The 72,089-nt window shown below is 39.4% G+C and overlaps 1 protein-coding gene across 4 annotated transcripts; it reads right to left on the bottom strand.

Annotated features, from left to right (window-relative positions):
* Positions 1–33,214: 33,214 nt before the first annotated feature.
* On the bottom strand, positions 33,215–67,022 carry LOC129722555 (protein TIS11-like). Of its 4 annotated transcripts, none has more exons than XM_055676086.1 (4): positions 66,567–67,022; positions 65,951–66,497; positions 36,322–36,902; positions 33,215–36,205 (listed from the first exon to the last, which is right to left on the bottom strand). In XM_055676086.1, exons 2-4 carry the CDS (start codon positions 66,008–66,010, stop codon positions 35,443–35,445), a joined length of 1,404 nt encoding a protein of 467 aa, XP_055532061.1. In that variant the 5' UTR covers positions 66,011–66,497; positions 66,567–67,022; the 3' UTR covers positions 33,215–35,442. The 4 variants fall into 4 exon arrangements, with proteins under 4 accessions (XP_055532061.1, XP_055532062.1, XP_055532060.1 ...); XM_055676087.1 differs by having other exon boundaries at positions 66,680–67,022; XM_055676085.1 differs by having other exon boundaries at positions 65,951–67,022.
* Between the last annotated feature and the right edge of the window lie 5,067 nt (positions 67,023–72,089).

Below are 72,089 nucleotides of genomic sequence, written 5' to 3'. Positions count from 1 at the left end.
GATAATTAAGCGGAAATTCGGCAAATCTATGTCAGCTAATCCTTTAATTGAACAGCGGCGTCAATTTTCTTGTGCGAACATTGCTGCCCATAACAATTGCAGAGTTGTTACAGAAACCTTAATTTTGAATCCGCAAAATCCGAGCCACGGTTTTGAAGATCCGCGCCGTGAAAACTAAATCCGCGCCGAATAAAAAATAATAAAAACTTATGATTCAACATGGTAAAATTAATACTATCTTTAAAATGTCATGCTGATATGTATAACTTGTTTGTATTTAGCTCAAAACGTAGGACAGTTGACCTACTGCGGCCATGTTTAGGAATGATGCTGCCCAAAAATGTTGTTTAGAAATTCTTATATACAAATGTAAAATGCTCGTAGCACTGATTTTTTCTCTCGCGATTTTTTTCTCGTTGAAAAGAGTATGATTATTACGAGTAAAATTCCTGTGAGACATAAAAAGTGAGAATGACGAGATTTGAGAAATGTGGGTTGAGAGATTCGATAAATACTTAAGACATTAAAGTGATAGATAACCATTCAATCCCGTTTATTGTCGGAAACAGTCAATAAGTAATTAATAATCTTCGTGAGTTGCAAACCATACTAAAAGTTGCAAAAAATCTTGTTGAAAATAATTCAAAAGGACGAGATAGGTTTTAGCTAGAAAATAAAAAAACCGGTTATCAATACGATTAAGTCTATGTAACCCACGTATAGCGCCAAACTCGAAAAATTAGAAGCAATCGAAAAAGTAGAAGAATCCCTCAACTCGATTTCAGGTCTAACATCCAATTCATATCTATAGAAACATGGAATAGACTCAAGTAAGAGTTTTTTATTGCAAGGTGACCACTCAAAATCAATTTCGACTTCCCGCTTTTTTCCCGGTTTTCCCGATGAAAGGCTTCAAATTTTCTCGGTGCTTTATTTTAAAAAATAATGCGAATAACATCATTATATCTGTTCATTTAAATCCTTGCGAGAATAGTGTTATTAAAACTATGAAAAATATTTCTCCTTCAAAAATTTTGCTTCCTTTCACTGTTTATCGACTTTAGCAAGTACCTTCATGGAGACTTCCTGCACAATTTTCGCCCTTTTCATCTAAAAATCGTTGACAATCTTCCTTTTGCTTTTTCTCTCTGTCAACCTGCTCTTGAATGCCAATGGAATGCATGAAAAAAATTTAATATCGATCGTTTTACATTAGAGCTTAGAAGTTTTGTCTTCTCATGCAAAATTTGTTCTCAAGCGAAACTCGGGAAAAAGAGCCTCAAAGTGACCAATGAAGAAATTTACATGGAACTGTTCAAATTTTTTTTTATGGTATATGTGTTGGAAATTCATAAAACGTTGAGATCTGTCATCTCAAAACTTTTTTTTTAAGTTTCGATCCTGGGATCAATGAAATGTTTGAGAAATTCTCTTATGGCCCGTAAAATAAATTCAACCGACACTCTGAATAAGCAATTTGAAAGGAATATTATTCAAAACAATCGGTGTAAAACGCGGCTTTTTCTGGAAATCCGCATGACAAACCACGGAAATTCCTAAATCCGCATTAAAAAAGGCGTGAAAAACCAAACCAAAATGCGTAAAAATCAATTTTATTACATTTCTAAACGGAAGCATGACAGTTTTTCAGGAATTCGATAGATTTGAGCTCTTGTTTTAAAACAGTATACAACACATCCTAACGAAAAACGAAATCGTCTTGAAAATTCTAAAATATATCAAAAAATTGTTTTGCCAAAAAAATGTTTTAATGACATCAATCGTAACAATTTGGAAAAAAGAACGATTATTCAAAAATAAATAATTTTCTTTTTTAATCCAATGTATATATTTTCCAAATCTAGGAATTAATTTGCTACAACTCATTGGCAACATTAGTAGAAGACATGCAGAAGGATGATTTCCCAGATGTGAAACCTAATTTCCCGATTTTCCCGTCTTTTGTTCCGGTGATTTGAAATTCCCGTCTTTTTTCCGTCTTTTTCCCGCTTTTCCCGGTAAAGTGGCCACCCTGATTATTAATGTACGTAAACATGTAGGCGTGGGTTGCAAGGCACTCTCTTCTGATAGATCAATCGCACATTTTTGAAGATAGTGGTAGCTTGACTCCTCAGTTGGTCTCGAGGTACGATGCTGGCATAACAAGCCAGTTATCAAAGGCTCGAGTCTCAGCACGGGAGAGAATGTTAGTGTCAGTAGGATCGTAACGCTAGCCCCGCAATTGTCCTGTGCGCTTAACAGTCGGCTGCGAAGTCTATGTATAATAAACAGAAGGTCAAGTTCCGAATCGGATTGTAGCACCAAGGCTTTGCTTTGTTTTGGTAGCTTTGTTTTTTTTTGTACCTGAAGAAACAGTTTGAAATCAATAAAAAATTAAGCATCAACAATATTGGATATTTGAATTTTGAACAAATTTGAGATTTTCAAATAGAGAAGTTTATGTTAGAGAAACTTTTTTTTCCTCAAAGTGATCATGTTGAAATGTTCAGAAGAGTTTCAATAAATGATCAATGAATTCCAGACGGTTTTCTATACGCCATTCCTTGACAACTTTCCTTAATTCTTGTCATTACTGACGTCGATGAGACGCATGTGAGTTCAGATGGTCATGAAAAAAGTCATGTTCTTGTTCGGAAGACTTCTTCCGCTTAAAAGTACCCATTTTGATTTGATCAGAAGAGCTACAGGCAACTCAATTGTCTATCTAAAAACCAAATTCGTAAAACATTTCAGAACTCGTTAAAAAGTAATATATACGGTTATGGGTATTTCCAAAATCAGGATGACGTGAAATCGACCCCAGACGTCGTTTTAAAATCCAAGGTGGCAACTCCCGGTTCATGAAAATCAGCCAAAAATGGCCAAACACCACCCAATATGAGTATTTTCGGAGCCGCAAAATTTTCACTGGACCGCAAAAAACACCTAGTGGAAAATCGAAAAAGCGGTTGAAGTTTGGCCGTTAAAGATCCTATAATTCCACCAAGGGGGGTTGGCTGCATGAAATTTCGGTTTTCGAACATTTTTTTGGTGTTAGATAGCTTAAAAATGCATGAAACGTCGAGATCTGGTATCATCTGAAAAAATCATGATTTTTTTGATTTTTCGGATTTCTCAAGGTCTAACTTTGTTTTGCGCCACCCCATTTTGAATCAAACTGACTTAAAATTTTGCACAGGGTGTGTTTCGGGCTAAATTTTTTGATTACATTTTTCTCATACAAGTGATTGGCACCCTACTACACACCCGCCATGTTTCATTGAATTTTGAAAGGGTGCTGCCAGCCCCTCTTTTTTTCCTGTATGGGCTTCCTCACTGCGACCAGAATCGTAGATCTATTGTGAAATATGCCCGGGTGTCTGCTGTATCCCGCACTTCTGTTAATAGCAATACCTCTATTGAGAAGTGGCATGCTTATTATTATTGTCCATCAGTGCTTGTGTGTAATGTGCTACTCTTCCTTACACGCTTACTGTTCTACTATACCGATACTCGTTCATCTTGCCAAATATCACCAATTATAATTCCCTGGAGAAGTTTCGTCGTGCGTCCTTCGGGCCAGTTTTATTGATAAGAGGGATTTATTTTTTTTAAGAGGAAGTCACGCAAAGGTATTTGTAGATTTCGGCGTAAAGAAAGGGTAACTGGTGAGGAGCCTGAGAATAAACGCATGCTTAAGTCCTTTTTGACATCGGATGGCCTTATTCTACTAAGATTCGAACCCATGACCATCCGCGTGACAAAGCGGACTCTGTAACCTTGCGGCTACGCAGCTCCCTCAGTCGATATCCTGATTTTTAGGTAATTGAAAGCAAGGTTCCAAGGCTTTCCGCCAAATCCGCAAAAAACGCAAAATCCGCAAAAAACGCGAAATCCGCGCCGACTGTAACAACCCTGCAATTGAACATGTTGTTAAGCTTTAAACAAGGTATTGCTTTAGAAAAATTCTGAAGTCAACATGTGTACATTCACTATCATCGTCGTGGCTAAATTCGTGTTAACACCGGTACTGTACTCCTACTGCCACAATTGTGGCGTAATTCGACTGCACCTGCCTAAGGTTATAAAGCACTGCACTTAAACGATGTTGTTATCGATTTTTTTTGCCCCAAATGTGGTACTCAAAACTCGCGCTAGTTAACGTGAACTCACGTATGGAACCAAAACCACAACCAACTAATTTACCGCATCGGGCATTGCTTCTACGTCGCCGTCTAAACCCCAAACCAACTGCGTAGACGATCTGTGAATTCATGATTTATTGATTCTGCTGAAGGATAACCGACTGGTCATTCGAAAAAAAATAAAGCTTCAAATTCAAGCTGATTATAAATCACAAGTGTGTATTTTTATCTAACTCAATCGGCCAACACGAGCCTCTTCCTATACGAGCGTTCGCCAACATCAGCAGAATATCATCGTCGCGGTCGCCGGTTTCCCCCCGTACTAATAATGCTCAATCATTGGCCAATTAAGACAACAGCGTTTAAACCATTCCAAGCCAATTTGTCGTTAACTGGTTTATTGTTGTTTTTTGATTACGACCCAAATAAAACTGTCGAATCGGTGCTGGCTTCGCGTTTGCGACCAATCGAAGTAGATTAAAGTAGGGCTTCTACATGCGAGTCTCAAGTGCTTACAGGTTGTTTAGTACCCAGAACTTGTACAGATTCCGGCTGAGTGTACAGAAGAAGAAGAAAAAAACGCGTCACTCCCTCACACCCGTGTGCCTGCGAGCAGAGAGAGATAGCTCTGGGCGGATAAAAAATCAATTTTTATTACTATTGCATTCCCTCCGTTGAAGCCGGCAACAAGATGTCGAAAGTAGAACCGGCTGCAAAGGTACTTTACGCTCGATAAAATTCCTCTGTGATGGGAGATTTGTTGTCGTCGTCTTTATCTACTAAGTTGTCCATTTGGTTGAAAAAAAACCGACATTTTTTTTTGATGTCTCCAAGCTCAATTTGGCATCTTTAGTGTTCAAAACCGTGCATTAGCATGAAAATTTGTAGAATTTATAATAACATAGATAATGAATAGATAACTTAGTTCGAGACCGTAAATTCATAGCCATAAAAAAACAACCATAAACCTGGTTAATGAGTACTAGAATATGAAACTTCATTTATAAAATTCTAACTATTAACGGAGCGAATGAATCAGCCTGAATTAATGAACGTCTGAAGTCTTAAGCATAAAAACGTTATCTCTTCAATTTTTTTTAGTAACAAAAATATGTAACTTTTCAGTTAATTCAGCTATACTTACAATGTTTTGCAAGTATTTCATGACTCACCAAATACACGATTGGGGATCACTTTTGAGTGCGAACATTATTATGAGCCGATTAGCATCATGTTATCAATCAAATAAAAAAAACTTTTTGGCATCGAATTCACTCAATAATATAATAAAATAAAAGCAATTTTTCACCTCAATTTTTCCTTTTGCTTTACGCGTTGTTTCTGTTCCTCGAAACCAAAGTGGTGAATCACTTTAGTGAGAATACACAAAAGTACACCGGAGCGCAAACTGCTGAGATAAATTCGATAGTATTCGAAGAGCATGCGTGACGGGTGGCTGTAATTTTTTTTTCAGTCTCGAGATGCAAGCGAACAACACAATCTTCTTTCCTACCTAGTTGCTCCCCTCAGACACACAGTAAAAGCACTGCAGTGAGCACTGTAGTTACTGTGTGTAATGCCCTTTCGTGTGAGAAAGCCTACATCACTTTATTATCTCTCTGGAGAGATATTTCGGATTCCACCGCGGTGTTTTTTGCACGCTCATTAGATACACACGATTCGCTGCTCTTTTCGAGCAAGTGCGTCGATTTGCCCACCAGTGTGGAAGCAGTTGTTTTCGCAATTAAAAATATTCTCATACACGCTACTCATTCTCTGAGGAGAAACGACAAGCCTGCAGTTGCTTAACATGTTTACAGAAAGACCGTTGCTAAATCGTGTGGAGATCACCTCGATCTTTGTGTAAATAGGTGATTACAATAAGGTCTTTTTTTACAAGTTTTTTTTATTACGACGATTTTCCAAAAAACGCGGTTTTTTACGTTTTTTATTTAAATAACACGACTTTTTCTACGTTTTTTTTGTACGGTCCGTATTCCTCGTGTTGAAAAATCCTTTACTGTATATGACAACATTTGACCAGGCCTGGATTTCAGGGGGAGGGGGGTGCTTTGGCAAATGCCCTGAGCCTTTCGAATCGAGGGGCCCCAGGGCAATTTGGCAATTACCTTACATTTAAATAAAGGCCCCACGAAAATGTCTGCCCCTAGCCCCCAACGCCCAAATCCGGTTCTGCTTATGACAGTAAAACGTGTTGCTTGCGCTGGTTGTGAAAAAAACGACATTTAACCAGTATGTTTTTAGACGTCATACGCTCATTAGGAACGCATTAATTTCGGGATATAAAGGATGTTTTTTGTGTCTGAATTTCTATGCACATTTTTTCCTGTATGGAGACACTTTCTACACTTCTATTATTAGCAATACCGTTATTGAGAGGTGACATGCTTATTATTTACCGTGCTTGTGTGTAATGATTCCTTACCGATCCTTTTACACGCTCACTGCTCTACTATATCGAGCTTCGTTGCTCCTGCCGAATATCGCTACTTATGATTTTTTTGCTATTTGTTTTTTCGTGTGGGGTAATTTTTTTGCTATTTGGTTTTTCGTGTATTCAAATTTGACAGTTCACGCAAGAATTCTGACAGCTGTCAAAATCCAATGTACTCAGTTTGGTTTGCCATTTCATCATGAACAGACTTACGCCTGAACAACGCTTACTAATAATCGAATTTTATTACCAAAATTCGTCCTCTGTGAAAAATGTTTTTCGCGCAAAATTATGTTCAGTGACGAAGCTCATTTCTAGTTGAATGGGTATGTTAATAAACAAAATTGCGGCATTAGGATCGAAGAGCAACCAGAGGCAATACAAAAATCGCCAATGCACCCAGAAAAATGCACGGTTTGGTGCGGTTTATACGCTGGAGGCATCATTGGTCCGTACTTCTTCAAAGATAATCAAAATCGCAACGTTACGGTCAATGGCGCTCGCTATCGCGCGATGATATCTGATTTTTTTTTTGCCGGAAATGGAAGAGCTGGGTCTTGTTGACATGTGGTTTCAGCAAGACGGTGCAACGTGCCACACATCGCGCGAATCAATGGACATATTGCGGAATGAGTTCGGTGAGCAATTCATTTCACGAAATGGACCGGTGAATTGGCCGCCTAGATCATGCGATTTAACACCGCTAGATTATTTTTTGTGGGGCTACGTTAAGTCTCTCGTCTATGCGGATGAGCCAACAACAATTCCAGCCTTGAAAGACAATATTACAGGCGTTATTCGCGAGATACCAGCCGAAATGCTCGAAAAAGTGACCCAAAATTGGACTTTTCGTATGGACCATTTAAAACGTAGCCGTGGCCAACATTTGAATGAAATTATCTTTAAAAAGTAAAGGGCATAAACCAATTTATCGGCTCAAATAAAGATTTCATACAGTTTTGTAATTTTTATGCGTTTAAAAAAAAACAAATTCATAAAAAAGTTTAGCAAGTTTCATTATAAAAGGAACTGGATTTTGCCTTATACCTCCTGGAAAAAAAAATCTGACCTTTTTATTAGGTGGAAATCACAACAAGGTATTAAAGAATTCAGCTCAAAAGAAGAGTAAGTGGATGGGGAGCCTGAGAATAAATCCATGCTTAAGTCCTTTTTGATTCTTCCAAATTTCGTACCCACGACCATCCGCTTGACAAAGTGGACTATATAACCTTGCGGCTAAGCAACTCCCTATTTTTTTTATACAGCTTCCTATTTTTTATACACTTTAGAAAAAAATAAACTTAACCTAAATCATAAATAAAGTATGTTTTGTTTCTTTTTATAGACTCATCACTGGGACGAACAACATTTGATCTATTGAGATATTGCTGGTAAGGAGGATCGTACGTGGCTGTATCCCATTCCCATGTCAGGGGCGGAGTACATCAGCGTCTGACGAAACGCGGTGCATGCTAAGCGGAAGCCCCGCAGCATACCGAAGGCAAAATACTTCGAACAATCCAGATAGAAATACGGAACGGATTAATTGGCGTGGACCTAGGCGAACGAAAAAGTACAACGATTATTGGAAACTCTGTACTTAGAATGTAAGGACTCTACTCGAACCGGCACACACTGTTTTCAAAGCTGCAAAAATATGATCTTAATTATTTTGACCCAAAAAAATTGATTTTAGAGCCACAGTGTCTTCGGTAAAGTTGTTTCACTAATTTTCACCATGTTATATACATCACAGTTTTGTGATAAATCCACTTAACAGTTTCGAAAAAATATAATTCGTTTCTCACTTTAGGTAGAATAATCACAAAATTCTCACTTTCATAAAATGAAGAATAATTAACAAAACAACTTTGCTGAAGACACTACGGCTCCAAAATCAAGTTTTTTGAGTAAAAAGTATTTAGAGTGAATTAGTGCATTATGTAAGTGGAAATCGCCAATAATAAAAGAAATATGTGAGATAAAAATATACTTTCTTTGATGAAATTGTTTGTTTTGTTAAACTCAACAATATGTAGAACATTGAAAAGTTGTTGAAAGCTACTACCAAAATTTATATTGAAAAATCTGATTTTTAGTGGGAATCTGTAGCAAACTCCACAAAAGTCCATTTAAATAGGCAGGTAGAATTATGGTGTTTTTGATAAAGTTCTTTTTTATAAAATGTGCTACAACTATGCCGAACAGAGCGAATTTTTATATGCAACAATGAAAAAAGTCAAATTCGTTTCTCACTGTTAAGTGGATTATTCACAAAATTGCAAATTCTATAAAATGGAGAATAATAATGGATCAACATTCCCGAAGACACTACGGCTCTTATTAAGTTTGATGTGTCGAAATAATTTCTATCGCGTTTTTGCAGCTTTGGAAACAATGTGCGGCACGTGAAGATATCCTGGCTAGCTGCAGCAGGTGAATGTGGAGGTTGCTGCACTACACGAGGTGAGGTGGCCGAAAACAGGAGAACGTGAATTCCGGGCAGTAGATCTTATTACGAGAACTTCATTTAAGTACCACATCTACTACAGTGGCGGCGTGAAAGCAGAAAGGGGAGTCGGTTTCGTGCTCATAGGGAAACAAATGAAACGTGTCGTTAAATGAAGGCTGATGAGTGACCGTATATGCGTGTTGAGAATCAAGGACAAATTTTTTAACTACAGCCTGATGAATGTGTACGCACCGGCCAACGATAAACCCGATGAAGAGAAGGAGGAGTTCTATGAGCTCATGGAAAAGACGTATAATGAATGCCCAGGACACGACATCAAGATCGTCATCGGGGATGCAAATGTGCAGGTCGGGCAGGAGAACTTCTTCCGACCCGTGATTGGTAGAGAAAGTCTCCACTCTACTACGAACGACAGCGGCCTGAGGCTTGTCAATTTCGCTGCAGCAGGAGGTGTGGCACTTATTTTGAACGCCGGAATATACGTAAGCACACCTGGAGGCACCCAAATGGAGAGGCCTGCTCTCAGATCGACCATGTTCTGAATGATAGGCGGCACTTTTTAGACGTTACAGACATTTAGTATCCAAGATTCGTACCCGATTGTCCAACGTGTTAAAATCCAGGACGACAAGGAGGACACAGTTGAACATCCAGCGGCTATCAACTGGAGAAGTGGCTACAGAGTACCTGCGGAAAGTTGATGAGTGGCTCGAGGGTCAAGTTGGAGGTAGCCTGAATAACCAGTGTAGGCATATCCACAGTACAATCAGCACCACAGCGGGAGAAGTGTTGGGTACATCTGCGACAGCCAGCGAGCGACGGATGAAAAGACCCGTGCCAGAGTTCACATGTTAGCCACGGCTGTGACTCGTCAAAGCGTAGAAAGATTCTGGGAAGCTAGAGCTGCTGAGAAAAGACTCCATCGCCGGAACAAACGACAGCATTGAGAGCGTATTCTTGCGAAGGCGGAAGGTTGCTTCTCAAGGCACGATGCGAGAAACTTCTACAAGAAGATTAATGGAATCGGGAACCGAAACGTGTCAGCACCTGTCATGTGCAACGGCAGGGAGGGAAACCTGATTACCGATAGAACGGAGGTGGCCAGGCGTTGGAAGGTACACTTTAGTGTGCTGTTGTATGGTGAAGGAAACAGCGTAGTCGAAAGGAGCAGGATGGTGATTGAGGATGATGGCAAAGCTCCACCATCCATGGACGAGGTTAAGAAAAGCTGTATCGTGCTTCACACCGGATCATGCTGAGAGTGTGGTCCGATGAAGAATTACCCTCGGACTGGTTGGAGGGTTTGATCTACAAGAGAGGCCACCGCCTGGACTGTAGTAATTATCGGGGCATAACCCTTCTCAACATCGTTTACAAAATTCGCTCCCGTATTCTGTTTTACAGACTGAGACCATTTTTGGCGATCACTAATGTGGTTTTCGAGGGGGACGCTCCACTGAGGAACAAATGTTCGACTTGCGAAAAATCCTCGATAAATTTCGAGAATTACACTTGCAGACTTCAAGGCAACGTACAACTCAGTTAAGAGAAATGAGTTATGGTGGATTATACTCGAACATGGTTTTCCAACAAAGATTATCAATGAAGTCAAGACTAATATGTGTCACCCTTAACGATTCCACATTATGCGTCAGGATAGTCGGTGAGTTATCGTGCATTAGGACGCTTTCGTGACGTTAGGTAGTTTGAAGTAGAATGACGGGTTGTCAAATGCATTGTTCAACATAACATTGGAAGGTGCTATACGAAGTTCCACATGCTCCTAGGACATTACAAAGTCTGACATGCTCCTAGGTTTTGCGGACGACATCGATATCATTGGTATTAACCGTAGACGAAAGTGGCCTTTGGAACTCTCAGGCTAGAAGTTGCGACAGTAAAACTTGTTATAAACACTACCAAAACGCAGTACATGGTCGCTGATCGGATGTTGGTGCTGCGGTGGTGATAGATGGGAAATCAGTTGAAGTTGTCGACGAATTTATTAATCTAGGGGTACATTGGTGACGTACGATAATGAAACAAATCGATCGTTTATTTTTGCACAAAGCATTCAGCGGCAATCCTAGTTACGGCAGAGTAAACCCAAAAACACGCAAATTTAAGGTGAGAAATAGTAAAAAAGACCCTTTCCCGTGCCCTACAAAGGATGAAACCATCACCAATCGATTTATTGACCGATTTCACATAAGTAATGCTCCATTTCAAGTTGCCAGCTCAGAGGTGTTTATTTAGTGGGAACTCGGGTCAATTTTTTCCCAGTATGCACTATGTCGACTATAATCAAGGACGATGATAAATGGCTTCAGAAGATGATCAACCAGATGATCACACGTTGAGGAGAAAAATACGGAATGTAGGAGAATATAGGCTGGAGTGACACATGAAGGTAGAAGCGAGTTTAGAAACCGTAGTCTTCCTTTGACTGGTGTGTTACTTAAAAAAAAGCCCGTAAATCTGCTTTCGTCGAAAACGCCAAAATAGAAAATGATCCCGAATTAAGCTCAGAATCGCCGAAAACGCCTACTAAAGGCCAGAAAACGTCAAAATAGAAAATGATCCCAAATTGAGCCCAGAATCGCTGAAAACACCTTCTAAAGATGATGATCCACCAGAGAGCCCAGAATCGCTGAAAACGCCTTCTAAAGGCCAGAAAACGCCAAGATAGAATATGATCCCAAATTAAGCCCAGAATAGCTGGAAAAGCCTTCTAGAGGCCAGAAAACGCCAAAATAGAAAATGATTCCAAATTAAGCCCAGAATCGCTGAAAACGCCTTCTAAAGCCAGAAAACGCCAAAATAGAAAATGATCCCAAATTAAGCCCAAAATCGCTGGAAACACCTTTTAAAGGCCAGAAAACGCCAAAATAGAAAATGATCCCAAATTGAGCTCAGAATCGCCAAAAACACCTTCTTAAGGCCAGAAAACGCCAAAATAGAAAATGATCCCAAATTGAGCTCAGAATCGTCAAAAACACCTTCTAAAGGCCAGAAAACGCCAAAATAGAAAATGATCCCAAATTGAGCTCAGAATCGCCAAAAACGCTTTCTAAAGGCCAGAAAAGGTCAAAAAAGAAAATGATCCCAAATTGAACTCAGAATCGCCAAAAACGCCTTCTAAAGGCCAGAAAACGCCAAAAAAAGAAAATGATCCCAAGTTGAGGTCAGAATCGCCAAAAACGCCTTCTTAAGGCCAGAAAACGCCAAAATAGAAAATGATCCCAAATTGAACTCAGAATCGCCGAAAACGCCAAAATAGAAAATGATCTCAAATTGAGCTCAGAATCGCCAAAAACGCCTTCTAAAGGCCAGAAAAGATCAAAAAAGAAAATGATCCCAAATTGAACTCAGAATCGCCGAAAACGCCAAAAAAGAAAATGATCCCAAATTGAGCTCAGAATCGCCGAAAACGCATTCTAAAGATCAGAAAACGCCAAAAAAGAAAATGATCCCAAATTGAGGTCAGAATCGCCAAAAACGCCTTCTAAAGGCCAGAAAACGCCAAAAAAGAAAATGATCCCAAATTGAACTCAGAATCGCCGAAAACGCCAAAAAAGAAAATGATCCCAAATTGAGCTCAGAATCGCCGAAAACGCCTTCTAAAGGCCAGAAAACGCCAAAATAGAAAATGATCCCAAATTGAGCTCAGAATCGACAAAAACGCCTTCTCAAGGCCAGAAAACGCCAAAAAAGAAAATTATCTCAAATTAAGCTCAGAATCGCGGAAAACGCCTTCGAAAGGCCAGAAAACGCCAAAAAAGAAAATGATTCCAAGATGAGCTCAAAATCGCCATAAATGCCTTCTTAAGGCCAGGAAACGCCAAAATAAAAAATGATCCCAAACTAAGCTCAGAATCGCTGAAAACGCCTTCGAAAGGCCAGAAAACGCCAAAATAGAAAATGTTCCCGAATTGAGCTCAGAATCGCTGAAAACAGCTTCTAAAGGCCAGAAAACGCCAAAATAGAAAATGATCCCAAATTGAGCTCAGAATCGCCGATAACGCCTTCTTAAGGCCAGTAAACGCCAAAAAAGAAAATGATCCCAAATTAAGCTCAGAATCGTCAAAAACGCCTTCTAGAGGCCAGAAAACGCCAAAAAAGAAAATGATCCCAAATTGAGCTCAGAATCACCAAAAACACCTTCTAAAGGCCAGAAAACGCCAAAAAAGAAAATGATCCTAAATTAAGCTCGCCAAAAACGCCTTTATAGGCCAGAAAACGCCAAAAAAGAAAATGATCCCAAATTGAGCTCAGAATCGCCGAAAACGCCTTCTAAAGGCTAGAAAACGCCAAAAGAGAAAATGATCCCAAATTGAGCTCAGAATCACCAAAAACACCTTTTAAAGGCCAGAAAACGCCAAAAAAGAAAATGTTCCTAAATTAAGCTCAGAATCGCCGAAAACGCCTTCTAAAGGCCAGAAAACGCCAAAATAGAAAATGATCCCAAATTAAGCTCAGAATCACCAAAAACACCTTCTCAGCTCAGAATCGCCAAAAACGCCTTCTAAAGGCCAGAAAACGTCATAAGAGAAAATGATCCCAAATTGAGCTCAGAATTGCCAAAAACGCCTTCTAAATGCTAGAAAAGGTTAAAAAAGAAAATTATCCCAAATTGAGCTCAGAATCGCTGAAAACGCCAAAAAAGAAAATGATCCCAAATTGAATTGAACTTTCAAGAATTTCTGCAAGGAAAGTGATAGCGTAGACACAATGCAGATGGACGATAAAAAGGATACAGGGAACCATAAGGAACTATGAACCGCGTGACATTATTAACGGTGATGAAACAGGTATGTAGAACCGCTAAATCCAAATCTTTCTGGTTGTTAAAAACAGTTTTCGTTCTAGGTCTTTTTCACAAATGCTTTTTTTATTAGGGGAATAGAATTGCGTTGCCCAATGGTGTAAACTTTTGTAATAAATGCTTACCTGACAAGACGTATACGTTTCAGTCAGGGAGCTGCCACGGTGGAAAATAGTCGAAGTCGATTGATTTTCCATCATGTGCACTGCAAAGATGGATGATAGTAAGAAGTATCCACTGCTCGTCATTGGGAAGAGCAAGGAACTCAGGTATTGGAACAAATGGTGGAACACAGGTGTTGAAATATGAAGTCACTCCCTGTACTTATAAAGTAAAGTCAAAAACCTTGATTTTCATAAACGCTCCTTCAATCCCGTTTAACAAATGAGTAATTATGTTACAGGAATCCACCAATGTTACAGCCCTGGATGCTATAAATTTTATTTCAAGAGCATGATCTATAGACGTAACGTTAAAAACCATTGCAATAGCAGGATTTATACTTCTAACAACTAGACCGACAAAACATAAAAAACCTCATCTAGTATTATTTTTCCTGAAAGTTTGAGCAGTAAGATTTGGATTGATTTATTATGCTGTTTCAAACCAGAATAGCCTAAATATGTGTTTCGTTCTTCGTTCCCGTCTTTTGCTTAGCGTCAGGAAACCGAAAACTTTTGACGATTTCACTCAATTGAGTGTTTTGCTTGCTCAACTATTTATTTCAATGGATTGGAGTAAAAAATCTTGCGAATCAAGCAAAGCATGGCTGAATTGGGAGTGTTTCTAATTTGTCATGGAAAGCTTGCAGTAATTCATAGTAATAAAAATAATAAGACTCGATAATTGGAATCAAAGTAACAATGATTATGGAATCTGATACCTGCTAGTGGAAATTCAATAAGCCCTCGATTGCTTTAATTTCCCGTTTAGGGTTCAGAAGCAGTCTCAGCAGGTGGTTATTGCGGGGCTTATAATATTGATTACGATCTTGCTAAGCCACAGTTGCTGCGGTGGATAATCATAAACTTTTTTTTGTCTACAAATTATACGTTGAATTTGACTCCTTTCCACCGACTTCATCATTAGGCTAAATGCAATCTGGTTGAACTTTTTTTTTCTCAATGTGTATTGGCATGGTGCAGAAAATTTGCAAGCAGATCCCGCTTCTTCAAAGTGAGCGCCTCGTTTTGCTAAAGAAAGATGAGTCCATGTCGAGGAATATGCTGAAGATTTCACAACCAATGCAACAATGTTGCACGAAATAATGTTTCTTTACCTGGTGGTTTGCTGTTTTTTTTAATATTTTGCAAGCCGCAATCACCACACAAGTTGTTTCAAGGTTAACATGAAACCGCTGCGACATCCTCCTCTCCGAAGCGAAGACCACAATGCGTATGAGGCTGGAGGATGCCTCTTACGTACGTAATGCAAGCTGCCGGCCGTACCAGTTTGCCAGACACTGCACCGGTCAATACGGCGATCCTCTCTCTCTATATATCTCTATATCTACGTACGATTGGTGATTGGTTTGCAAAAAATGCGAAAACCGCACAGTTGGACGTTTTGCAATGTGAGATTTTCAACCTTTTTTCCATCGCGCTACAACACCTGAGCCCAAGACTTCAAGTAATCCAAACCCTAGTGGCTTAAACACTATTTTCATGCGATAGCAGCAGTTACTTCTACAGAATTGCACCACGTTTTAATGCAAGCGTGAGCGGCAATTTGACAGTTAGTGCATGGGTTAATGGCCAAATTGGCAGCACCGGACGCTGACATTGGTTCGATACATTGTGTTGGCACATGCAGTTAGCGTTTGCGGGTCCCAAGCTATATGCATTCACGTAGCTGCGCTATGGAAAGTGTGGTCTAGTGGATGATGATTAGTAACTCTGCAGAGCGTCAATTATCCATTCTGTACGGTGAGTTAATCTGCGGATGGTTGATTATTTATACCAATTGAAATCAACGACAAGAGATTGTCCCTGAAACACGTGGTCATTGAGAGGGAAACAAAGAGGTTTATCAAAAAATGACCAAAGCTTTGCATTCTAATATTGCCATCAAACAACATTTCATCATGTCAAACATTATTATTGTTGCTGAAAACCAATACTGAAAATACGATAGTATGAAAGCAGCACTTTATTTTTCACTGTATTTTTTCCAAGTTTAGAATTTACTGCAGCTCGTCCATAGGCAACATATTAGTAGAGATTGGAGTTACAAACTACAGGTCGGACTCGATTATCCGGAACATCAAAAAAAATTTCATTCCGGATAATCGAGTTTTCCGGATAATCAAATCACAGAAAAAATAATCAAATTTGCTATTAACGAACATGAAATAAGTTTTTCCTCTTTCTTATTGTACTTTTTTGATTCAGTGGCATAACCAGAAATTATTTCTGAGGCGAAAAGTGGTAAAATCTTGAGAATCAAAAAGAAAAAATAAATTGGACATCGATTATTTTCTATTATATTGAACATGTCCCAAACATGCCGGAAGTGACATAAGTGGTCTCAAGTATACCAGAAGGGATGGTTAAGGTAAACTTTCGTAGTAAAAATTAAAAACGAACTTCAAAAAAATAAAATTCCGGATAATCGAGTCTAAAATTCCGGATAATCGAATTCCGGATAATCGAGGCTCCGGATAATCGAGTCCGACCTGTACAAGGATTACAAGATACAATTTTCCTACGATTTCACGTATTAAAACTTATACACTTTTCAAAAATTAACACCTCAGTTAAAATGGTACCAATACCAGTGGAGAAGTGTACAACTTTGACATTATTTTGATCGGATGTGAATAGTCATGTATGTTATGTTCAAATAAAAATAGTCAAATTTTCAGTTGAATGTGGCTTTATAGCGCTTCTGATGGTCTACTACCAGACACCCGCTTTTATGAACTATTTTATTTTAATTGCATTTTAATTACCCGTGGTATTATTTTAGAGCATTTTCATAACGCGTATTTTTACGTTTTTTTCACCACCAGCATGCGTATCAAACCACAATCACGTTGTGTGGTCGCAAACACCGGAAAAATGTTCCGCAGCGGAGCTCCGGTTTCATTTACTTCTCGTACTGTGCTGACTGTGCTCAACATATGCCTTGCTATACGAAACTGAGAGTCGAAAAGCTACCTAGAATCCAGCGGTATCAGCATCCTTTAGGCACTGTGTTTATGAGCATAAGTGTGAATGAATTCAACGCCCGGATTTTGCCGAACTGTTTTAAAAACAATGTGCCGCACGTTATGGGCGGCTTCACGGTGGAGATGGTATAACAAAACGACTTGCTTTTTTATCATGTGCGTATCTAGGATTTTCGGTAGGCCAATTTGGAAGCTTTTGAACTAAACTGGTTTATTTTTACTGAAATACATGCCGTAGGGTATTTGATCAGTTATCAGTTCTCTAAGCAGATATTATGTTCAAAAATACTTTTAGTAACCCGATCAGAAGAGCAAAACTAGAAAAATACAAAATTCTATCAACACGAGATACAAACAACATATTTTGATACGATTTACTTGACGAGAATCGCTTGGTCGGCAAGAAAAATGGCTTGGGAATTGAATATGAGTCATACCACCATGTATAAAATAATCAAAAATGACCTTGGATCGGAGCTTTCAAAAAACAAGAGGTTCACGGATTATCTCGTAGAAATAACTATTGCTGACAGGGTTGCCAGATCTCTATCGCTACTAAGAGACGCACGCTGCACACAACATAACACTGGTTGACCAAATAAAAAAAAAAGTGAATTTCAAAAATTCAAACCGGAAAAAATAAGATTATAGCTATTCAAACATTCCAAAACGCGTCAACTTACATGAGAGTGTAGTATAGAAATTACTCGCCGGGTTTGTCGCTTTAACGTTATATTTACGAGGAAACTCATGTAAGTCTCTGAAAAACGGTAATGTCTAGAGACACCAAAATTTACAGGAATGGTTGAATAGCTATAATCTTTCATTTTATCCGATTTGAGCTTTTGGAGTGCACCTGTGTTGATCAGTGTAATTTTTTCCGATGAAAAAATGTTTACGTTGAAGGCTATTTTAAACATTTAAAATGATCGTGTGTATGGATGCCCTTGTGAAATTTTAACCGATAAAAGAGGAGTAGAACGATTCCAGAATGCTTCAACTTTAATGGGTTGGAGAGCGATATCCAACAAAAGAAAGTTTGTACTGGTGAAGTAGGCAATGTATGTAATTTTATGAGGATGCGGAAAAAGAATAAACACAGAAGGTGTGATTTAGCTTAGAAAAAATTTTCCTCATCCAGACGGGAAATCTTGGGTACAATATCGAAGTGTGATAATTTTGAGAAGCGTTTTTAGGTAGCCCTTTCATTTAAAATCAATTTTGTTCAAATCGGTAGTGCAGTTTCTGAGATAATGAACTTTCGTGATTTTCACATTTTGGCAAATGACAAGCAAATTAAAAATTAAATAGGGTCTCAAGGGGCAACTAGACCTTTCATTTGAAACTGATTTTGTGGAAATCTCCACAAAAGCCATCCCTGAGAACACCGAGTGAGATTGAAGAGTTGCACATACACATACGTACAGAAAATGCTCAGCTCGTCGAATTGAGTCGAGTGTGACATGACATTCGGCCCTTTGGAGCACTTTTATACCTTCGGTTTTGCCAGTGATTGCCAATGATTCTAGGAGAAAGGCAAAAACCAGAGAAATATTCATCTGTTTTAATTTTTTGGTATAAAGTGTATCACTTTTACGGTGCACCGTGACACCCTGTATGTCTCTTGAGCATTGATCAGATAAGGGGAGATTCTGCAAAAAAAAATCATTTTAAATGATTTACACTAAATAAATCATTTACCATAAATTACACGAAATATCTCGTGTGAACTTCGCTTTGTTCCCATATTAAGGAGAATAACAAGAATCAAATCATCGCCATTTCAGAGCCTGTCGTTGGTGGATTTGGTTCAGTGAGATGAACAAAGATGAGAAGATAGCGTGAGACGATAATGATGCTGCAAGTATGCCGTTATGGTGTCGGTGTGTGCGAAGGCAATAAAACCAAGCGAGATCTCATCCCCGTTCTACTTTACTGAGGGTTTGCTGTTTTTATATTGCTCATTTGGTATCGTTGTCACAGATTTCTTCCACTTTGACAGTATAAATATCAAGCAGGTATTACACGAAGCAAATATTTGCTATTTTTGATACGGATTTGCTTGCTTTAAAAAAGGACAATTTTGCCGGAAATTTGTGGTGATTAATGTTTCGCAGTGCTGTTAACGTTTACGGAAAAAATAAACAAAAATTGCCGATTTTTCATGGGTTTGCCTTCACACGCACTGACGAAACGACCCATGAAGTATCAATTATAGTAACCCATGAGTCAGCAGAAAAAATTTTTACACTACACTTTTATTTCACTTCACTTTTTAATTCTATCACTTTTTACTTATCACTTGCAAATGCGCATTTCAACGCTTACATAGCGCCTTCTTCAGTGCTTAGAGGCCATCCATATACCACGTGGACAGATATTTAACGATTTCGACTCCCCCTCCCCCTCCGTGGACAACTGCCCATATAAATTCAAAAAAAAATGTATGGGCCGTGGACATTAGCCAATCAACTCCCCCCCTCCCAAAGTTATCCGCGTGGTATGTGGATGGCCCCTTAGATGAACTGCTGAGGAAATAGCGAACCCTTTAAATTTTTATAGCTAAGTAGGTAAAGGAATTGGAGAACGTAAACAACTTGATCCATGCCTTGTCGGGGAATTTTAGGTAGACATTTGAAAAGCCATGAGAAGTGATTACCTTGATCTCTGTTAAGAAGAGTAGCTAGGTTTTGTTTGAAAATTTCCAAATTTTCGCGACATCTAATTTCCAAAGGGGATGTTACGGATCGAACTAGACTAATATTTGTTGGTAGTCATGGGGTGATCTTCATGAAAAATATATTCGGCTATTTTGGATCTGAAATGGTGAGTTATTCCCTTTTCCGAGTCTTTTTCAGCCTTTATGAGTTCTGAAGTATGTTCCTTAAACCGGATGTCTAAATTCTCATTAAGAAGATGGAATTGGTGGATAAAAAATAGTATAAAACGTCTCTATAGTAAATTAAATTCAGTCACTTTAGGGTGCTATTCCCTTCATTTGAAATTGGCCAAAGAGTTTCCCTTTGGGTTCCCAGAATTTTTGACCAAAGTAAAAGTTGCAGAACAGTGTGAGGGGAGAAATAAACGAAAATTGGGAGCAAAAAAGATTAACCAATTGTTGTTACGAAATAAGAGTAATTAAAAGACAATTAAGGAAAAATATATAGACAATTTTGTGGTCAATCGTTCTTCGTACTAATTTCCACACCAGCAACAAAATCTTTTGACCAAAGGCCTTAACTTCGCTGTTTATTCTAAACCAAATGTTGAACAAGCCATCATTGACATTGAAAGTGGGATGGGAACTTGCAATTTTTCAACCGCACAAGGTAGTGACGTGCGTACATCCTTCTTGGATAATCTCAAAAAAATCCACGCCTTGTAAAGAATAACACAGATTTACAGACAATTAAAGAATTACGAAATAAACCTGTCTTCTATTTAAAAGCTGATAAGGGGAACAAAATTGTTTATTTGAACAAAAATGACTACGATCAACAAATGTTGGAGAAAATTAATAATGGCCCATACAGACTACAGAGAGTCAACCCTCTTGCCGACATGGTGAAAAATTTTGAAAAAACTATTAAAGAATGCCAACCCATTTTTGATACTTTAAAGAGTCTTAGTGTTTCAAATCCTTCTCTTCCTAGAATAAAGGGTCTCCCTAAAGTACATAAACCTAGTAATGAAATGAGAGAAATCCTTTCTGCTGTGGGGGCACCAACTGAAAAATTGGCAAAATGGTTAGTCAAAAAATTTCAACCAATGCCGAACGAATTTCCTAGTCGATCTGTTAAGAGCACAGGACATTTTGTTGAAAATTTAAAATCCTCGGAGGGTATCAATACTGACGAGATATTGGTTTCTTTTGATGTCACAGCACTCTTCCCAAGTGTTCCAGTGAAAGAAGCTAAAAATCTTTTGGAAATTGGGAAATTTTTTAATAGAATTAAAAAGTGAAGTGAAATAAAAGTGTAGTGTAAAATTGTGGAGATTATGTCAACAGCTCGCGTAAGAATTATCCAACCGTGATAGCGAAAACAGTGGAGCTACTCCACGTTTAAAGAACGGTACTACGCCACGTGCAAAAACGGAACACGGACATACATGTCAGGAGTCAGGAAACGGCAGTCTCGGAGCTGCAGGCAATGATGTGGCAGCCGCTGCGCCTGGTTAAGTCGATTTTCCTGGCGAATCGCGACGTAGCAATGGTGATAGACAACAAAACCTATCTCACCCTGGAAGGCAACGACTGGGGGTTTCGATAAAGCTACCCCGTTATCTAGAGGAGGTCTGCAATTTTGTGTCTAAATGCAACGATGGAGGGGGGGGGGGAGGATTAAAAAAACCTGAAAAAAAGCTACGTCATTTATACGTACTCCCTTACTTTCCATGGGAAATTTATTGCACACAGCAATTCGACTTAATTTTTTTGAAAATAGTTCATTTTTAAATGCAAACGTTATTGTGTTTTTTTACATGTATACTGTCAACGTGATGGCAACGGAACTCAATGAGACATATGAAAGTTCGTGTTAGCTTAAGAACGATAAAATAGCTTAAGAACGATAAGAAAATGTGTTAGCTTAAGAACGATAATCTTTAACAACATAAGGCTCGGAAAACGAAGGTAATTGAACCTTAAGGTTTGTTTTTTTTTCGTGTGTAAAATAGGATGGCATTGTGCAGCTCGATTCGAACGATTTTCGCTATTTTCGAGCACGTCACATACTGCCAGTTTTGCTTTAAGCTCAAAAGGAGCTGTCATTGTCATTTGTCCGTCGGCTCATATAACCCGCAAAACCGAAAAAAATACGAAAACGAAACATAACGCCCACCAGCGATCATTAAGTTTTGATCGAGTTACTCGAAACGAAATGTGCAATGTCACCCGACTTTTCACAAACGCAATAATGGCATACTTACAACCTTTTCATTCTTCACAAGCCATCTTCTCATTTACATATACCACACTGAACAAATCCACAATTCAAATGGTGAAGATTAGAAAAAAAAAAGAATAAACGCAACGTTTTTTATTTCTTTAACAGGTCAGACTCGATAATTCGGAACTTCGAAGAATATTTCACTTTGGATAATCGAAACGATTTTTATTTTTATTCTTTGATTTTTTTCTTACCGAGAACAGTAAGTTTGTTGATACAAAGATTATTGTATATGATAAATATGCCGATACGCCGCACGATAATTTTAATATATAAAAATTATCGTGAGACTGTATAAAGATGTTTGGCAAAATTGAAGCGTAATGAGATGAGTCAATTATGTCCCCTCTCTCCCTTTGAGTCAATTACGCAGTATTCAACGCAAAATACTGCATGAAATTTTGTATTTCCAGATAGATTTGACAAAAAGGCAAACGTCACAAATGTAAACAAAATCCGAAAAAAAGGATGACACTGATAATCGAACCATTTTCGCCGTATAATCGAGTCTTGAATAATCCTCCTCCTAAGAATCGTGCCTCTGGATAATCGGGGCCGACCTGTAATCACAAGCCTCACAGAAAAAAAAAACATATGAGAAAAACTTTTAAAACTTTAATTTGCATCGTCTAATTAGACGAATGTTTTCTCTGATGGAAAACTTCTATTGTGACTTTTGATTGCCAATTTATTTCATTGTAGTTTTAATGTTGTTAGTTTCGATTTTTTCGCAGAATTTTATCGCCATTTTAATTACATTAAAGTCGCTTTTTACGCGGTGGATACGTGCCGCGTAAAAAAAAACGCGTAAAAAACCGCGTAAATTCCGGAATCCGCGTAAAAAAACCAGCGTTAATTCTGCATTCCTAGTAAAGGGAAACTGAAATCCGCGCAAAAAAAAAATACCGCGTAAATTCCGGAATCGGTGGTTCATTATAAAGCTCTGTTAAATTTCTCAAAATTTAGAATATGCCAAAATCAACGAATATTTGTTGATAATCACGAGTTACTAGAACAATAATATTTTTTACGTTTTTTTATAGTATGAAATTTTGCGGTTTTAAATCAATAATGGAACTAATTGTTTGATTTTCCACAAATTAAAAATTTCGCATAACTTAAGCTCATGTCAGTTTTCATAAAACCTCTGTAAGTATGTAGGAAATAATTATATTTGTTTGGTACACTTATGATTAAAGAAACAGATTTCGAAAGATTTGCCGGAATTCATTGATCCGGATCTCGGGAACAGTAATATTGATTCCCGGGATCCCCGAGTTTCTCGGAAAACCACTATTGTTTCCTATACAACAGTGCAATATAAAAACGCTATCAAAACGTTAAACTAACGTCATCGTTCTTAAACAAGCTGAAGGAAATGGACACTCAAATTTCTAATGTAATGTAACAGGAGCTGAAATCGGTGATTCAAGAGAATTCTAGAGGTTAACCGTCAGCTGCTGAATGAATTTGACAGTAACTTTTCGAGAGTTCAAAATTATTACTTAAATTGGGAATCGAATGTTTAGCTAACAAATTTATCCACTTTCACCAATATTGATTTACAATGCTGTTCCTTGCTACGCCACCTCGTGGCCGTGCAATACGGATGCCTGGCGAGAAGTAAAACCCAAAATAGCATCAAATAAGTTCAAAACAGCGGCGTGTAATAATTCCGTATTTTTAGCGCTGGGAGGCAGTTTGGATCATTATATTTATATTTACATTCAAACAAATGCCGCACGTTCTTGTTCTCCGGTTCAAGTGTAAGCAAAGGTTTCACATTTCGTTCAAGATCGACTTTTAGTCCATCCTATGTATCGCGTTTGGCGACGCGGCAAACAGGGAGGACAGGCGAATATTTATACGACATTTCCTTCCTCTCGCACTTTGCCCCACTCTTTTCGGTAGTCGCTGAAGTTGATTGGTTACCGCACCCAGACGGACACCTCCACGGCTGCGTCGGTCGATTTTGTCGTCTCATCGTCGTCGCAGCACGTGGATGAGTGCGAGGACCTCCACTGCGGAAAACTGTGACCGCGCGAGCACGAAAAGTCGTTAGATTCGAAATCTATCGCCGAAAAATGGCACATTAACTATGCATGCCCACAACCGATACAACGCGGCATCGGAGCGATTTGGGGGCCTTTGTTTACAATCATCGACGTCGCGATGCACATGCACCGGCTGTACCGACAGCGATCTCCTGCAGTTTAATTATGCGTTTTTCTTTGGCTTGGCAGCATGGCAGGGCGGATGGGAAAACTGTAAACAGAACCGTCTCTCTCTGTGTGTGGAACAGTTTGGCCTACAAGTATAAATAGAATGACCAACAGGAAGTGTATTGTTGAGCAGTTCAATACGGTTCAGCATGATCTTTGTGTCGGATTTATGGGCCGAAATGAAATAATAAATTCAACGAACTGCGCTGAGATTGATTTTCGTTTCCTGGAATTTACCAGAGGAAATCTTGAGGCCCCATAAATAGTACATTCACTCGAATCGCCGCGTGGATGGAAACGTCCCAAAAGCCATCGAAATGACTCTAATCAACAATGGCACCCGGCTGAAAAGATAAGAGTGTGTCTCTAATCAAACCTAAAAATTGGGACACCGCACGAAGCAATTGAAAAGAAACAAGCCCCGAGGTGAGCGCACATAAACTGATAAGATAAAGTAAAAAAAGTTCCAGCAAACAAAACCTTTGAATAATTAGGTAACTCGGTGATGTTTTGCTGTTTTGTGCACTAGAATTGTTACATGCACTCGAAAAATAAACGAAGATTACACAATTAAATTAGTTTTGCTTCTAAACGTGGTCGTGATAATTTTGCTCCAAATACTGCTGGAATTTAATATTGTTGGGAAAATAAAATGCAGAAAATAGGTCAAACCGTTGCAGCACGCTGCCAGAACGTGCAGACAATCGCCAGGCAGCCTAAATCGTAAAACGGGGTCCGAGGTTTTAATGCAGGACTCTCTCGCTTTCCCTTTGTTTGATCATGTGGCACGTTTTTAATTGTTTTCGGTTCGCCAACAAGTGTGACAACTGTTATTTTTTTTTGTTTACCTTTTAGGTGTTTCGTCCGTTTCTGTTGTATGTTCTAAAAAGTAGAGCACGGATTGGAAATACCTTCATGTGGTATTTAGAAAGAAAAAAATCTTATAGACTCAGATGGTACCTAATTCGAATAAGAGTCTCTACCAATTATTTGCTTTCGATGGATTGACGAACATACATTTCCAACGAATAGTATACGACTTATTTATCAAAGGTGAAGTTTATGACAAGATATGTATTTTGGCTTTTTATATTAAATCGTATTAAATTCACATTTTTTCTCATGTACACGTATTTGTTTTCTATACTGGGTCACATTGTGTAAAACAAAACATCCAGCAATTTTTGCAACTGAAAGTATATCAGTAAACCAGTAGTTTGCTGATTTAAACAACATGGAAAGGAGTGGGAGTAGAAAACGGAATTCGTATTCCCACTAAATAATCGCCGCTGGGATGCCAACCTGGAATATAGCATTTCTTGTGCAAAACTAAGAAAATCGAATGGTTGGGGTTTCATTTAGATTCAGGTTCTGTAAGTGGCTTAAATCCACCGTGTTCTTGTAATTTTCATTATAAAATCCGTATAACATTAATCTACGTTAAATTTTCTACTCAAACAGGAACTTAGCCAAAATACAAATAAAAAATGAAAGATATAGCTCTATACCTTTCTACATAGGAGGTATGAACAAAATTATTCCAATGAGTTTTAAAATGCCATTAAATTGAATTTTTTATTCATTCTTGCTAGAGCTTGTTCTGGTGAATATTTTTTTGCCAAGAATAGATTCCGCTGCTTTTAAAGCGTCTTTCAAATCATTCGCTTTAAAAGGATCGTCAGATATGCTCTGAATAATGTTTGAAACCGCATGTTCGGATTAGCCATTTTTGTTCTAGTTTTTAAGTTCGAGTGTAAATTGACATGTTAAATGATGTTTTTTGATTCAGGTAAAAAAATTGCCATTTACCTAAGGTTTTTTGATTCGGATAATTTTCGATGGTCCCAATACAGCTCTAATCTTCTAAAAAAGTTGTCAATGGGCATATGTTGCATGCAAAACAACACCTACTATCATTTACAGTCAGATAATTTTTTTACGCGGGGGATACGTACCTCGTGAAAAAACTGCGTTTATTCGAAAATCTGCGTAACGTAAGTCTTGCAGAAAGTAATCGTGAATTCGTGACATAAGTGTGGAAATTATCAAAGGATTATTTGGCTCGTGGAGTTCATGGAGCTCTCACTAAACACCTATCAAAAGCACATATCTCTTGCAAAGCTGGAGAGACAAAGTAATTTCACCCGAAGAGTGTGAATGTTTCATGAGGGAAGATAAAAGCCGAAAAAAGAATAACTAGAAGCCACTTGTCACAAAACTAAAACCGACCGTGCCACTTCTGGATTTGAACTTCAGAACAAGGCTGATATACACAGGAGACTGTTTTTCGTGCGATATTTGCGTAAAATGGATGTTCTTGGCGTCGAAAAGAGTACAGCTGGTTAGAAACTTTCAGCAGCATCTAGTAGACTGCCTACTGTCAAGAAAATTGGCCCTGACGACTCTGTTAATATTGGTTTGATTTTTACTTGCGAAAGTGAAGGAAGGAAATATTTTATTATCACACATAAATTGACAATTGCATATGAAAATTCGCGTAGGTGCGAACAGCCTTAAAAATCTTTCTTACTTGTGTTAGGGCCAATACATATGAAATTGCAAATATAGAGTTCTCCATTCCATTCTGTATTGGTGTGATGCATTAGTGTTAGTGATATAGTTTTCTTTGTTAGCAGTAAGAAGTTTTTGTTAGCTGTGAGAATCTCGAACAAAAAATAAATAAACAGAGATGAGTTCTACGCACACTATCTTAGATTGCAATGGTGCTAATGTTCGTGAGATCTTGCTTGGAGAACTCTATATGAGATCCGGTTTGAAAACTTCGTTTGAGTCATGCATACGTAACAGCAAGAAGATAGTTTGCTGATAGACACGCTATCAGAAAACGACGCATGTGCGTGTGCTCTGTTTTGAGTGTAGTATTCGTTTCTCCCTCCCAGGGCGATACCTTGGAGGGAGAAACGAATGCTACACTCAAAACAGAGAACACGCACATGCGTCGTTTCCTGATAGCGTGTAACTATCTTCATGCTGTAACGCATTCGAGTCTGTGTTTCCTTCAATTTGCCATCGTATAAAAGTTTTTTTAAAGTTTCGAGTTTGACCTTGATGAAGTGTGTTCGAAATTGTAACCAAAGCCTTAAATCATGAGAAGTGCAAGTTTGATAATCGAAGTACGCTAGCATGATTATTACTTAAAGCTTATGAAATTTATTATTTTACGTAAAAACAAACCATTTTTTTTTGTAAAACGACAATGAATACAAAAACTGTTTGTGATGAATATTTTTTCGAGCAACGCGATACTTTTCAGTTATAACAATACTCATCGCAAAAGAAAATGCTTATTTTTCCTTGGTTCAAATTGACAGTCAATGACAGCTCATTCTGGTTCATTTTAACACTCACACAGCTTCGTTTCCGTTTCTCCCTCCCAGGGCGATACTAACAAAAGTATCGATACTTTGGTATTGCGATACATCAATGAACTTCGATACCAGGGGTGACATTGCGCATTTCGCTTCGAGTAACTCGAATCGAGAGAAATCAAACTCGTTTCGAGGTGGAGTTGGTATTGCGTATTATTTTCGACACCCTAATTTTATTGCAATTTATTTCGAGCAAACATTGACTCGAAAATAAATGTCAGATTTGTCTAGGGGCTGGACAACTTTATTTTCATGAAAAATATTTCGGTAATATTATACGATATCGGCTGATAAATTTTGATATTTATCGTTTATCCGACACATTGACATCACACCGACGCTTAATAATGCAACGATAAATACTTTGTAAAAGCTAATATTGGAAATATTCCACCTTATATCAATAGTGTCTTGCCCCTAGAGATTGGTATTTTTCACGTTTATAATAAGATGTGTCCTTAAAACAAAATATTAATCATTGAATGTTTTTCTACGATTCTTCTAGTGACGAAAATGGTTATAGGAATATACAAAGACGTAAACAATAAGATATGAGTATTAGGCTTACATTAAAATGAAACAAAGTTAGTTATTTTCTGATGCAAAAGAATTTTTTTTTATGGTTTCGTCAACGTTTCAAGATAAGGCGGGGAGCACTCAAACCTATTTTAAGTACAATATTTCCCTCCAAACTGCACAAGTACAATTCCTGCTCTGTTAAAGTTAGCCCCTACTTTGAATCTACTCGCTAGTGGATCCTACTAAATTAATGTTTTTTCGCTCCACAGATGTTTAGTGAAATTATTTATGTTTTAGTCAACAAACTTAGGTACAAACGAACGTCTTCGATCTATCGACCATTTTTTATCACTTTTGAGCTAAAAAATGCTCGATCAAACTATTACGTAATGCCAGTTTTGCTCGAAAATCAACTGCAATAATACACCATCTACTCGTTCCGAGCTCGAATCGAAATCGGCAATGTCAAATGTGGTCGAAACGAACAAAATTCAGTCGAAACGAAATGCGCAATGCCACCCCAGGTATCGGAGTATCGGTGGCAGGGCTGTGCTATAGGCCTTTTTACGTCCGAATGTGTTAGTGCAACTACTTGAGGGAAATATTTACAAATAGCTGTTTTGTTTGCAATGCTATGTTTTTAGCAGCTGGACAAATATTCAGTTGAACACTCGTTATATGTTTTAAACTCGTTTATGAATGATTTTTTTTTTTATTCGTGATCAGAAATCGGAATAAGCTGCTGAACATAATCGACCAAAAAAGTGATAAAAAACGAAGCAACGAGATGCGATGATTTACAGTTTGGAGGAAACAAAAGCAACTTTACACGGGTTTACACGCTTCCGAGTATGCGTAGTTGAAAAGATCTTTATAAACGTCAAATCCGATATAAAAGTCGCGTTACCAAATTTTATGGCGGTATCACTGACATTGTGGTTCCACTGACGTTGCGGTACCACTGACAAAGCAAGACACGACAAGATTTGCCAGTAATTACAATCATTATTGTGATAATTTTGGTAACACCATTTACACGGTAATATATCTTCATGTTAGAACTGCACGGTGGTCGAAAAAAATCATAGTTTTCAAGTTGTTTACTGAACAAATGACGCCATATTGCATTAGGATTTTAGATACGGGATACTTATCGAACGTCAGACCCTTGATCGGTTGAAGGAGTATCGATATTTGATGCTTCGATAGTATCGGTATCAGCCCTACCCAGGGGCCTATATACGTCAACATTTTGCCTACTAATCATAGATTCATCACGGCGTCGATATTTCATTTCGAATGCTTACAAAACTTATCTTATTCATTGAAAGTGCACATTGTACTGAAAACAAATGTTGAGCTCTTATTTATTCCACCTAAAACGACATTTACTTGAGGATAAGTCTACCGATAAAATGGGACGTTTACTCTAATTCACTTGTTTTAGGGCAATCCAACCAAAAAGTGGGTACCAGAAACGCTGGTACCAGAATCAATGAGTGGTAGATGGAAAATGTATGGAGTTTGACAGCCCCACGAGCCCCTTGGACCTGCCATGTTTTTCCAAAAAGCATTGTTTAGTAAGTATCGATACCGGTACTCATCACACGCGGTGAGTATCGATGCCAAAATACTAGAAACCGCGACCCCTAGTTTCGCCCATCCCTAATGGTGGGAGCACCATGATATGCTGTAGCTGTTGTCGCCAGAAAACAGCATTCCTGATAGTCAATTGGTAAAAGGAAAGTTAAGGACAAAAAAATTGCGTTCAGCTCGATTGTTTTCGCCTTTGGCAGGTTGAATTTTTTAGAACCTGAAGAGCAAGATCGCGCCAAATGACCTATGGTCGAATATCGACCATTTTGATTTGAATTTTTTTTGTAGTGGATATTTTTTTATGATGCATTTTAGATTCGCTACAACTCATTCTCAGACAGTTTTTCTATACAACCAACGGTTTCTGGGCTACGATGCTTCGAATAAAACCTATGCCCAAAGGGAACATTCATAAATGACGTAGCATTCGAGGGGGAGGAGGGGGTTTGCAGTTTTGTGACGAAAGGTGACGAGAAGGAGGGTGGGGGGTCAAGCCAAGCTACGTAGCAAATATTGAATTATATTTGGATTTTTTTTCTGATTGTTCATTTTTATCACTGTTTTGCATGTTTAGGGTTATTTTTATTACTTCCTTGTCTTTTGTTGTTCATGACACATGGTATGTTTTTGATAATAAAATTACAATAAAAAATTATGTGGGGAGGGGGGGGGGTTGGTATAAAGCTACGTAATTATCTAGAGGGGGGGTCCTGATATTGCTTCCTGATACGAAATGCTACGATGAGGGAGGGGGGTGTCAAAAAAAGCCTAAAAAAGCCACGTCATTTATTGATGTTTCCAAAGGCATACGCCATGAGATCGTAACTCATGGGTGTAAAAAATCTCTCCACCTGTGAAAAATGCTCAGTTTGCTAAGCCAAATACGTGTGCAAAGTTTCATTCAAATCAAAATTGGTCGATTGAATTTTCGCGTATTTCCAGGCGATTTGAAATGATTTTGCTCTGAAGTGTTTTCAATGTTCATACGTTAAAAATTGAGATTATTTCTCTTACCTTTCGAATGATTTCCTTCCGGTCATATGGACTCGAAAACACAATGGCCGCAGTAATGAATGCTAACATTTATTTCAACAATTTCATTTATAATCTATTTCATTACTGTGTCCAGAATATTAACACCAAACCCTACAATTAACAAGAAAACCTCACTTTCTCACACTATTTTAGTCCTTTTTCGAACGTTTGATTTCAAACGATGTTTACCATGTTTACGACTTCAATCACTGACAGTTTTCTATGTTCAAAGTACATGAAAAAATAAGTGCGTTACTCTGTACAGCTTTGTACAGACTGCGTTTAGCGATCGATTCACTAGTTATAAATATTTAGTCAGATTTTTTTTTTACGCAGGGGATACATACCTCGTAAAAAACCGCGCAATTCGAAAATTCGCGTTGATTAAAAAATCCGCGTAAAGTAAACCACCAAGAAAGGTTATGGAAAAAAACCGTGACGCTCTACGACCAGTATTGAAAGTTGGGTTGTTTAGCTATTCACGGATTTCCGATTTTTATATATCATCTGAAAGAGTGTAATTTTCTGAGCAAAACAAGATTTTCTAAAACTTACTATCATTATCCTTCGTTTTTTAAATGAAGAATGAAAATTCGCTCTAAATCATTCGAGCAGTTTTAAATCGTGATTTAAAAAGCGAAGGGCAACGATAGAAAATTTGTTTAAATCACGTTTTACTTAGAAAATGCAGATCTTCCAGATGATATAAAAAACTGATAAAGCTAAACAACCCAATTGTCCTCTTTGACGATCATTCAGGATCTTTCGGAGAGCGAAGGTTTTTTTTGACTAAGTCTTTTAATTACTCAATAAACACATAGACGTTTTTGGTTTCCAACCCGCGTCATCTCGAAAATCCGCATAATTTTTTTTTAATTAACGCGGTAGTGCGTTAAAAACAAAAACTGGAAAATCCGCGTAAAAAAACTGACTGTATTCAAATCCATTTCAATTTTACTTTATCAAAGTGGACACATTTTAGAGACAAACGAAACGCGGGGATGTGATACACTTACGGCTTAGAGGCAAAAAGATTGTTTAATTTTTAATTTCATATAATTTTTTACTGTTTTTACTTTTATTTAACGCCGTCTTTTTATAATTCAAGTAAGAAAAGAAGAAAATCGATAGTTCGATCAGTTAGTTTAAATAAGAAACAAAATACAATATATAATTATAATAATGATAATAATAATTATAATAATAATAATATAATAAGGTTTTCTGTTTGCTTTTTTTTATTATTTGCTGTTGCATGTACTTCACAAATTTACACAAATATATAGGTAGAGTATAGTGAATAAATCAGGATTGCAAGGAAAATGGCCCCTTTGATTGTTTGTATTTTCTGTATCAAATTTTTCTACCACTTTTGATATAGCAGTTATATTCTTAAATGTGAATCCCAAGGATGTAAGAATGCTAAACTGTTTTCAAAAAATAGTGTTGTTCCTCTCTTTCTGGCCTAATTTATTTTCCATTCGCTGTTCTCTTGTTTCGCTCGAAATATCAATGTTTGATTATTCGCTTGATTGCGTTTGTTTGTCTCGCTAAAAGCCGTGTATGGTTCCATAAATAATTAAATAGGATTATCGCTTATTACACGGAACGAAAATAAACTAATAAACCTATACGATTCCTAGATACGTCTTTTATTCTCGGGCTTGCTTCATTCACCCATATCAGACTGTATGTTTTTCAGTGGGGGGGCTATAATATGCGTAAATTGCATTATTTTTTGTCCCCCTGATTACCATAGAAGAGTTTAAGTTTACTTTCAGTTGCTTATTCTTGCCATTGGAATGGGTGGGCGATTTCATTCATGCAAGCTGAGAGGGGGGGTGCGATTACAGATTACAGGTCGGTCGGTTAAATCGAGTCACGCTGCAACGATCCCCCGCCCTTCTTTCTCCGGACGCTTTTACTTATATTATACATAGCAGACGCGCGTACCAGAGCAACCTCTGGCAAATGCTGTCGTCGTTTGCTCGATGGAAGACACTCTTGATTGCTTGTTGTTTTTCCGTTTTCGTGGGTTTAACCACCCTGGTTGTGGGGAGGAAAAGGAGGGTAGGGACTTGTTGTAGATACTTATTAAAATGTACGGTTACTGATATATGCTTTATAATAGTCGGTTCTGAACGTTAAGCTGGGAGCCGGTTAATGGTTGTTAGTCTTGAGAGTAAATAATTGGGCAAGTGCAAAACAACGTGAATTCTTACATTTACGTATATATAATTTAAATAAGTTAGGCGGCTAAAAAATGCAATAAATAAATAGAAAAAAGTATGAGAGATCTTTTCATTTTGCTTATTGCCGATGCTGTGTATTTTTCACTATTTTTCGTTACAGGAGATTGTATTAAATATTACGCAGTAGCCTATAACTAGAGCTTTTCTTTTCTGTTTGCAAGAAATAGATACAAAACTAGTAGCTTTCATTAAGAAATTTGTCTTTTATTTACGATTTGTGTAGGCTAACTAGCGTAAAAAAATCACAAAAATTTTCGTGCAAGGTTCAGAGATAGAAGTAGGAGGGGAGTTTTACGGTTTGGAGCGTCGACTCGATTCGAACCCACAGAAGAGGTGAAGTGAAAATCGCTCAATTTGCTGTTTGTTCTATGGTGTAAAACTGTACAAAAATTGTATCTGAAAAAAAAACTTGTTTGCGTCAACTTATTTCTTCAACACAGGTTTGTCTTAATCTAATGGAAGATTTTCTGAGTGTTTCTTCGTTTTTTATACATATAAAATATGGTTAAACTCTGTTTCTCTTGTCTCTGTTGTCTTACAAACTAACCTCACAATGGGAAATTAAAGCAAGTCCTCGGGAGGCGGAAGGCCCCTCGCTTTGGCACCTATATCAGCTCGAACTCTCGTCGTCTTCGTTTCGCACCCTTCGCGGACTTTCCGCGCACGGCTTGGCGCGCGTAAGTCACTGACTTAAAATCGGTTGTCTTTTTTCGTTCGCGTTTGACTTTCGCACGTCTCCTAGTAACACAGATGGCAGTAGGCTTAGTATAGTTATTAAAAACTATGATCACAATAAGGAAATTAAAACAGAAAGTAACACCTATCAAATCCAGACGAACGAGAAAATGTACCTAGCGAGGGGCCCTCCGAACGTTTCGCGGTTTCTCCCGGATCAATCGTTTAGAACTTTTGTTTTACTATATTTTTTTCGTCTCTTTGTTTGTTATACACAGTTGCTGGAAGAATCATGATATCCTTAACAAACTACAGGATTTGTTTTTTGTTTGTTTGTTTCTTACAGTGTATAGAGTAGAATTTATCGTTAGAAAGAAAATGTACACACAAAAAAGTGGTGAAAGTAGGTTTACTCCCTGATAGCTGATACGCATGAATCCTAGCAGGTCGGAGTTTCGCTGCGTTACAAACTGAACGCCATTTGAGTGTGTTTATATGAAACCTAAACCTGTACATGACTCGATGGAAGTAAAGAAAACAAAAATAAACGAAATCTCAACGCAGCCTGCTAGGATGCTGTACAGAAGGGTTTTTTTTATTTAGAATTTATAAATAGTTAAGGCACTAGGCTGGTGGCCAAAATAATGTTATATAAACAGAACTTTTGTTGCGTAAATTGTTATTGTTGCTGTCGATGATGCGATATAAGTTACGAGAAAATATATATTTCAGATAAATATAAACTAAACCGTACTGAGCTTATTATATATATGCATAGAAAAGAAATCGAATTGATTTTGTTTTCAAACAAACGCGTAATTCGTTGGCTGTGTGTTGTGACTTTACATAGTTGCATGATAGCGGAAAAAAGTGTTTGAACTGTTCTGCGAGTAAATCGCGCATTTTCTCTAATAAAAGTTGGAAAAGTAAGCAGCAGAAAAAAATAAATAAAATAAATTAAAAAATAATAAAGATAGGCTGACAATAATAATAACCATACTAGTGATAATAATATTAATAATTGTAATGGAAACACAAGATAGCAAATATTGGTTTCTAGGGTTATAGCTTTTTTTTTCGTTTGCCTTTTGTTTCCGGCTGTATGCAGTAGTGGTTTTGAAATCGAAAATTGGTTTCTCACTGGAAGCTCTCGTTGGTATTTAAACTCACGCACACATACACACGGGGAAAACTAACCGCCCTGCAGCCAACCCACAGTCGCACCAGTGGGTGGCGATAGTGGGCTGTGCTTGAGAGGGTGACCGTGCGTGTGTTCGTGTGCGTTAAGTTTGATTTAAATAAAATTATAAATTTAATATAAAAATAAATAATTAAATAAGTGTTTCCATTCTTCCACCGTTTCAGGTTGTTTGTTTTTTTTTTCTGCACGCATGAATTTGCAGACCATTTCATTTAAATAAATATCGGTGCCATTATAGGGTTAACTTTGAGTGTATGTTGCAGCTTTTGATTATTTTGATCAAACTTTTTTTTCTTCGGAAATAAATAGTTCCTTTTTGCGTTGTCCAGTTGGACACTCTTTCTCTCACTACTCCTCTAGATAAGTATATGTACACAAACCATTAGTGCGCGCGTGTGTACGAATGAGTGAATGCGTATGCGTGTGTGTTTGTCTACTTGCGCCGAGCGTGCGTGCGTACAGAGAAAAGTCCAACCACAAGCAAATCACATCATTAACACACTTACACAGACACACCGACAGTAGAACTGCACCACATTAGATCATCAGATTGGTGAAGGCATCCACCGTGGAGCTGAGCCGATTGAACACTGGAAGCCTTGCATCGGCATCCAGGCCGCTGTTGCCGTTGGCAGCACCCTTCAGGGATACTAGTGACGGAGAAGGTGGCGGAGGAGTGGTCATTGGCGACAAACCGTCAATGGGGCTGGCGGGCGGCGACGCTGGGAAATTGAAAGCACTCTGCTGCTGCCCGTTAGTCGGTGGGAAAGTTGGACTGCCCTGTTCCGGGAAGAAGCTTGCCATCGATGTTGTTGGTGACAAAGAGAGTGACCCGATCGGCGAAGCTCTATCCGATCCGGTGGACATAGACAGAGCCGGGCTAAGCGGAAGCTGATGTTGCTGCTGCTGTTGTTGTTGTTGTTGCAACAGAACAGCAGTTTGCTGTAGCTGAGCTTGCTGTAGCACAGCAGCTGCCGCAGCCGCCGCGTTGGACTGCTGGCTCAGATTACCACCGTTGTTATTGCCGGAATTGGCCGCAGCGGCGGCCGCTGCCAGTTGAGCATGATACGCAGCTACCGAGCGGTTATGGTTTCGGGCCTCTTCAGCGTTATGTACAAAGTGACAACGGGGACCATACGGGCAGAATCCGACACTGTGGAATGTGCGGCACAGTTCGGTCTTGTACTTTGGATGACGCTGAAGGTTACGCAGCTCCTGCATGCCATGGGCGAACTGGCACTTGTCGCCGTACTTACACTCGCCTGCCTCCTCGAATGGCCGGCACAGCTCGGTTTTATATCTGTAAGGAGGGACGGAAGAAAATTTGGGTTAAATTCAGATAACGGTAGGAAGTATGGGAGAGGGTACAAATTACAGGAACAAATGTTTTTAGCCAAAAATTATAATGAATCTTACCTTGATGTATTGACCTGCTGTGGCAGCGGTTCCGACTGGGTACGTTCCAGCTTGCGATGGCCACCACCACCGCCACCCCCACCGGAGACTACGGCAGCGGCCACGGCTGCTGTGCCACGGTTCGTCTGGGCCAGCATACTGGCGGCCGTGGACATTCGGAGTAGTTCCATCAGTGATTCCATAGTAGCTGCTGCGGTTGTCGACGTCGCGCTGCTAGCTCCTACCGGATGTGACGCGGTGCGGGTTAGGGTATTATGAATCAAAAGCTGGCGTGCGTTGTGTTGCTGTTGCTGGTGCGACTGATGGTTGCTCTGCTGATGATGATGATGGGGGTGGTTATGGTGCTGATGCTGCTGCTGCTGTTGCTGATGATGATGGTTTTGCTGGTGTTGAGTCTGATGGGACACGTGGAAATTCTGCTGCAGCAGAATCTGACTGCTGGTAGCGTGGTGGCCAATACTACCAATTAACGAACTGCTGCTGCTGCTATTACTGTTGCTAGTGGCATTATTGCTGCTGCTATTTGTGCCATTGGTGCTCGGGATGGTCATTTGCGCTGTGCTTCTGGAGTTTGTTTGATTCTAGACAATGCAAATAGAGAAAAACAGATCCAGTTAGGTAACGTTTTGTTTCGCGGATTTGAATATGGTTTAGCATCAGCATGAGTAATTCATTGAGTTTATTTCATCAACTCTGCTGACGGGATGTGTTGAAATTCTAATCGATTTGGCTACTTCTTACTTTTACATATGAAGTGGGAGCATTGGCCTTGGTTTTGAAAGTCAATAGCCTGCGGGGACGTGCCCGAGTGAGATCAACAAATAACAAAATTCTACCGAAAAGTAGTTTGAAACTTGAAATCAACCACCCAGGGTCTCGTACCACATGGTAACGTATCTTATCTACGCTGAGTTTTAATTTTTACGACTGTCAGCCGGCCTGTCGGTATCAAGTTGCGTTATCAGCTGATACCGCAGCCGCAGCACAATAAACTTGCCAGTTTCCAATCATCAACAGAAATACGATGAAAGGATTTGGGCCACTTACCAGGCTATCCGTCGCTGAACGGTTGTAGTCAAGTGAAGACATTTCTGGAGCTTGTGAGAACACGTGAAAATTTGGACACTACGAAAGAAATTTTGATTAACTGAAACTAGTAAATTTAAAAAAACATCTAAACCGAAATGGTGATTTTGAAGTTTTGTTAAACTTGCTTGGTGGTTGCTTCGATTTACATTAAGTCATCGAAACATTTCCCGCTGAGTACACAACCGGTAACTGCAACACGCAAGAAATAAAACAATAAACAAATAAATCGGTTGGTTGAATGGCAGAGTTGCCAGCTGTTTTGAAAAGTATCGGCAACTGCTCGAAACGCTCGAAACCCTGTGAAATCTAAATAAAATTCAAGAGTAAATTTATTTGAATTTTGATAAAATGGCCCTCGTACAGGCAAAAGTTTGTCAAAATTTGGACGGATTTTGAAAAAATCTGCGTAAATAATAGAAAACTACAATATGAAGCTTCAGAAACTTTATAAATGCCACAAAATAATTAAAATCTGCATGGCAGCTATCTTTTGTAACCGAGGGGTGCGTGGATAACAATAGTTACAATGCAAAATTATTCCGATCCTGGAGAGTTTTGTCGAATTGGAATTAGATTTTTATATTAACTAAAAACTATATTTAGCTATGGTGATTGTAAATTTGTCACAAGTAGTCAGCTTGGTCAGCCCCATTTGAGGCTAAACCTTAATCTTAACGCATATAACACGAAAGCTTTTTGGCCTATTGCGGGAATGCACGTATCGTCACAAAACAGATATTTCTTAATACGAGGTGGTAAATCATGCAGATAGGTAGTAAAAATATTGTATAAAATGGGCCCAAAACACTTCCTTGAAGTATAGCATACTTTCATGCGTATTATAGTTTTAACTGAACTTCTGTGACCAGTTTCGATCTGGCTTGAATTGGGTTGTTTAGCTATATCAGTTTTTTATATGATCTGAAAGAGCTACATTTTCTAAGCAAACCGTGATTTTCAAAAAATTTCTATCGTTGTTCTTCGATTTTTAAATCACGAATTAAAACTCCTCGAAATCTGCTCGAAATCGATACAATGATAGTTCGCCCATATACCAACTGTCATAGTAGTGGTTTAGAGTGATTTTTCAATCTTCATTTAAAAATCGAATGACAATAATAGTTTTTTTTTTTGAAAATCACGTTTCGCTCAGAAAATTACACTCATTTAGCTGATATGTAAAAATCAGAAACCCAATTTAACTTACAAAGTAACGAAAACAGATAATTAAACTAAAAAAAGATATTTCTGCTCTAACATTTACTCAAATCTTGGACCTCACCGACAATGTTCAACTTTGTAAGCACAACAAAACAAGCAATAACACGCTGCCGATGGTCTACGCCCTATTATTATCCAACATGCTGCTGCATACCGGCTTCGGAGACTGGGTCACCGAGCCAAACAAACGAAAGTGAAATTAACGAAATACCCGCGCTCCCCGGTGGTCGTAGCACCGTTCCTCCCCCTCGTTTTTTTCCAGCGCATTGCGGGTTTGTCCCACATTTTCCAAAACCACAACAAATCGATCATAATGCAGCCGAAAAGATTGCGGAAATTCGCGCACCATTGCCCACCAGACACGCGCGCGCTCGCGTACATCGCAATCATCTATCTATCCATCCGCACATCTGTGGCGAAGCTCGAGCGCGAACTGTGCGCGCGATCACTGTTGCTTTCGCACGCTCACTGCGGCCGATGACCTACCCCTGGTACGCGGTGTGCTACTTTTCACCGCACCATTCGAGAGGTCTTTGGAAAGGGGCAGAGGGGGTCGCTTATGTCATATTCCGGAGGCATACACAACAGCAGCCCCCGGGAGGCCCTCGAGACGTAAACAAGCCTCTTAATAGACCCAACTGGCTGCGCAACCTTGCTGAAGGACGTACGCCACAGCGTGGCGGCACGCAACGCGAAGACCCGATCGACCAAGCAAACGAGCGGTGAAAGTGTCCTAGTTTTAGCCGCGAAGCAGCGGAGCCATTCCCTCCGTATGCCCTCGCTTCGAAATTGTATAATCGCCCGGTTTGTGCCCCCTTTTTGAGGACCCTGCGCCATCAGGTAATTCGTCGGCTCGTCGACGATGGTAACCGGTTCCAAAGGCCTTGTTTTCCGGACCAGCGCTAGGTGCGGAAAGGAAAAACACTGATTACCGCGCTTCGTGTGACTCCATGCGTTTTGCGGTGGCGCTCTTTGCGGCGATGGCGACGATGATGGACGTGAGATAATCGTGCAAAACAAGCGAGTGTGTTTTTGTAGGTGCGCGGGAAAACCTGACTGTGACAGCACTTTGAAATATGGACCCAAGCATATACAATCACAACAGCCAAGGCCTTTTGAAGTGCGGATATGATTATGCAAACTTTGCGCTGAGGGCAGCGTTCGATTGGTACCGTTTAACGAAGCTTGGCGATAGGTTGTCTCCAGGAAGAGACCTGTTCCAGTGCGCCCGGGTAATAGAAGAAGGGTGAGTTGACGGATAATAGGACGCGATTGATGACCGGTTTCGACGCGTGGCATCAGCTGGCGTGTGAATGTCTAAACATTTAAATAAACTTGAGCGACGAACGATGTTTTCTATGCGAAAAAGTTGATGAGATCACTGTGAGTTTCAGTGAAGAGATAGCAACACAGTAAGATCGAGAGTAAACACAATGGCCTATATAGCGAGTCGGCCGACGATTACGTAAAGTACTTGGCATTAGCGTCATCATGTAGGTGAAGAGGGCTTCCAGTGGCTACCGTATTCAATCACGATAGCCGAACACATGAAATGTTGCCAGGTAGCACCGTAGATAAGGTTAGAAGTTGGGAAAAAGTTAGGTGCTAGCAATTGTTTGCATAGTTTGATACTAGATAGCGACTTGACAGTCGCTCAGTTATTTTGATCGGTATCACATGATTGCTATTTTTAACAATTAATTAGCGCTGGCCACAAATTGGTTGATCTATTAGAAAACAACAGATTCCTATCGTTCTAGCTAGAGCAAAACTAGCTTGGACATTTTCTTTGTGATAGGAGTGATGTCATGTTGTAGAATCTAGAAACTGGTGGAGCACGTCATCAACGGCGCTTCCGTTTGCTCTTTGTAAGTCGACAGCTGTACAAATTACGTCGGTGAAATATTGCTCGGCTTTTGCAATACCCGTTCACTACGAAACGGCACGACTGGCTATGGATTCCTCTAAAAAGCAGTAAGTCGTGCCCGCTCCCATAACTGCATAAAGTCTCGATATTTTTCTTCTATTAAAAACGTGGCGTACGCTATGTATGGTTGACGTTAATTACCGTACCGCAGCCCATGTGCAAATCGAAAAATCCACCATCGCCGGTTTGGAACAACGCACATGAGCGGCGGCAGTAACGATTCCAAGCGGGAAATGGAGACGACGAAGGGGCACGCCTTCCGCCTCGTGCTACTTGCGGTAATAGGCGCCGCTCCGCTAGAGTTTCCTGATTGGTCTCGTAGTTTGTCGCTAAACGATCGATGAATGAAAATAAAAGTTTAGCTCGTCGATAGTCAGCCTGCCGCGAAGCAGAACACGCGGAATCGCGGCCGATTCGGTTACTGCTGGTTCGGGTTGCCAGCTACGACGACGCTGAACGCTCGCGCACGGGGATACGTGTTTATGGTACAGCACTTGTATAATTAAACAAAGAAAATAAACACACTTGCCGCGGTTGACTGACTGGCTAGTTGGTTGGCTGAAAGACTGATTGAAGCAGCGCGGATGACGCTGTTCAGCGGTGTCGAGTTCTAAACGGCGAAATTGCGCCGAACGTTGTGCGGGAGTCGTACGTTTGCTGGAACGAAGCACTGAATGAATGATATGTTGGACTGGCTATGAATCACTTTTTAGAAAAGTTTTTTTTGTATTAAAAATAAAGAAAAAGAATAGGAAAAGCCGGGCAAACTGTACTTTTTACTGATATCTGAATCATGTAAATTTTAAGAAAATATCTTTTGGAGCATATTCTTCCTGGCTGTACAACAACTTGTCTAGATGGGGACTGCATATAACATTGGAGGTCTAAATATTTGTTTGCAAATCAACAATTAAGTCGAGACAAAGTCTGGAATTCCTGTTGACAAATGGTAAACATTTTATTTGGTAACATTTTAGCTATTAAATCTCTATGCCTGAACACTGTCAAATGTATTTTCTATGTACAGGAAAGCAGCACCTGTGGATAAGCCTTCAGATTTATTAGCTTGAATTATATTAGTTACTCTAAGTTACTGCTGAGTAGTCGAATGCCCATCGCGGAACCAAATTGCTCTCTTGCAAAAATTAAATTCTCATTAATATGTGTTGTCATTCTATGAAGAATTATTCTTTCAAAAAGTTTGCTTCTTTGAAGAAAGTAAACTAATTGTTCGGAAACTTTATGCTTCAGTTGGATTCCTTTCAGGTTTGAAAATTGTAGTGTTTAAATTTGTCATTTTGCTATTTTGTAGGAAAATATGCTAATTCGAAGCATCTTTTGTAAATTTTGATCAATTCAATAAAAAGTGCTCTCGGGAGTTCTTTTAATGGGGATAAAGAAAATCACATCATCTCTTGGTGCTTTCAAGTTTGCGAAGTTTTTGATAAAATATCGTATTCCATTCAAGTTTGTTGATTGTCCAGCACCTCTTCAGAAAGAAATTCTTGAGTGGTGATCTGAACATACTTTTGTGATACTTCATTATCAGTAGGACTTACAACTGCCAATATAAAAGATTGTTTGTTTTTTTGCACACAAGAGTAAAGGAAAGAGATGTTTCTGCTTTTGTCAACACGCATACTCTGACAATCTATATGAGAGTTACGTGAGTGTGAGTAGCCTTTAGAAGCTGTTTGACCTAAAACAATTGAAATAGAGTAAACGTCCCATGAGTGCCATTGAGTTATTTTTGAATAAATATATTTATAAATGAAAAAAAAAAAAAAACTTAACGTTTGTTTTCACTAAGATGTACACTTTCAATGTACATCTTATATTGTGGATAAGTTTTTTTTAAATGAAATTTTGATTCGATTCGGCAGGCAAACTCTTGACGGCAGCACTTCCCTGATGGCTTTAGAACCCAATTGAGTAAACTTTGAGACTTTTTCGAGCAGTGAATTACACACAAGAAGTTTGGTAAATTTATAGACCCCTTGGAATGACCAGGGGAATGACATTGTAATTACTATTTTTAATCCTAAGCTACATACAGTGTTGCAACGTAGCAAATAGCCAAGGGAATGATATCATTTCTAAATGTGGGAATCAAAAGCGGTATTTGTTCATGAGCAGCCAAACAGCAAAAATATTAAATATATAATGTTATAACAGCGCAAGCACCTTGCTGCTTGAGATATACGACAATGGACTATTATTCAGAAAGAAAAAAAATTGACAGCAACTGTCAGGTCACCCCGTTTTTTTTCGAGCACATTAAATGCAAAACAGGGCTATCTAATTCCACCATATTGCATGATCATATTAAATTAATACGAATGGAAATGAGATAACTTTTGTAACTGCAACTTTCGTTAAACTAATGTTTACTCTTTTCCTACGGAAATATAATCACGATTGTTTGTCAATGCGTTGTCTGTCCAATGTTTGAGGTGCAAAAGTCACAAAATCCACGTATGAGTAAAGACAACATTATCGAATCACAACAATAGATATCGATAACGCCCTCCTTGATTGAATTTCCGATGGAAAATCCCACCAGACTTTTTTTTTGGTTTGTTGGGAGACGATAGAATGAATCACCGAATCAGTATCGAAACGATTGGCAGTCGTAAAAACGGTCGCAACTTTGAAAGCACACCATAAACAACTGGTCTCTTCGCGTTTGTATAGTAAGCCCATTTTCAGTAGGAGGCTCGCTGTTGCTCGTCAATTCGAATTAATTCATCCCAATTATGACACATCGATTGGATGTGGCGAAGGGCGCACAACGGTAGGCAGAACGGACGGACAAGAAGACGATTCCCTTCTGCCACCGCCATTACCGGCGCCCATAATCAGCCGAGTCACGCAACAGTTGAGACACCTCTATTTCATTGTGGCGAGCTCAATTATTCGAGCTTTATTGTTATTACTACCATACTATTACAATGTGACCATGTCTATCTCTAATATGCCATTGTAGCGTGTCTCTGCCACAGCAACCTGACGGTTGGACGGATTTTGCTGAAAGCGAAATTTTTTGGTTTCACACGACACGGTGAGCGCTAGAGTACGAATTTGACAGCCTTTTTTTTTTTGAGTGTGAGTCTTCGACTAATTACCTACCGCTGCTGGTTTTTGTTTCACGAGCGTTTCGCATGTTCAACCCTCGATGGTTGTTTTTGTTGCTAAATATGTATCTTTTTTCCAATTCGGGCGCTCGAAAGCCGGGTCTCTTTGTTGGGTGTGTGTTGCGAAGCGGATGTTTGCGACCGGCAGACAGCCTGCCAGTGATGGAGTGCGTAGAAAATGTCAAGTTGTAAATCTTCCGACGTTAGTTGAAGTAACGAAACGAAAACAGGAATAATTTTTAGATAATTCATGTGCTTCGTAGGCATATTTGTTATGATAGCTGTTCTGTTTTTATTTCGAAAAGCGCCACATTTTCTGCCAAGGTCTAATTGGAACTGAAAGCAATAGAGTTTCATTGAGGATATCGATGGCAAAGGCGAACATTCTCAGCAGCATCGGTGAACAATAGCCAATATCGTTGAACGGCTCTTCAGCAGAGCGTACGCAACCGCCGTCCAAGGATTCGTAGTGCGAGGTGCTCAAACCTGCCACAGCAATTCCACAACTGGGGGAGACTGGCGTAATCACGTTTCTCTTCGGTCGGTAGCCATTTCCTCACGCCGGCCTTTGTTCCAAATTCCAAATGCCGAAACTCGTACAATCGTTGTTCAGCTGTTGGTTGCCTGCTGAATGGTGAGCAGCTGGAAAACAGCTTGAGCCTGCTAGCCGGACGGACGCGATGGTCATTGCGCCATACCGCGCTGCGCTGCGCTTTGTTGACGACCGCAGCGTGTGTGACCTTGGACAAACCGCGCTCCGGCGCGTACGCGTACTCCGCTCGGACTCACCCTAAAAAGTGTGTCTGTTTTTGCTATATTCCTCCGTTTCCTCCACAGTTTCTTCGCTGTTTGTTGTCGGCTTCTCCTCCGTTGGCGAGGTTTTGTCATTTTATTTTATTTTTTTGGTAATAGCTTCTCGCGCGAACGTCGAGTGGTGTGCAAAGTTAATTTCTTTGTTCGCGTCTCCGAAGAGCCGGTCATAAAAAACAAACTACACTCACACCCGTCTCCGTTTGCTGCTGCACTGGGTTACGAAACTTCCTCGTAGGTCTGTTTGTTTCTTTTCTTGCTGTATGTAGATGAAAACTCGTGACCTGGGCTCTTTCTTCCTGCATAAAGACCCAACCTCGAGTGTTGTTCCGGGTGGTGTAAATCACTCGCTTGACTGTCTGAAATGGCCAGCACGGTTCGTGACAGCTGATTTGAAGGACGTTACGCGACCATAAAACCAATCGGTTGACATCTTCATGTTGCAGAAGGCGTTTGCGAGGCTCACCTCCTTTACAGAGATCAATGCACTCGGGTGTCAACCGAAATAGGGGCTTGTGTGCATTGTCGTTAAATATTACCGTACATAATTATTTGCTCTCTTTGTCCGCTATTTCCTAGAGAAGTTACCGTCCGAACTCTCGGTTCTATAAATAGACGCCCACGTACGCGACGGTTCACAGCTGCTTGACCGACGCATTTGTTTGTTCGCTTTGTTTACATGTATGGCCATGCACAGACAGCCTCATCTGTCAGTTCGAAGCGATGCCAATCACTCGTCTCATCTCTTCCCTCTGGCCACGCTACATGGTACCGTAGATAAATGCAATTAAGCTTCGTTTAGCTTAATTCCGTCAGCTTTATGCACTCTGCTGCCCGCGGCTCAGGGCTGCCGTCCAGTGAAACGCCTTCGCAATATAATGCTGTAACCGATGGATGAAAGTTGAGTTTCTCTTCTGGCGAAAAGCCCGTTTTTTTTCTTTAATTTGTCCAGTTCCATTGCGCGCTTTGTTATCGCGCTGACAACCGGCGACCGTTTTTTGCTACGAACTATTAGTCATCGGAGACAATTATCCCTATAGTGCATACTATTGCTATCAGTTTGGCTTCGGTGCGCACCATCGAACTACTCCTAATGACATCGCGACGTTAAGGTTCTTGATGTTACGTTAAGCACTTGCCAGTTGCAGCGTGACAAAACCTTTGTTATCTGATTGCAGAAGTGGCAGCAATGGGGAATTTGTTTATACTTAATAATGGACGGCTAACTCAAAACAAGAGGATGCTAACGTGACTAAACCCACTCTGAACTCTGTTTCACGTATTGATTTATTCCAGATATAAGTGATTATTTGATGAATCTAATCTATATTTATTATCCTTAAGCTCGAATTACTCTTGTTTTCTAATCTACTACAAAAACGTTTGCCAAAATTACACTCTCAAAGCCTTTTAAACCAATCGCTTTATTCTCACCTAATTTGTAACAAAGGACATTTTTTTATTTAATATTTGAGAGTTTTTTCTAGCAAAAACAATGAAAAATTTTCAGTGATTATTTCCTCTAAATAATGCTGTCTTTGATTACTACGCATTTGCGTACTAGTTGGAAGCCCCTCGTTGTGCATCGGTTTTTAAATCAAAACTGCTCGAAATCACTTGAATAATCACCGTACGCAGGGGGAGCGAAAGAAGCCCCCGGGAGCAAAGCTGTACCGAGATGGACGACAAGAACATTAAGTTCATCCAGGTGAACCTGCATCATGCAAAAGGGGCAAGCGGAATCCTTTGTCGCAGGTTCACCAAAGAGAACATTAACGTGGCTATTGTCCAAGAGCCATGGGTGAACAAAAATAAAGTCTTAGGACTTTCAACAAATAAGGGTAAGCTCCTTTATGGTGATTCTGCGCATGCACCAAGAGCAGCGCTTTTGGTAAGTAGTAATACCAACTATACGCCAATTACAGAATTCATCGGACGGGATATAGTTGCTGTGCAAGTGGAACTGCCAACGACACGGGGAAAAGCAGAAATAATGGTGGCCTCCGCCTACTTCCCAGGGGAACTAGAAGAAGCCCCTCCCAGGGAGGTACAGGAGTTTATAGCACACTGCAAGAGGCAAAATAAGCAGTTCATCGTTGGGTGTGATGCAAACGCCCATCACACAATATGGGGAAGCACAGATATCAACAAAAGAGGTGAGTGCCTTTTTGAATATATACTAACAAATAATATTGATATATGCAATCGAGGTAATAATCCAACTTTTGTAAATGCAATTCGACAAGAAGTGCTCGACCTAACCTTATCGAGCGCTAAACTATCGGAAAAAATCGTCAACTGGCATGTATCTGATGAGATTTCTCTATCGGATCACAAGGGACTTAGTAACGGAAGTTTATAGAAACCCTAGAAAAACCAACTGGGAGCTTTTTCATTCAAAAATAGTTCGTGATGAATCTACCTTTGAAGGACAAATCCAGACAATAAAAGAACTGGAGGATTCATCACAAAAATTTACGAATAAAATCATAGCCCTTTATAACCAAAGCTGTCCAACCAAGACGCGAGTATCCAACAAAGACGCGCCTTGGTGGAACAAAAATCTAGAAAAACTGAGGAAGTTAACTAGAAGGTTGTTCAACAGAGCCAAGTTAACCTCAAATTGGGATGTTTATAGAGAGTCCCTTACGCAATATAATAAAGAAATTAGGAAATCACGCAGGAGGGGATGGAGATTAATGTGTGAACAAATTGAAAGCACCCCTGCGGCTGCAAGAGTACACAAAGCCCTGTCCAAAGATCACACGAATGGCTTGGGCAGAATAAAGAAGGACGACGGTTCTTTTACTACCGATTCTCTTGAAACACTCAATGTTATGATGGAGAAACATTTCCCAGGATCACGATCCATTCTAGAAGAAGAAACGCAGGACTCAAATGCGCCATGTGCTGGTTCGACTATCGCTAGGACAAATGCGCATTACATAGCCTGCGATATCTTCACAGAATCGAAAGTGGAATGGGCAATCAACTCATTCGAGCCCTATAAGTCCCCGGGATTGGATGGATTATTACCAATAATGCTTCAACGGTGTGGAATGGTAATAATCCATTCATAACCGAGATATTTAGGGCAAGCCTGACACTTAATTACATACCCACCAACTTGAGAAAAACGAGAGTTATCTTCATACCAAAGGCTGGGAAGCGCGACAAAACACTTTCAAAAGCCTTCAGACCATTTAGTCTAACCTCCATTATGTTAAAAATTATGGAAAAACTTCTTGAATATCACGTTAAATCAACGTACCTAAAAACCTCTCCGCTGAGTAGGTATCAGTTTGCATATCGAAACAACATGTCAACAGTGGATGCAATACATATGCTAACGACAAAAATAGCAAAATCTATAGATACAAAAGAAATCGCACTCTCTGCTTTCTTAGACATAGAGGGAGCTTTTGATAATGTATCCCATCACTCAATGTTGAACGCAATGGGACACCATGGGTTTGATACATATACCTCAAAATGGATTGAAACCATGCTGAATAGTCGTGAGATAACTGCAGTATTGGGTAATACTACCCTTACAAGGAACACAACTAAGGGATGCCCGCAAGGTGGAGTTCTGCCGCCTTTGCTGTGGTCATTGGTTGTAGACCAGCTGCTTAGAAACCTAACTGTGCTAGGTTTCGAAGTTGTCGGATTCGCCGATGATGTTGTGATTCTTGTGACGGGGAAATTCGACAGTACAGTATCGGAGAGAATGCAGTTAGCTCTAAACTATACTTTAGAATGGTGCAGACAAGAGGGGCTGACCATTAACCCCTCTAAAACAACCATTATTCCCTTCACCCGGAAAAGAAGGTACAACTTGGCGAGCCTGAAGCTGGGCGAGACTACACTGCAGCTTTCCACTGAGACTAAACATCTTGGAGTAGTTTTGTAGTAGATCAGAAACTCAGCTGGAATGCACATATTGAATATGTCATCGGTAAAGCTACGAGTGCCCTCTGGGCATGTAGCAAAGCTATTGGCATAACATGGGGCCTAAGGGTAAGTATGATCTATTGGTTGTACCAGGCAATAATAAGACCAAGAATAACGTATGCCTCGCTAGTGTGGTGGCCTAAAACAAAAGGACGCGAGGCCGAATTGAGGCGAGGCCGAATAGACGCGAGGCCGAATGGACGCGAGGCCGAATGCGATGTTGTACGATCGCATGAGATCCAATTATGTAGTTCAGATGTTATTATATTCCTAGAGAGTTTAAGTTGGGTATAATACCTTTCTTGAAATCATGCGGCGAAGACGCATAATCGAGGGCAAGGAAACGAGGCGGCACTAAGCCGCCGTGGTTTCCGCAGTCCGAGCCGGCCGCCGACCCGCCGTCGGAAGCGGCGGCCTCTCGCACCCAAACGACTGATCTACTGGTTTGCTAGATCTACTCAAACAGAGTTTTCTTCCCTTAGTTAAGTCCGAACGAGCGGTAGCGAGTAAGGACAGCATTCGCTCGGACAGCGAGTCGGCCGAAGGCCGCGAGTGTATTGCTTTTCAAATGACACTTTGAAGCGAAATACATGTTATCGAATGCTGTGTTGATGATGACGATAATAACACATTCCATATCACTTCCCCTTGGCCTTGTGTCCTTTCGGCCTAGCGTTTATTCGGCCTCGCGTCCGTTCGGCCTCGCGTCCATTCGGCCTCGCGTCCATTCGGCCTCGCGTCCATTCGGCCTCGCGTCCATATGCCTCGTGTCCGTATGCCTGCCGTCCATTATGCCTAGCGTACTATGCCTCGCGTCTGTATGCCTCGCGTCTGTATGCTTAACGGGGTGTCATCGGCCTACAGTGTTCCAGGCCGAAATATTTGCAATTTATGAATGTGCACAAGTCTGTTTGGCTAGGAAATACAGGCATGCTAACATATGCATTTTTTCTGATAGCCAAGCAGCACTTAAAGCACTAAAAGCCTTCATGCTCAGTAGAGCTACGCCAGTCTAAACGCTTTATAAAACCAAAGCCAGCAATTGCTTAGTTGAAATAAAAAGGGACTAAGGACAATTACCGGAATGTTTACAGGACACTGTCCAAGTAAGCATCACCTGAAACAGTCAGTCAGATGACGAAATTTGTCGTCTCTGCGGGTTCGAATGTGAAACCGCAGAACATTTGCTCTGCCACTGCAGTGCACTAATACAGCGCAGAATAAGAGCCTTTGGATAAGGAACTTTGGAGCCTTTTGAGGTCTGGTCTGCGAATCCTAATGAGGTAATACATTTCATACGAAATACAGTGCCTAATTGGGAGAAAGGGTGTGATAGGACAACGCCGATCACTTCCATCAATAGTGATATGTCTGCCACGAGTACCTAGACTAAAGAAGAGGTATACCACAAAAGATCAAAATAATGGTCGCAGTGGTCCAAATCTTACAAAAAAAAAAATCACTTGAATGACAGTTCGCTCATGTACGCACTGTCGTTCAAACGATTTAGAGTGATTTTTATTCTTCATTTAAAAATTGAAGGACAATGATATATTTTTTTAAATCACGTTTTGCTCAGAAAAATTCACTCTTTCAGCTGATTTATAAAAATCAGAAATTCCTATATAGCTAATCAACCCAATTGATTTGGTGACAGTAGATAACTGTGAAAATCACATCTTTGCCGTTGTAGACAATTCCAGCACCCAAGCTCATCACGAACTTGGAACTGTTTGATCCTCTGCTTCCCTTTCTAGCATCGTACCCCGGTGTACAGCCGGAAATACCATCATGGTCTCTCCGTTATTGTCGTCGTCTCATGCGCTGAACTTTCACACAACCCAACCCACGCGCGGCCAGACCAAGGGAGCCACGAACAACAAAAGCAAAAGCACCCTCCCCTCCTGAGATGCTGCGACTCAAACAACGTAATTGCGAAAACAAACGTATTTTCCGCGCAAAATGTGCTCTCTCCTCAGGCGGAAAATTACCTTCCCGCCCGTCCCCGGACGTCATTCGCTTTGTATATAGCCCAAAGACCTAATGATTGGAGAAGCGCGAAGTGATCGATATTGCATGGCCGGGGCCATTGAAAGCGAACCTGAAAATGACCGAACCGAACATAGTCTCTACTAGTTTTTTCTTCTTCTTTATGCCGGAGAAACGCTAGAGTTCACGCCGGTGCATTTTCCGCGTAGAAGACGAATGCAATCTGTAACACCAGCCGGGCTATCGTGCTGCAAACATGGCCCCCAGTTGGTTGAAGGAGATGGATTAGCCGGTTGTTTATGCAAATTTGTCTTCAACACAGGCGGATAAGGATTGTGTTTTGCTACTCGGAAATGGCGACCGGATCCGAGGGAAAGGTATGGCGAGCTTTATATATGAGGAAGGAAAATAAAGCAGCATTAAATTTAATTAAGTTGAAAAGGCGGAGAAGGGAATGTTGAAATAGGCGGATGTGCGTGCAAAATTGTTATATTGTTAGTGCACTTCGACTCCGCTGCTGCTGCTGCAGCAAAACAAGCACACGGGGTAGGAAATGCAAAAACTTGCTTGCGACGGAACGAGACAGCGAATGTAATAACGTAGATAAATTATGGTGGGTTTCGCCCGGCAAGTCGCGTGCAATCGTATATGCGATCGCGCGCGACAGCTCCGAGCAGGCAAAGTATCAATAAACAAAATCAATTCCAAAGAGACTCGAGCGAATTAAAACTATTTCTCCTATCGTTGCTCTGTCCTGCCGTTATTGCTGGTACCTCGGCTTTCCAGACCGAGAGCTGTCAGATGTTGGACGTGTTACGAACGCGTGCGCGGGCGAAACTGTCAGCCAGTTCAGCCTGATACTCTCCTCCGGAGTTATGCAAGCACACCAACGCGACGACGACGTCGGATGAGTCAGTAGTTTTTAGTTGCGGATTTTGTATCCGTGCCGGTGGGGACGAGTCGTTTGTTACGCAATCGTTCAGCACTCCAGAGATCGAAAGGTAGTGCAGAACTAGGTCTCTCGTAACTCCTGTGCAGTCATTATTTTATCAGCGAATCGCACGCTGACAGTACTCTGCTAGTGGCATCCTCGGAGCCGTTAAAGTGAAGTTGAAGTACTCGGGGGAAGACGAACACAACTTCGACATAAGCAGACCAGAAAAAAAGGTCGTCAAAGAAAACTATTACCTAATTCGAGAGGCTGCTGCTCTCTTGAACGGCCGTAAACGAACGAAAACGAGTTATGAAAAGCAGCCATTTATAATACCACACATTGCAATCCTTCAGTCTTCTCCTTGTCGACAGAGGGGGTTTCGTGTTTTTTCCTTTCGGTGTACGCTTGGTTTGCGGTTGACAGTGCCTCCAGCTTCCCCTACCTAGCAGTGCAGTCGATACTTTCGAGCGCTACTGTGCGGTGGATTTTAATACCTTCTCCCCGGCCGAGTGGAATGGTAATCGTAGGCGCAGATCTCGTTACGAGAGTCCGAATTGAAACGAATATATCACGGATAATTGCGACCTCTATTCAGGCAAGAACTGCTCGAGCGGACAAAGAGACGAATGCATTATCCGCACAATCCCTTCCATTGAAATGCAATCAGCGCGCGGCTCAGAATCTCCGGCCGGACGCAAACTCACAGCATTTCACTTTCCGTGCGCCGTAACTGCAAGCTTCCCTTGCGGGCGTGCGTGCGTACGTGCGTGTGTGCGTCTCTTTTGTGATTCGATAGTCGGTACCACAACCATCAGATTACGCATTCGATGTTTACGAGTGTACCCGCACTTTATATAGGTCAATGGAAACCGGCTGGGTTTTGTTTAGGCTTACGTGCGCTCGACTTGCGTGAGCCATCGCCACCGTCGTAAAAACGCAGCCAAATTCCCAGCGGACGGACCAGTTTCTCGGTGACACACTAGTCAGCTCTTGTTTGGCTTATAATTGTGGTTTGCTTTATGTTTTGATTGACGTGATTTTGAGCGAGAGACAAAGGAGGTCCAAGGATTTTTTTTTGTGTAACGCACACCACAAGTTTGTGGACTGGAACATCAATATTTTGTTCATTCATTTTAATTCAAACCAAAATTCGATAGACAAAATTGTCGCATCATTTTCATATCTATTGCAATGAATATGAATTTCTACAAATGCCTCTAAAAAGTACATGTAAGTTTGTAATAATGGTCTCCCAGTTAGTCTCGAGGTACGATGCTGGCCTAACAAGCCAGTCGTCGTAGGTTCGAGTCTCGGATCGGAAGAAGACTGTCAGTGTCAGTAGCATCGTAGTGCTAGCCTCGCAATTGCCCTGTAAACTAAACAGTTGGCTTGTCTGTGTAGTTGGAAACCTGTGTACAATAACCAGAATTCCAAATCGGAATGTAGCACCAAGGCTTTGCTTAAGTTTCTAGTAATTGTCATACCACAGGTTTTCAAACTCCGACGTCAAGCTCATAAAGTCAAAATGCATTGTCACGCACTGTGTCTGAAGTGCCAGATTATCAAACTTTAATGTACTGTCTTTCACCAAGAATAAGTTTGGGCGATTTCATTTTAAAACCGGCAGGTTTAAATTGATACGTATTTTTCATACATTTTTTCTATTGAACTATACTTTTTCTTCAAATTAACGCAGAGTTTTTAAGTCCGGGTGCGGATTTTCATTGATTCGCAAATATTTGCAGTTTTTTCATAGTATCTGCAGATTTATCGGAGTTTTCTTATATTTGCGCAGACTTTCTCAAAATCGTGTGTAGATTTTTGCCTATGTGAACGGATTTTTTTTCGAATGACGGATAGGTATTTTTCAGATTTCAAGCAGATTTTTCGAGCAGTTTCAGACATTTTTCAAAAACGTCTGGCATCTCTGGTTTTGACAGAGTTGAATCAAATGACGACTTGTGTTGTTGATTTTGGTAGATTGTGCAAAATGAAGAAAACGCTTGAGCAGAATCGGCTCAAAATATGTTTTTTTTTGTGTGTGTCAAAAAAGTATAATACGTATAGAACAGTGCTTCATTCCCAAAAACAACAAAAATAGTGGAATGTATCCCAAAGTTCTTTGCGGAAGCTGCTATTATATTGGAATATACGAATGTAAGATACAAATTACGAAAATTAATGTGCATCCATATCGAGTCCGCTGTTATACAACGGCCTCTACGAAGCATGTGGATTGCAGAATATGCTCCCTGACGCAATAAACACTACAGAAAAGAGATGTGGTCCCGGAGAAGTAAAAAGGGACCCTGTTCATAAAGGTTTTCTAGTGGTTTTTGTTTCTTAAATTTCGTCGAGGAAAAAATGCCAACAAAACTAGTAAGTTCAACAATCTTGTGACCAGACACGCGCAATTTGGTTGCGTTGGAAGACATTGTCGTGATCGACTAGCAAAGCAGGATATTTTGAACGAAGCTGGTCTTGAAGATATTCATCAAGATTTTTTAAAACGAATAAATAACAAAGTTTCAGAAACCCCTAAAAACTATGAACACTGCAAAACTAGTACCTAGAACGTGTACAATTTTTGGGTATAGTATTAGTATTATAGTATTAAATTTTTTATTTGAGTTCTTGGAACATCATTCACCACAACCTGTTACTTCGTGTAAGATAACAAAATTTAAAATATTTTTGTTTACGTTAGCTAAGGTCAGACTATATAAATATGAAGTTGATTGCATATATGAGTGGAGCTCACGTTAGCACAAGATATTTTCATTAATGTGTATACTGCCGCTCCAAGTATAACTGTCCCATATTCTGTGTAAACCTTATGGACGCTGGGACAGTTATGCTTGGAGCGGCAGAATACGTAATGCTCCAACGAATGACGCAACTTTTTAGTTGGCCGTCTCGTGAATCCATGCAGAATTCCATGCCAAAGTGCTTCAAACGACGTTTCGGAAACAAAGTGTCTGTAGTTATTGATAGCTTTGAGGTACTCCTCGAAAAACCTAGTGATGTTTTACAAGCTGCTCAAATGTGGTCTAATTATCAGGTTGCGCCATAATTATTGCAACAAAAGTTAATTTACACTAATTACTCTTAACTCAAAAATAATTTTTTGTGATTAATCTACCTAAAAGTGAGAAATGAGTTTTATTTTGCTCATTTTTGCATATAAAAATCCACTTTGCTGAGTAAAGCTCTAGCACATATCGTAAGAAACAACCTTGTCGAAAACACCATACTTGTATCTGGTCATTTAAATGAACTATTGTGAAGTTTTCTCTAGAATGCCCTTTAAAATCATTTTTTAATATGACTTTTTATAGTGATTTTCTAAAATTTTTAAATGTTTCACAATGTTGTTAACTACAATAAAACACACAAGTTCACCGTAGAACGTTCATGTTTATCTCTCAAGTTTATTTAGTTATTAAATATTTTTATTAAAATAATGCACTTATTTATTTACAAATATCTGCACAGGAGACAGCGAGAGACAAATACCTATATATATATATTTAATCTGCAGATATTTGCAGGTTTTAAAGATATCTGTTAGTAAATTAGTGTATTGTTTCAATAAAAATCGTCAGTAACCGACGAAATATGAAAGATAAAAATAAACTTTTTCGGATGAAATTGTGTGTTTTGTGATAGCAAACAACAATGTAGAACATTGGAAAATTGTAGAAAATCACCACTAAATGTTATATTAAAAAAAAAAAGATTTTTGGTGGCCATCTGTAGAAACCTCCACAAAAGTCCAAAAAAAGGCAGATAGAAGTATGGTACCTTTGAGAAAGTTGTTTCTCATAAAATGTGTAACAACTTTGCCGAACAAAGTGAATTTTTATATGCAAAAAAGAAAAAAGTAAAATTCGCTTCTCACTGTTTAGTGGATTAATCACAAAATTGTAACTTCTATAAAATGGAGAATAATTAATGGATCAACTCCCCTGGAGACACTATGGCTCTAAAATCTAGTTTTTGGGTCAAAATAATTTCGATCACATTTTTGCAGCTTTGGAAACAGTGTGCGTTGGATTTTTTCAAGCCTAGCCGATTTAGAAAGGTAAAGAACTAAACTAACTTTCGGTGAAAGGAAATCCGAGGTACCTACATTAAAGTATAATAATCCTGCACTTCGGACACAGCGTGCATCATAGAACTGTGTTTCTTTAGCTAAATTCAAATGTACATAGCTTTGACTCTAGTTATGTACAACGAAAAACGTAACTTTTTGTTTATTAAAGTGCGTTTCTAATTCCTTTCTCGTGAATTGTAGAGCACACTTTTTGTGATGACTGTGGATCAATTTTCACTGTCAGTAATAGGTCTTCAGCTAAAACTTGTAAACTGTGAATTTCAATTTCAGCACGAGCGAAAAAAAAATGAAAATAACTCTCAGCTCCAATCAGTTGACGGTAAAAATGTTGACTGGCAGCATTACTGTGATTTCGCACATAATGTTTATGACTGACTTCGTATCACATAACAATCATTCGAGAATCGTATTTGAAAATGCTATTTTCAAGCTTTCGATCCCAGTAAACCATCGTAATTAACGGCACTCTTTGATGGTTTCGTTTCAGTATTGCTTGTTACATGCATTGTGATCAATGTTTCACGAAAGAATCGTAAACGATTGCGTGATCGCAATGATTTTTTCAAAATGTTGTTTTGCAGGCAGCCAGGATTTGTATACTAAAAATTCACCGTGATACACCCTGATGATTCTGGATGATTTCAAATATCACATGCTAATGTAACATGCTACAATTTCCGGAAGTATTGGCGATACCAATTGACTTCGGTGAGCAATTATCTGAACGCAATCTCACGTTCATTTGGATCCATAATTTCGTACCACTGGCGATAATTTTTCCATCATTCTTGTGGTTATTGGTCGTAATTTTGAATAATTCAGTCTCCTTTTATGGTTTTCGAGACAATCAGAAGCGAAAAACAATCAGTAGTGTTTCTACAAAGAACTTGCACGCGAGTAAGAATGATTGAAAGATACATGTTGAATAAAAGAATACATTTGCATGAAATATTTGCATGCGGATGACACTGCTACTGTGTAAAGTTCAGCAATTCAGTGTATCTCCAGTGTTGATATTTTCTTAACTGACATATGAGGGCTTTTTGTTGATTTCAATCCGTAAGCCGGGTTGACCTCCACGCTAGTTAGTTTCATTCTTCGTTCAAAGTTCTTAGAGATCACACGCTGCGAGCTTCGGTTTAGACCTGTGTTCTTACCTGTACGTAGAAGGGAAAGAAACAAACACACAGCGAGTTAGTGATTTGCAGTCATATTTTGAGCGTGAAGCAACTTTACGAGGTAATATTTTGCAACGACCCACCTAACCCCGGATAGAAGCGCTTCAAATTTCACTCATAATGCACAGTCGAGTACACAGCCCATAGAATCAGCGGAGCTTGAAGCAGAGGAAAAACTGGAAATTACGACTCGGATAGAAGAGCTTAGTAACAGGTGAGTACATATGTGTATGTTTTTTTTTGAGTGAGTATGTGTACTTGATGAATGTTGATTATGGATAGCCAACACGCAAAAAAGAAAAACAACAAAACACACCCAGTCCAGACCCCTCGAAGGGGCTCTAAAGGAGGAACGGAGAAGCGAAAGAACAATTAATTTATGCAATTTAAGTTTCCTCCGACGGCGAACCGCCCCGTCCCGAGCCGAGTTCGCGAAGAGAACGGCTTGGCAATTAAACTCTTACTTTTTAATGAAAGATGAGAGTTTGGATGGGAAGAGCTTGGCCGTAGCGGTGGTGGTCTGACTGAAGGTGCTACTAGGTCGAAGCGAATTCGGAGCGCAAAATGTAGTTAAAAGAAGAGGAAAACGCCGAGATTTAATAACGCGCTCGCGCTATCTGCTGGAGCTCGACGGCGGCGGGGTCCGAACGGATGATGGGCGGGCAAGTTCGGAAATTGCATAATCGTTCAATTGAGAGCGCCCGAAAACGAATGAATAACCGAAAAGCATAAAACGCGCGAACACAAAGCAAAAGATGATGGCTTCATAATGAGTACTCTCGTCGTTCATGATGAGTGGCGCAAAGCACGGGCACGTCAAGAAGTGATGGATGCCCTCCGCCAGTCTATACACGCATGCGGCTTGAAGTACATACACGGAGTGTAAGAGAGCGTGAAAAATAGCAACATGAGTAGCGAAAAAAAATATACGACGCGAATCTAGGTCTATTATCTAATCGCGGAATCGAGGTGGTTCGACCAGTGCTGTTAAGGCCGCTGCAGCTGCGTGAAAGTTATGCAATATCACCACGGCTGTGGGCCACGATGCATATCAGCGATCGAGAGCGAGAGAAAGAAACCACTAGTCCGGTTTTGGGTTTGGATATTTGGTTTCAAATCTAGGCCGAAGCTGGCGGCCTGTTTCTGAAGGTGAACTCCAAAAGGTGATAATGAACTACTAGTTCACCGAACCGACAGCAATTAACGGTACGATTGAACAGTAAGAACCACAAACATCGAGGACACCTGTTACAAAACAGGGTTGACCCTCATAAATCAGCGCTCTGTCGTTTGACACGATTTGTCCGCAAGTACCCGGTGCACGTTTCGGAATTTCTGCTGCTCACTTAACGGCACTCGGAAGAAGACTTATCGTGGGAACATTACGCCCCCTAAAATGTTCGACAATACAGTCGCATTCATTTCCCCCTCTGTACACAGATAAACAACAAGAAGCATATGGGATTACCGATCCGGGTGCAGCAGTCCTGACCCGTATCTGGTGGTTAAATACTGAAACACCCGCATAGTTCGATATCGGTTGGTTTTTCGGGTTCACGAAGGGAGAAGGTTTCCCGTTTCCCAGCGTGCAAAGCACGCAAGGGGAACAGACCTTTTCAAGGTTCTACCCCCCGAGCAGGCGATCGCCGGTTTGGCAATTCAAATTTGATGAAGGTCGCACGGCTGTCGCCGCTGCACACTCAAATGCAGGTCGCCGACGAATGTGACTTTACGAACCGGAGCTTAATGCGGAGGGAAATAAATTCCTTGACTCCTGGTGGCCTCGGAACGTGCGCGGCTGGATTCGGGATCGAAGGTAGCGGCAAAAATTACGCAATTTGTTCCCTTCGTGGGGGTAAAACGGTGGTTGGCAGGAAGGAGCAACGTGCGCACCTCGCTGGATGGTTCTGAGTCATCGTCGAACTAACCTTTCGACTGCCACTAGGCAGTCGCAGCGTAGTTCTAGTCAACAAGGCTGAAAAAATAGCACAAAAGTCAGTATTAAATAATGATAATGAATGTTTCTAAATGACCAGATTGTGGATAGGACCGGTGTTGCCGGTCGATAGGTGCCTTCGCACTGGAAACGACTTGGCGGGGACGATAAGAACAGCGCGTTTAAGCTGTTGCTGATGACGCCGCCGTCGTCGTCGTCGAGACTTCCGTGTGTTCTGTTTTTGTCGCGTAGCAGAAAATAGAGAACAAGAAAAAAACAGCTTCGGGTCACCAACCACCCGGCGGCGGTCAAGACTTCCCGTACCGGGCAGAGCGCGTTGGCTGCGAATGTTCAAGGACGCACAAATAATTAAGACTGGAGCCGGGTGGGAACAAACGTTCCTATGAATGATTTCTATGATTATGATGGCAAGTTGTTGGAAGGAACAATGTACCGTTTTAAAAACTGGTTGAATAATTTCAGCCCGCGTCGTTTTACACCCTTCACAGCTCGCGCTATCAATTACGCTTAATTTTTCCGTGGAAATATCGGTGCAGCAGCCGCCGTTGCCAGAGGGACAAAATTTCACTTTCATTTCACCAACCAAACACATACGAGGCGACGCTGGCTGCTGCTGGTTAATTTGACAGCCCTGGTTGGCAGTCTTAGTCAATAAGCAATGACCAGCAGCTCGGCCCGATTCGGCACGAACAACAACTCGAGCAATAATCATCGTCATCTGGTGTGCCAAGCCATTAAAGTAATAAATGAGTGTGAATTTAAATAAACGGCCGCTCGGGTTGAGGGCGAACAGCATCCAGCAACGCGCATAGGTTGGCGCCAAACGGTCGCCACTAGTCCCGGCGCTGTGGATCCAGTTGCGGCCCAGGGGTCCCAGTGTGATTTGCAGTGTGTTTGAATAAAAAGCAATTAATAATAAGGAAAAGTACTGCGAAGCCTTGTTTGCGGACGCATTGCGGAGTTCCGGGTCCCTTCCTGTCTGCCTGCCCTATAGCGAAGCAAGCGTGAAACAGGGAGAGGGGGCGAACCGACCGGCCTGCAGGGATGTGATTTTGAACAAGACTCAATTTCTTTTCATTTAATTCAATTCTCAAATTGAGTCCGCTAGTGCGCTTGGGTAGCGGCGGAACTTTTCTTCATCACTTGTCTTCATCAAGCTCAATTTCAGCTAGTTGAGCCAGTTCTCGACACAAATCGAACCGGACAACGACGGCTGAGTGGTTCGTGCGAGTGCGAGTACAGGCGGCCTCACTCCGATACTCTGTAACTATTGACGTCAGGTTCTATGGCCTGCCACTGTGGGCTGCCTACTAGGTGCTAGACGACAATGTCCTTTTAATGCGTTCCGAGGCACTGATTGAGATCAAGAATTTTTCATCGCATCCATGGAAATGGAAACTCGTCTCTGCACAACGCACCGGCCATAGCTGTCGTATCACGTTTTGAGGTGGTTCTGGGCATCAGATCAAGATCTTTCTGCGGCCAGATTGCCAAGAAGACCACCACCGAACGCATTTGCGACGGTGCTATATCAGGTAACGTGTAATACGAAACCTCGACGGACTGGTTTTTTGCTGTCTACTGGTCTACGCGGCCGGATTGGGAACTCACAGCGCAGCGGTAGATCGAGCGAAAACCTGTTATTAGTCAACCGGAGCGGCCTCCCCCGGTAGTAGCTGCAGCACACAACAAGTGTATCAAACCCGCATAATATAATTAAGTCATATCGGGGGGAGATCCGAAAGGTGCTGTCAGTTTGGCCGGCTCGCACAGAACGCTCCTCCGCAGAGGCTCTGCAGCTCTGATTCCTATCGTCGGAGTGGGCGTTTTGAAGTAATAGCCGTCCCATCGATGGAGTAAGCCACGCAAAAACCACTCTCAGTCGCAGTGAAAGTTATTTATTTGTCCGACAAGTTACTGCAAAAGTGCCAGCCTCAATCTAAAAAGTTCAGACGCTAGTGGTAGTAGTAGTAAAAACTGTCACCGAAAACCGCAACATCGATCGATCGACAGCAGCAGCAGCGAAGGTTTCCCCTTATACACGTATATTTATTATTTTTACGGTTTGGAAGAAAAAAAATTGAATAACAAGAGAAATTATGCAAATTTTACGCGTCACTTGACTGCGACTGCGCCATCCAAAAATTGCTGTTTTAAGGCGGACTGACGAAACGCTTGTTCGGGAGACTCAGACTGTTTACTGTTCAGACTCAATTTCGGTCCGAACCGTAGAAAAAAGTGTTGGACCGTTAAAATCGTACGGTCGATTGGCAACTTGGTGGGGTTTCCTGCGCACTGAGGTCAAGTGGTAAAAGTTGTTGGTTTTGAGAACTGTAAAACCATAAAAGTGTGTTGACAATTCATGGCTGTTACCTAATGTGTGCATCGCCCGGTGGAACAGATTACAAAACGGCCGGATGAGGTGTTTTTGGGCGTTCGCAGATGTTTGCTCGAAGTTGCTAATTTTGCGATGACGCTGGAAATAATTTTTTGTTTAGTTACTATAAGTTTAACGTTAAAAATAAAAATTCAATTTTCGTTCCTCGCCTTATAAGATTTTTCTTTTTTGGAACCATCAAATTGAAGTCTGTACAGTACAAAGATCACAAAAATGAAATATTAGAAAATCTTCTTTCGACATGTAGTTTGGACTCAGTTAAAAAGCTTCATACATGAACAAAATACAACAAAATTCACAGCCGCAGGGGTTGTATTAAATAATAACGTAGGACTTAATAATGTTATTAAAAGGAGTTCATAGTTACAAGGTTAAAAAGTCCATTTAAGAAAGGCGTAGTTGTGAGTGCAAATTTATAGCATCAGGGCAAATATATTCTATCCTCAATTTTCGATACTATGGCTCTAAATGAGAAAAAAAGACACTCTCGCGCCAAAAACACATTTTTATGCCAAGATAATGTCGAATCTTGGTTTAGAGTCCCAAAGTGATAGAAAAACTTGCTTGGACAGCGTCTGTATGTAAGTATGGAGTCGCCCCACTGCGCGTCGGCAGCGACAATGTAGTTTTCACTTGGCTGCACACAAATGGAAATCGAGTTCTGCTGCACTGATAGACGACGATACACCATCGCACAGTGGTCCAAAAAAGCAAAAATTGGAACTTAATACCTTAGCGCCTTTCACTTTCATTCTGGCTCAATAATGTCTTCGGAACAATTGCTGATATGAGTAACCCGCATATTATATTAAATTGCCAAAAGTTATGAAAAATTTACTATATTAAAAATAAAATAAACAAGCTCTTTTGTGTTAAGAGATAGAGGAATGATTCGTTTGGCAAAGATGTAAAGATTTCAAAGTATGAAACTTTGCTGAACAAACCAAATTGCTGTCTTCATTGAGTAAAAAGTTGAAATTTTTCTTTGTACTTAACTTTTGTTAGTTGCATTTTACCAGAAAATGTTCGGAGAAATTTTTGGGACACACAAAACATACATTTTTGCCTAAGACCGTACATCTCCAGGACTTTTTCTTATAAAGTTACAGCATATTTCATCTTATTTTTTGATAACTTCAAGAACATATAGAGTAAAAAGGGGTAAGTGGAATCATTATGTCAATACTTTTCTTCAAAGTTTCACTTAAGTACTACAAACTGTTAGAGGTTCCATTTGTCCCAATCCATCCCTAAAAGCTTGAGTATAAAAAACTTAACTTTGAGTAACTTGCTTAAAATTTTCAATAAAGTAAACTTTTCATAACTTTTTTATATTTATGATTATAGGAGTCATTCATACAAACAATTGTTCCGGAGACACCATTAAACTAAGAAAAAGGTGAAAGGCGCTATGAACTTTAGTTCCACTTTTCGCGTTTTTGGACCACTGCGCAGCGCTCTATTTATTCATGATTCGGTGTGGCACAGCTGCCTGTGCCAGCATGTCTTCCTTCAAGACATCACTTTTAATTACATTCTAACAGCACAAACTCCTCAAGAAAGCATTACCTTCGAGACATCAAAATAGTCTAGGCTTATGGAAGCAATCCTTAGTTGACATATTGGGATGAGTAGATTTTGTCATTTTTTTCGCCACTGATATGGAGGATCATAATGTATGTTTCAGGCGTGCTCGCACCTTGAAACTTTTCATCCATTTTAATTGCTGAACAATGAAGTAGGTAATAATGATAACTTAAGTATCAAAAAATTCTCCATCATTTTATCAATCTAACGCCTTGTAGGATCAGGCGGATATAAATCGGAAAAGCCTACTGTCGCCTCTCTATTTCTCTGTATTTTTTTAAAAGGAAGTAGACACTTCAACTAATAAAAGTTTCAAATTTCAGGACTGTAGCAGGCAAAAAAATTTTTTTTTATTATGATAACAGGATTACTGATAAGTGTATTATATTCCCCTAAACGTTATTGATGAAGGTTTCTGAAAAACGGGTTATGTAGCTTATCGGCTTATGTTTTTTTTCATGCTTCAAGTGTCTACCAACAATTTCGAAAGAGTCTGCGATCACCTGCGACCAAGCGTTTAAGACCGTTTTAAAAATTTTTGGTTTTCGTAGGAAATATACAAAATCGTGTGGTTATGAGGCTTTATGGGTAGAAAAAAGAAGATAAAGTATAACAAAAAGAAAAAAAATGAGAAAAAATCATTATTTTAAACATTGTTGGTCGGCATCTTTTTACTCCCAGGAGTTTCCGGGCTGCGTCCCAGTTTTTTTCATGTTTCGGGTATCTACTAACAAATTCTGAAGAGTTTCGCTGCGACCACCTACACCCAGGTGACTGAAACGTTTTGAAAATTTTTGGTTCTCTAGCAAATAAACAAAATCAAACATATTGCACCCAACTTTAAGACTGGACGCCCTAATTGGCAAATAAAAACTACGAGGCTATTTTTTTAGGCTGGCGACCAATCTCTGTAAGTTTGAGCAAAATTAAAGTACTCAAAATTTTTTTTGGTCTTCGAATTCCTGTATGTATATACGTATTCTACCATATCTCCGGAATGCCTTGACCGATATTCATTAAATTTGACATAAATGTTCCTTACACATTGGAGGTAACCAAAACTGTATGAGAAATGGGAGGGAAGCCACTAAAACGGGAGAAAAGATTGAATTCCGAACAAGTCAATGTAGAATTTATACTTTTCATTAAAAAAATACACGCCTCAATCAAAATTTGACCGCAATACAGTCACGAAAGATTTTAAGCAACTTGTTTTGATCATTACAAGAAAAAAAAAATACCGAGAGTTGAAAAAATGCTGAGAATATTTTTGTTTGCTTGCTTGTATGAAAATGTTACTGGAGTGCAACGACATATTGATTATTGCCGTTTAAAATATTCCATTCCGACGTTACACTTTGTTTTCAATTTCCGCAAAATGTACCCCAACACAATGCGATAAGACGTAGTCCTACGTCAGAAAAACCGGAAATCAGTTGATACTACATAAAAACGTGGAACATATTCATTTTTCATGTGGCGAAAATCAAGTGAGTGACGAACAGCAAAATCCAATGGAAATCTACTATTCGAATTTCGTTTAGCGGTAGGGCTCGAAAGTTTCGTCTTCTCGAAAAAAGTTTTCATGCAAAATTTAAAAAAAAAGTGCGCAAATAGTTGTTCATGATATTTTTGAAATTGATTTCCTTTATGCCTTTATGCCAAGCTAAAAACATTAATCCGAATTCGAAATATCAGCTATTAGTAACTTTATTTCATAGGTTTAGAAAAATATAATTGGTTTGACGTGAAAGAAAATTTTGATATTTACATGAGAATTTTGATTCAGTATTTGAATTTTCAAAAGCTTCCTCACAAAAACTAATTTTATGGTTTAATGAACATTTCACTCCGCTCTGTCAGTTTCATATGATAAGTTTTACAATCAAATCTCGCTAAAGTATATAGGAGCAGACCTTTAGAACAGGCTAAGCTACGGATGGATCTTTTTTGTTTTTTTTCTGCTCTTCCCTTTCCAAAAGAATTATTTCTACAAAAAAAAAAAAAAAATTATATCAGTAGTCACATTTTAAATTGTTCTAGAAGTTCACATTATGAATCGGGCTCCTGCCACAGCCCACAAGCGGATAGTTTATGCGTAATAAATGGTCCAAAAAGTTGAACCTATTCTATACTAAAATTACGACATAGGTCTTCAAAATAGTGATTTAATAAATTCTTCAATTCATTTCTTAAAATAAATTCTTCACTTCGCTGAAGTGGAGTAACATGTGGCTTAAACTGTTTCCAAAACAATCTTGAATATTGTGAACCACGAAAAAACATAAAGAACCTTTGGTGAGTAAACCTAAGAAATGATCCTAGCAATTTATACTTTTGAACTTTGAGGTTTATTCAGCAGCTTGAATAGTTGGTCAGAACATTGTGAAGCTGAATCATGTTACTCAAAAGTAAATAAATAAAAACACCCTGATTTTTTTAAAGCACGCCACTTTCTTCCATTCTACACCTTTACTGAATTCATGGCTTCATAATAGAGTATATTCGTAGAATCAATTTAGTAATAACAAATAAACCGCAGAGTAAACAAAAAAACTGCTAGAACAAACTTTATTCGATAAAATTCAAAGAATACAAAGGCTGTTCAGTCTGATTCAGAAGCTTTTGAGCTAGGTAGTGCGAATTGATCGCTAATTGACAAACTACCTAAAGAACTCACCAACCAGTGAAAATGAATTTATTTTCACAACTCGGGACGAAATCACTAGTGCACTAGACTGCGAAGGCGTCAATTTAGTGACTAAAGTTTACGAAATTTGTTCAATTGCATTTTGTGTAACATTTTTTGCACAAAAAGCACACGAAAAATTAAACTCAAAATTCCAGGCCATTTAAAAGGTTTCTTTTATATTTTTAATTTCTCGTTAAGCAGTTTTTAAATGTATGAAAATTTGTATGAAAAAAGTTAAACCATAGTTATGTAGTAGTTATGACGTAAGTCTGAGTAAGGGAATTGGATTCAAATTGTTGGAAAAGTAATTTGACAATTATATTTATATTATATTATATTCTTTTAAAAACAATAAACTAGAATAGCTAAACTCGAGTTCAACCTCGCAAACAGCCTTCCCATCGAAAGACCTTAACGACACCACCGAATCCGATCGTCGTCGTGACGAACTTCCGCCCCAAGAGCAAGAATAGATCAACAGGTTGGCTGTGGTTCTGAATGCTGCACAAGCGCACACAGCCACAGCGCTAGCCACCGAAACATGCTGCATGGAGACTTGAATGCTTCTACCCAGTAAACCCTCTAGAACCACAGCAAAAAAAAAAAAAAAAACACAAAACAACTTGCGGGAGGAAAGCTTACCTTCAGTGTGAAATCACCAAAGTCGTAGAACGCCCCGGTGTGCATAATCGCGGTAGACATTCTCCGTGTTGTTGTTCTTGTTTTCTTCCTGCTGCTGCTGCTGTTGCTGCTCTTCCTGCACGGTTCGTTGCTGGCTCTGGTAAGCAGGTAAGCAGGCGGGACAGACAAGCCGGCTATTAGGGCACTAAAATCTCACAGCACACTTTATTTTCGCGATTTCGTCGCTTGCGCTTGAGCCGGACCCACAAAACGCGCGAGTGGCCGAGGGGCTTGTCAATTCGCACAACTGGCACTTGTTGCGAAATTTCACTGTTTTTTTCTCTTCTGCTCCCGTTTCTTTGTTGGTGGTGTTGTTGTGTCAGGTAATCAGAAAATGCACTATTTTTGCGAATCAGCAAGAATAATTTTCTCTTTCGCTCACTGCACACTTGCACTTTTTTCTTTATTCTCGACAGGCTATTTTCCGCCACACAATTTTCTTTTCTTCGAATTGCAAACTTTCGATTTTTCTTCTTCTATTAATCGGGTAATCACTCTTCTTCTTTTTCTGCAAAGAAAAAAAGAAAGAAATCAGAAATCACTTCTGGGCTGTAGCTGCGACTTGTATCAAGCTCACAGTGTAAACAATTTGTGATTGGTTCTCTATTCTGTGGCGGTTTGTTTCACCGATAATTTTTGACCGGTCGTGCAAAAACTACAGAACAAACTCGGACGACGTTCTCTACGTACTTCTTGAGGGCTTACGACGAACGTGGTTTCGAATCTTGCGGAGGCGAACACAGGCAAGAAATTCCTTTTCTTTTTTTCTGCTGGCTAATAATGGGTGCGGTTACCGGACGAAATTCCGCGCGAAAACTGAGTGCGGCTTTTCGACGAGTGTCCGATTTATTAGTCCTACAAACTCTTCTTTACTTAGGTTGGGTAGGAAAAGTGAACTTGTAAAATCTTTGTCTGATAATGTATGCCTCCACTGCTGCCAGTTAGCTCATGAAGAGAACACACGGGTGTAAAAATGGCTACCTCTACTCTGTACGCCGCTCGATCCAAAACTGACTTGAGTTTGACTGGAATGGTGTGCCGATATGACCAGAGCCAGGCCCAGCGTAAAACTGCAAAAGCCAGTGTGAGAGGGAGAGAGCGAAAAGATAAGTAGAGAGCGTACACAGCCGGTAGTCTCTCACGCAGGCAAAACAAAAACATTTCATGCGCCCAGTGGTGGGGAGACAGCTGAGAGCGGCGCGTAGCGCTAAACGCATTTCCCCTTCGTCGGAGATTTTTACTACGGTTCTACAATTCCTAGCGTGGACGGCATCGGCGCGGCATGGTGAGCTACAGAATTTCTGCAGAATGAAGTCGTGTTTTGTTTGGCTTTCCTTTTGTGTTCTGCGCTTCTTTTGCTTACTCCGGCTGATTCGTCCAGCCGTAGCGGGTATGGTTGTAACTGTGTGTGAGGATGTGTGTGCTTTCAAGAGATCCATCGTATGATCTCTCTTCTCTCGCTCTGCGCGGTCTAGGCATGGGATTGCAATGAGTTACGTTACGATATGTATATAAATGATCGTATATATTATACACATAATTGTAATATATGGGGTACTTTATGTATTCTTGTGTATATTTAAGAAAACTTTATATATGTCAGGTGATAATAAAATTATGATATGAGAGAAATAAAATATCAGAATAAAATAGTAGTGTTGACGAATTCCGTCCAACGTCCAGCATCCCTAATATTTTACAAAAATAGACACGTATAGAAAAATCGAAAAATAGATACGTCGTAGCTACGGAAAGATCCATTTGTATCAACAAAAAAAAATATCAGAGCACCTAAAGTTGACTTAGTTAAAGACCCGACTTTGTTGTGGAAATCTATTATTTTGATTCTTCTGATTTTTTTTTATTGAGTCAGATTTACAAAACCCTAAAATAATTAAATTTCCAAATTTAGGCAAACTGGGTAACTTGTACTCATTATCGTTAATTTCTGGTTTGCATAAACAGAGTATACTCTACTCAGTTTTTGACGTATGACGCCCTTACTCAGAAGTGAGCAACCGTAAAAGTACTCTTATTAGAGTACCTCCACTTTTTTCAAAAATGGGTGATATCTAGTCACATTAGAGTAACAAAAAAAAAAAATGAGCGTGTGCACTACCCTCAAATAAATTTCTTATTAAGCGTCATAGTATAATGAAATTGAATATTGAGAATAGGTTATGTTTCCATTTAATTCAATAAAAACATAACCTATTCTCAAGACAGGTCGGACACGATTATCCAAAGTTTTGAAAAATTGTTCACTCAGGATAACCGAATTCCCCGGTTAATCGAACCGATTATAAGATATTTTTTTTTGTTTTTTCTCATTGAAAACAGTCACTTTGTTGATAAAAAGACCCGGTATCCGGTAGATCTGCCGACATTGAATATACAAATTATCTAGCGTTTGTATGTCGATGTTTGTCAAATTTGATCGTAATGAGATGAATCAGTCGTGTCGCCTCTCTTGATGCATTGAAATAACTACGCAGCATATATAGCACAGAAACTGTATAAAATTCAGCATTTCTAGATAGAATCTACAAAAAGCCAAACATCACAAGTGTAACCTAAATTGGGAATCGATGAACTCCGGATAATCGAACAACTTTCTCCGTATAATCGAGCCTTGAATAATCGAACCTCCGAATAATCGTGTCTCCTTATAATCGAGTCCGATCTATATGCACTATCCTATTTTAACCAAATTTTTATATAAAGCATCACGCGAGCTTAAGTTTTAACGTGCAATTCCGTCTGTAACCAGCTGCGGTCTCTATTCAAAAGCTTTCAATCATCGTACAGAACCTATTTTCTGAAAAAAATTGTCAACCATTAGTTTAAAAGTTAACTAAAAATTGTCCAAAAACTATTTAAAAACTGCTCAAAAACGGTCCTAAAATTTTCTAAAAACTGTTTTAAAACTCCTTCTAAAATCTCTTCAGACAATTTGAAAAAATTTCATAATGACGTTCCGAAAAGTAATAAAACATTCATAATCGTTCATAAACGTTCATAATCTATTAAAAAATCCCAAAAACTGTTCACAAACCATTGATTTTTCACGAAACTTTCGGAAAACTTTCAAAAAAACTGTATGAAAACTTTACAGAAATTGTTCAACAACTGTTGGAAATTTTCCACAGAACTACACATTATTTGCAGAATAAGTATAAAATTGTTCGAAATCCATCCAAGAACTTTAAAACTCCATTAACTGTTTCAAAACTGCCCAAAATTCGTTGAGAAATAATTAAAAACTGCTCGAAAACTAAACAAAAACTTTCTAGAAACTATCTAAAAACCGTTGGAAACTTTACAACAACTGACACCCAAAAAAAAAAAAACTTTGTAGAAACTATATCAAAACCGTTGAGAGTTCACAGCAACTCTTTAAAAGTTGCCAAAAAACTGTCTAGAAAGATTACATTTTTTTTAAATTAACTAAAACTGTGAGAAGATATTCCAGATATTTTCTTAAAACTTTTGCTAAAATCTGTTAAAAACTGTTAAAAAACTACCAAACTTTCATAGAACTATTCAAAAACTGTAAAAAAAATATTCAGAATCAGTTAAAAAAAAAAAATAAACAACAAAACTAACCAGAAACTGTCATCAAATCTCCTAAAACTATTCACATACATATACCCAAAGCCGGTTTTAAACACGTCCAGAAGCTTTTCGGGAGCTATGAAAAAAAGGTGGAAAAACTTTTTTGTGTGAAAACTGTCAACAAACTGTCCGAAAGCTACCCAAAAATTTTCCATAAACTTCCCAAAACATACTTAAAAACTGTTTGAAGACTGCTCAAAAATCTTAAAAACTGTGTAGAACCCTCCAAAGGCTTTTTAGAATCTTCTCAAGACTGTTACAAAGCTGTGAAAAACTCTTTAAAAACTGAACAAAATATTTGCAAACAAGTATAAAACTTTTCAAAATAACCAAAGACTCAAAAATCTGTTCAAAAACAGTCTGATAACTTTATAGAAACTGCCCAAAAACTGTGTACAAACTTTGCAAAGACGCTCTGAAAACATGTTTGAAAATTATAAAAAAACTGTCTACAAATATTTCATTTTTTAAATCAATTTAAAATGTGAGAAGATGTTTGAAAAATGTTTCTAAAATATTTGGGAAAATATGTTTAATCCCATAAAAATGCTTAACCTATTGAAATCTGTTTAAAATATGTGTGAAAAAAAAACCAAAAGATATTCAAAAACGCCTAAAGACTGTTAACTGTTTGGAAATCTATAATTAATAAAAACTGCTCAAATACTGTCAAAAAACTTCAAACCTTCCTAAAAACTGTTTAAAACTTGTCAAAAAAAATATCTACGAACAGTTTGAAAAAAAAAAAAACTAGCTAGCAACTGTCTCTAAATTTTCCTGAAACTGTTCACATATCCCAAAGCCGGTTATAAAAGTGTTTAAAAGCTCTTCAGGAGTCATGAAAAACGAACTCTAAAAAAAAAAGATATCCAAAAATTGTCCAAAAAGACTGCCCAAAAACAACATCAAAACTGTCTAGAAACTCAAAAAAAAATCGAAATAGATAAAAAACTTTTTAAAATCCATACAAAGACGTAAACTGTCGAAAACTGGTTTCAAAATTATTCAGAAACTGTTCAAAATTCGTTGAACTAAAAAAAACAATCAGAAAACTCTCAATAAACTATTGAAACTCAGTAGAAACTGTCCAAAAACTGTCTAACAACTGTCCAAAACATGAAAAATCATTTCAAGCAGTCCGGAAACTGTCCCAAAACTTTCCAAGTACTGATTAACATAAACTTTCTAAAAACTAGCCAAAAAGCATTTAAAAATTCTCAAAATGTTTTGAGCACATGTCAGCAACTTTTAAATTTTTTTTAGAAAGCTGTCTAGACGCTTCACATTTTTCTTTAAAATGTCGCATGTCTACTAAAACTGTGAAAAAACTTTCCGAACTTTTCGCTATTACGAGTATTTATCCTAGAGAGCACATTTAGGATTAAGGTTCAAAATCATAGTGGTAGAACGTAAAAGTTTAGTTTTAGTCGAACATAAAAAAAAACAAAATTATGTTTTCAAGCACTATTTTTATTGCATTTTGCGGAATCTGCACTCAGATTTTTTTTCTGGTTTTAACTTGTTTCAAGCATCATATTAAACAAATTTTCATTGAAAAGATCACGTGAGGTAAGATTTTGATATTCGATTTCATCCATGGCCTGCTTTGATCCCTATTTAGAAGCCTGGTACCTTCAAAAACTTATTAGTCTAAAAACTGTCAAGAAACTGTTCAGAAGCTAACCAAAAACTATTCAAAACTGTCCAAAGACTGCTCAGAATTTTCCAAAAAATCCGCATTTTTCACTGTTAACGGGCATTAATCCTAGAAAGGTCACTTAGGAACGAGGGTCCACAGACTTCGCAGCCAACTGTTGAGTGTACAGGACAATTGCGGGGCTAGGCGCTACGATCCTACTGACACTAACAGTCTCTCCCGAGCCGAGACTCGAACCTACGACAACTGGCTTGTTAAGCCAGCATCGTACCTCGAGACCAGCTGGGGAGGCACATATGTACTTATCGAGAAGTAAATATAAAAATAGATTTATTTGCATGATTTTTTTGGTTTATTGTAATAAAAAAGTGTGTTGAAGCAACGAGGAATTTATACGTTTATTATTTACTGCACTTTTTTGAACTGAGCAAAAAGGTTCTCTTTTGCTTTATTATTTTATTAGCACAGTGTTTTATTGTTTTTCTTCTTACCCTTCTGTCCTTGTACAAATTATTTTGTTCAATCGATCGTACTACACAAAATGATCGATTGGGTAATTTTGCTGCACTTTCACCTACATACATAGATGTTTAAGTGGCAGTTTGCGATAATTTCCCAACTTGATCGGAATGAGCTTTGGTTCACCTGAAATGAAGAATTGCTTCACAATGCAAAAAGACGAAACGTTAGATCGACGCGTTGTTTAACGCATTTTCGGTTTCACTTGCTAATACGGTGTCCCGATAAAAAAAATCAATTTTGAGCGTGTTTTTATCAAGTGTGAACACAGTGGAAAGTTTGCACCGTTCAATAAAAAATAACTGAAAA

This window comes from Wyeomyia smithii, chromosome 2, assembly GCF_029784165.1.
Source record: "Wyeomyia smithii strain HCP4-BCI-WySm-NY-G18 chromosome 2, ASM2978416v1, whole genome shotgun sequence".
NCBI classification, from domain to species: domain Eukaryota; kingdom Metazoa; phylum Arthropoda; class Insecta; order Diptera; family Culicidae; genus Wyeomyia; species Wyeomyia smithii.
The sequence above is the reverse complement of the archived record's forward strand: the minus strand, read 5'-3'. Positions and strand labels throughout refer to the sequence as shown.

What these genes read in the sequence shown, in the direction of transcription:
- LOC129722555 (XM_055676085.1), bottom strand. Translation starts at nt 66,010, where the DNA reads ATGTCTACCGCGATTATGCACACCGGGGCGTTCTACGACTTTGGTGAT. An exon ending in TTGGTGATTTCACACTGAAG is followed by an intron (nt 36,903 to 65,950) that starts GTAAGCTTTCCT and finishes TGCATTGTCTAG; the next exon opens with AATCAAACAAACTCCAGAAG. An exon ending in CAGCAGGTCAATACATCAAG is followed by an intron (nt 36,206 to 36,321) that starts GTAAGATTCATT and finishes CCCTCCTTACAG; the next exon opens with ATATAAAACCGAGCTGTGCC.